The sequence below is a fragment of the Giraffa tippelskirchi genome, chromosome X (assembly GCF_054371585.1).
Source record: "Giraffa tippelskirchi isolate mGirTip1 chromosome X, T2T-mGirTip1v1.2.pri, whole genome shotgun sequence".
Lineage (NCBI taxonomy): Eukaryota > Metazoa > Chordata > Mammalia > Artiodactyla > Giraffidae > Giraffa > Giraffa tippelskirchi.
In genome coordinates this window covers 96,507,101-96,579,189 of record NC_137289.1, presented here as the reverse complement: position 1 = coordinate 96,579,189, position 72,089 = coordinate 96,507,101, and the positions used below count along the sequence as shown (strand labels likewise).

The following is a 72,089-nucleotide window of genomic DNA, read 5'->3' as shown; positions in this document are numbered from 1 at the left end:
CTAGGACATGGAAGCAACTTAGATGTCCATCAACAGATGAATGGATACAGTGTTGGTTCATATATACAATGGAATATTACTCAGCCGTAAAAAGGAGCAAGTTTGAGTCAGTTCTAGTGAGGTGGATGAACCTAGAGCCTGTTATACAGAATGAAGTAAGTCAGAAACAGAAAAACAAATACCGTATATTAACACATACATATGAAATCTAGAAAAATGGTACTGATGAACTGATTTGTAGGGCAGTAGTAGAGACACAGACATGGAGAACAGACTTGTGGACACAGCAGGAGAAGGAGAGTATAGGATGAATTGAGAGAATGGCATTGAAACATATACATTACCGTATGTAAAATTAGATAGCCAATGGAAATTTGCTGTATGACACAAGGAGCTCAAATCCAGTGCTCTCAACAAAGGAAACTATAAGCAAGGTGAAAAGACAGCCTTCAGAATGGGAGAAAATAATAGCAAACGAAGCAACAGACAAACAATTAATCTCAAAAATATACAAGCAACTTCTGCAGCTGAATTCCAGAAAAATAAACGACCCAATCAAAAAATGGGCCAAAGAACTAAACAGACATTTCTCCAAAGAAGACATACAGATGGCTAACAAACACATGAAAAGATGCTCAACATCACTCATTATTAGAGAAATGCAAATCAAAACCACAATGAGGTATCATTTCACACCAGTCAGAATGGCTGCTATCCAAAAGTCTACAAGCAATAAATGCTGGAGAGGGTGTGGAGAAAAGGGAACCCTCTTACACTGTTGGTGGGAATGCAAACTAGTACAGCCACTATGGAGAACAGTGTGGAGATTCCTTAAAAAACTGGGAATAGAACTGCCATGTGACCCAGCAATCCCACTGCTGGGCATATACACCGAGGAAACCAGAATTGAAAGAGACGTGTGTACCCCAATGTTCATCGCAGCACTGTTTACAATAGCCAGGACATGGAAGCAGCCTAGATGTCCATCAGCAGACGAATGGATAAGGAAGCTGTGGTACATATACACAATGGAATATTACTCAGCCATTAAAAAAAATACATTTGAATCGGTTCTACTGAGATGGATGAAACTGGAGCCCATTATACAGAGTGAAGTAAGCCAGAAAGAAAAACAACAATACAGTATACTAATGCATATATATGGAATTTGAAAGATGGTAATGATAACCCTATATGCGAGACAGAATAAGAGACACAGATGCATAGAACAATTTTATGGACTCTGAGGGAGAAGGTGAGGGTGGGACGTTCTGGGAGAATAGCATTGAAACATGTATATTATCATATGTGAAACAGAACACCATTCCATGTTCGATGCATGAGACAAGGGCTCAGGGCCGGGGCGATGGGATGACCCAGAGGGATGGGATGGGGAGGGAGGTGGGTGGGGGGTCCAGGAAGGGGAACACATGTAAACCCATGGCTGATTCATGTCAATGTATGGCAAAAACTATTACAATATTGTAAAGTAATTAGTCCCCAACTAAAATAAATAAATTTATAAAAAAAAAAAATCCATTGCTCTGTGACAGCCTGGGGGGGCGGGGATGGAGTGGGAGGTGGGAGGGAGGTTCAAGAGGGAAGGGACATACATATACCTATGGCTGATTCACGTTGATGTATGGCAGAAAGCAACAACATTTTAAAGCAATTATCCTCCAATTAAAAATAAATAAATTTTAAAAATAATAAGACAAAAATAAATAACAGCTCATCAAAGAAATAGAATGTGTAAAAAAGAACTAAATGGAATTTTTAAAACTAAAAAGTGCAATAACTGAACATCTGTGTCATCAAAGTTAGGAAAGGAGAGGAGGGAAAAGGTAGAACTGGAAAAGTATTCAAAAAAATAATGGCTGAAAAACTCCCAAAAGACATAAACCTATAATTTCAAGAAGCTGAACAAACCCCAAACTGTATACACGTAAAGAAATCCATGCCAAGATCCATCATACTGAAACTTCTGAAAATAAAGGACACATAAAAAGGTTGCAAGAGAGAAATGATGCCTTGCCTTTAAAGGGAAAGCAATTTGAATCACAGAGGATTTCTCATCAGAAATCATGGAGGTCAGAAGGAACTGACACAATATTTTTCAAAAGCTGGAGAAAACAACTGTCAATAGAGAACTCTGTGAAAATATCCTTTAGGAATGAAGGGGTAATCAGGGTATTCTCAGGTAAATTATGAGAATTTGCCACCAGCCAATCTACCCTGAAAGGATGGCTAAAAGAAATTCTCTAAACAGAAAGAAAATTATAAAAGAAGGAATCTGGGGACATCAGGAGGGAGATAAAGCATAATAGAAAGAGTAAAAATATGGATATATACAATAGATTTTCCTTCTCCGATTGAGTTTTCTAAATTATGTTTGATGGTTGAAGTATAAAGTACTATCTGATGTGGTTTTCAATGTATGCAGAGGAGATTATATAAGGCAATTATATTATAACTAAGTAAGATTTCCACCTTCCATCCAAACTGGGAAAATGTTGATACCAGCAGACTATGATAAGTTATGTATGTGTAATACCTAGAGAAAAAGCTCTCTCTTTCTAAATAGGTGGAGAGAGGTACCATGTTCATGAGTTGGAAGACTCAGCATATAAAGATGTCAGTTCTCCCTCAAATTTATATATAGAATTATTTAATGCAATTTCTATGAAGATCTCAGCAAGATTTGTTTACAGATAGAGGCAAGGTTATTCTAAAACTTATATTAAAAGACAAAGGAACTAGACTAGTTAAAACAATATTGTAATAAAGGAATAACGTTAGAGAAATCACAATTTTAAAAATCAGGCAGTGTGATTCCTCTAACTTTATTCCTCTTAGGAATTGCATTAAATAATGCTATATATAAATTTGAGGGAGAACTGACATCTTTATATGCTGAACCTTCCAACTCATGAACATGGTACATCTCTCCACCTATTTAGAAAGAGAGGGGCAGGCTACAGTCCATAAGGCCTCAAAGAGTTGGACATGAGTGAAGTGACTGAGCACATGTGAACATAGAGCTATAGTAATCAGGAATATGTAGTATTGGCAGGGAGATAGACATATCAATGGGAAAAAAATAGAGATCAATGATAAAAAATCAATGATCGGTGAAATACAACTGAGAACACTGAAATAGACCCACACAAGAATAGCCAACTGATCTTTGACCAAGGTATAAAAGCAATCCAATGGAGGAAGGATAGTCTTTTCAACAAATGGTGCTGAAGCAATTGGATATCCATAGGCCAAAAACTTTTTAAAATGAACCTCTACCTAAACTTCAAAACTTACACAAAAAATTAACTCAAAATGAGCCATAGATTTAAATGTAAAACTGTGAAACTCTTAGAAGAAAACAGGAGAAAATCTTCAGGCCCTAGGGCTTGGTGAAGAATTCTTAGACATTATACAAAAAGCATGATCCATGAAACTAAAAATTGATAAATTATACTAAATCAAAATAGAAACTTCTGTAAAAGACTCTTAGTCTCAGTGATTGACTAGGGACTCCATTTTAAGAAATAAATGGAAAGAATTTGTCTGAAAGTGATGAGGTATTTGAAGAATGCCAAGGAAAGGAACAAATCCCTTTCATTATGGTGTGTGCACCATCAGTTGTACTTCACTAAGAGGGCAAGTCTGCACATGAATCTGTCAAGGTGAATCAAACAAGGAAGATGATGAAAGGCAGCCAGCAAACCTGCAGGAGGGAGGGGAGATAGAACAGCCTGGGGCAACCCCCAAAAAAACACACTCTGCTCTGCCATCCACCCACAATGAAATGGACATTTATCATTGAAAACCTTGAGGTTCAGTGACTCCAAGAAGTTTTTCAAGTCCAGGGAGAGTGCCTTAAGAACTGAAAAAGATTTCCAAGTCACTGATAGAATGAGCTTAGGTATGGGGCCACATAACAGTGGGATTGTGTCGATTACAAGGCAATGGTGAATCAAGAGAGATCCTCAAGAGAATCACTAAGAAACCTTTTTGGGATCATCACAAGGGCTAGACACTAGATAGCCATTCCATTCAGTTAGGATGGAACCCCTGGTCTTCCCAACCCCAGAAATCTCAAAGACACTCAAAAAAAATTGACAGTTCACACTATTCTTGCCTGGAGAATCCCACGGACAGAGGAGCCTGGCAGGCCACAGTCCATGGGGTCACAAGAGTCGGACACGACTTGGAGACTAAACTACCACCACCTAAAGTGGGCTTCCCTGGTGACTCAGACTGCAAAGAATCTGCCTGCTAATGCAGGAGACCCTGGTTCGATTCCTGGGTTGGGAAGATCCCCTGGAGAAAGAAATGGCAACTCACTCCAGTATTCTTGCCTGGAGAATCCCACAGACAGAAGAGCCTGGAGGCTACAGTCCATGTCACAAGAGTCAGTCACGACTTAGTGACTAAACCACCAATTCAGCACTTGGCCCCAGTAATGTGAAATACAGAAAACTATATGACTTTCCAATTATTACCACCAGAAGAACTAGAAAGTCAAAACAAATGGTTGATGCCAATTACTTTCTAGAAACCTTCTAAAAAACAATCTTTTGGTGGTAAACTAAAGGCTTGGGGATAGTGAAACCCTGCAACAAACTGATAACAGTTACCTTTTCAGAGAAGAATGGGCAGATACTAGGGAAGAATAGAAAGATGTTAAGTTTCTTATAAAGTCAAATGTACACTTACAATATGACCATGCAATTCCACTCCTAGATATTTACCCTAGAGAAATGAAAATTTATGTTCACACAAAAACCGGTACATGAATGTTTATAGAAGTCTCAAACTAGAAACAATCTAAATGTCCTTCATGGCGAACTGATACACTGACTTTGGTATGTTCACTCAATAAAAGGACAATAATTGTCAACAATATAAGGGAACGAACTATGGACATATAGAATAACATGGACGAATCTAAAATGCATTATGCTGAGTAAGAGAAATCAGAATCAGAAAGCTATATACTATGCAATTCTATTTATATTCTGGAAAAGGTAAAACTATGGGGATATAAAACAAATTAGTGGTTGCCAGCATCTAGGGGCAAGGAAAGGGGTTGATTACCAAGGGACACAAGGGAAATTTTTGTTACATGGAAATTTTCTGTATCTTGATTGTGGTGGTAATTATACAACTGTACAAAAAAGAAAGTGAAAGTGTTAGTCACTCAGTCATGTCCACCTCTGTGACCCCCTGTAGCCTGCCAGGCTTTTCTGTTCATAGAACTCTCTAGCCAAGAATACTGGAGGGGATAGCCATTCCCTTATCCAGGGGATTTTCCCAACCCAGGGATTGAATCCAGGTCCCCTGTATTGCAGGCAGATTCTTTACTGCCTGAGCCACCAAGGAAGCCCACAATTGTGTAAGTTTGTCAAAATTCACGCAACTGTACTTCTAAAAGGGGTAAGGCTTACTACATGTAAATTATATCTTAATAAACCTGACTTTAAAAATACTGTAAAACATGTTTTACACTGATTATCCAAACAAGCTACATTGGATTAAATAGGCCAATCTGGTTGGTTCCTGTTTGGGCCAAGTTTTCAGTTTAAGGGCAGACTCCCAAACCAAAAACCCATGTGAACTCTTCTGTCATCTCTGGGAAGAGACCAGTGTTTGTGCTCTTCAGGGAAAATGAGTGAGGCACTTTGATAAGCAGTACATTTTGCCTGACTGTTACTGCACTTTACATATGGGACTTTGCATCCAGAGGGAAATAGAAGGAATTGTTCTGATTCTGCACCAAGAATGGCCCTTTCAAATTTCAAACTAAGAAGACAGGAGGAGTGGGTTCTCAGCACACAATTACTTTTCAAGGCTGCAATGGGCTTGTTGAGAATGCAGAAGGGAATAGATACATAGACTTTTCCACTGAATTCTGGGTACAGATGTAATTTATTTAAAACTCATCAACTGTTGGAATTGTTTATGGGATGGGAAAATTGGCAGGAGTACCTGAAATCCCACATGTAGCACCCAAGATTGAATTGCCTTGAACTAAGTATGTCTCAGGAATCTCAAGGATTTATTTCCTTCTTCTTTTTCTAACCTAACAGTCATCAAATTTTGTAGTAGGTTGTGGAGAAAGAAATAGCTGCCACAATACAATTAATTTTGATGGAAAAGTCAGCTAGACAAGTCATGTATTCACACTTGAGCTTAAGTTGGTATAAGGATTATAGCCACTCCAAGCTCCAACAGAAACATAACCCCAGTGCTGTTGTTGTCGAAGAAATGAGGATAACAGTCCAAAAATTGTTGGCTTGGAAAGAAAGCTACTACAAGTTTCATCCATAATCATTCCTGCATGATTTGGAAGCCAAATGGAACGTGGTGAACAACTATGCTGTATTATGGAGGTTTCAGTTTGTTCATAAAACCCCTGGTACTAGTAGTAGCCTAAGACCATTGAGTGGAGAAATTCTTGTAGAAGCCTCCAACTTCTCCATGGGAAATAGTTGTATCAATATCAATTAATGACTATGTTTCTCTAACATTTATTATTATCTTCTAAATAATCTTGAGAGAGAACTACTAACTGTGGGAGAAAGCAAATCATATTTTGAGGATGAGTCCTTTGTACAAGAATAAGCTGGACTGGGAGTACAGGAACATGGGATTTCAATCAGCTACTTTGGAAAATGGAATTGGATCTAGGAGGTTGAAATTGTGGCCTTGGGCTTCCAAAAGAGCAATCCATTTTGAGGACATCCTAACACTATGGCAACAAAGTCAGCCTATTTATTTCTGACAGTCAGTAGGTTGTGGGACTACTGAAACATCCAGTCCTTGGTGAATTCTGTTTGCTACTACCTCTCCCATGCTTCCTACTTGAGAAGGTGGCAGTCTGGCATATCAGTTAAGCACAGACACTGGAGCCACTGTTGCCACAGTTCAAATCCTATTCTCTGCCATTTCCTGGCTATTGGACCGTTGGCAGATTATTTAACATCTCTGTTTCAGTTTCTTCATATGTAAAAATAGATATAGTAATATCAGTGACTCCATTTTAGCATTGTTGTGAGTCATGACTTTACGAATGTAAAAGAACTCAGAACAAGCAAGAGCTCTCATAAGTGTTATCTAGTAGTATTACTATTTTCATTTCTAGGAGCCCAAAGTATCAAAGTAAGTGGAGAAATAAAAATTGGGAACACTGGATACCTTGGTCAAAGTATGCAGTGAGACTCTTAACTAGTAAGACTTCACAATCAGAGACCTGAGCTGGGTCCTCTTCTCTGCATTTTTGTTCTTGGCTAACAAAAGTTGGAGAAGGGCCAGGAACATCAAAGTACTGCACACATTCCTCTCTGATGGGTAGGTCCCATCTTTCCCCTTCATATTTCTGGAAACTCCTTCCAAAACTAATCAAAGTCACTACAGAAATCTACATTAGTCTTCTAGGGCTGCCATAATAAACTAGTACAAACTGGGTGGTTTTAAACAATGAAAATTTATCCTTCTACAGTTCCGGAGGCTAGATGTTCAAAATCAAGGTGTCTATAGTGCCATGCTCTCTCTGAAGTCTCCAGGGGAGAATATATCGCATGCCTTTCTCTTAGCTTCTGATGTTGTCGACATTCTTTGACATTCTTTGGCTCGTAGACATATCACTACAATCTCTACCTCTGTCATCACATGGTATTCTCCCTATGTGTTTCTATCTTTGTTTGTGTCTCTTCTCCTCTTCTTATAAGGAGACCAGTCCTATCAGATTAAAGGCCAACCCTAATGACAGCATCTTAACCTGCTTACGTCTACAAAGATGCTATTTCCAAATAAGGTCACATTCAAACAAGGTACTGGAAATTAAGACTGCCACATATCTTTTCAGAGACACAACCCATGACAGGATCTAAGATAACAAACATTTTAGTGTACCTGAAACAATTATGCCATCCCACATGTTGGATAGTGGAAAGAAGTTCCACTATCCATTGAAGGGGAGAACTGCTTTTTCTACCTGCCTAGAATGCTCCCTGCAATGGCCTCAAACCAACCTCTAAGAATTCCTTTCAGGCGACCTCTAGTTGGGGGCATAACTTTGGGTGATCTTTGTAAAGCACTGTTCTTGGTGGTGGTTCACAGCCACTCCTGTTGAGTTGAAGCCATTCTAACTGTGCAGGAAGACCACCTCCCCTCCACCCACAATGGAAATCATCCAATTAAGATATTTTGCTGCTAAAGCGAGAGGGATACTTTCAACTAAGAAATGACCTGATAAACAGCAAACCTCACAGAAATGGATGGCCAGTCAGAAGAGCATGAATCAGGCCTAAAGTTGAGCTGCCTAAGGGCTGAAATATCTTAGGGTTTAGTTGGGCCCTTCCTTTTGGGTTGATAAGCCTGAGAAAGCAAAAACCTGACTGTCCACCTTGTGTGGAGGCCTGAATACATTGAGGGTCTAAAAGTGAGAGTCAGAGGTAAAACATAGTTCAGCAAAGAGTTACAAAAGTTAGCCCAGGGTTTTACATTCTAGATCAATAAGCTGTATGGTAGAGTCTAAGATCCAGGCCAGGACTCTACTCAAGCCAAAGAGAAGACCCTAACATGATTGAAAATTGGTCATGGCATATTTCCAGCTCCCATTCCTGTTCCCAAACTTGAGTGAGGGGAGGAAGAGAGGGAGCCTTTCTTGGTAATGTGGAAGCTCATACTGGGGGTATTCAAGTGGGATAAAAAGATCAAACATCCCTCATTTGTCCATGCATTGCACTTAAAGAGCCATGGGGACAAGGCCAAAACCCTTTCTCCAGAGCTCAAAACCAGAGATAGATGCAAGGTTTGCTCTTAGAATGCCACTTATAGTGGCCATAAAAATATGCCACTGAGATCTGCTGCTGCAGAAAGCATAGTTGACTAGTAGCCCTAGCTTCCATCAGACTTGGTCCACCACCAAGTTTGCACCCAGACCATGCTACCCACAGGCTGCCAATAGCACTGACTGAGCATGGTGCAAATGCTAGTGCAGGCTCATTCTTATGGGACACAATATTTCTCTAACCCATCTGATGGGCTCAAACTTTCTTTGAACTGTGCTATAGACTGAAACTCTCTAGCCAGTCCCTTTTCCTTCCCCTTCTCCTTTCATTGGTGTCAGGCCTAGATTGTAATCTGAAAGCTCTCCCTTGCCTACTTCTGCTTCTTCCTCTTTATCACCCAAAGGCATTTCTCCCAATAAGTTTCTTGCACATCTAATCCCATTTTAGCATCAGCTTCTTAGAGGTTTTGAATGGACATAAAGTACATTGTTGATGGGATTCAAGAAAGTTGATTGTCAGATGGGTTTGAGGGACTGGATCACTCACTACCTTTTGGGCAAAGAGAATGCCATCCTGAGTTGTAGATGGGAACAGATATTCCTTTCCACAAGGTGGTTATGCAAATGCCAACAATTTCACCAGTAGTGACCTGGAAAATGTCCAGTGGAAGGAAACACTCTTGCAGGTACAATGATTCTGACATTTGAAAGAAAGAACGGCAAACTGACTGGTTATTATGAATTTGTATTGATGCCCTACAAAGGAATAATGAGATAGAAGGCTGTTAACAAGCAATAATTGCCTAAGCAAAGAGACAGAAGATCTTGTTGATAGCTTACAAAGATGCCCTCTTCTCTTTCAGTAGAAGAGCATGTAATAGGGAAGAACAAATCTGACTCCATATTGGATCTGTTTCTTTTACTTCCATTGCCTTTGCTACAAATCAATCACTAAAGGAATGCTGCCTATAGCTTAAGGTATACATAACATACATCTCCCAGAACCCTGCCTTGCCATGCCTGATTGTTAAGCTGAAATACCCTTGTTTAAGTTCACAGATTAAAAAAAAAAAATTACCTTTGTTTAAACATCCTGAGTGGGGCCACCTGTGAATGGCTGCAAGAAAGAAGAAATTAGCACATCCCTCCTGAGTCTGGCTGGAAAGTGAAAGTGAAAATCGCTCAGTCGTGTCTGACTCTTTGCGACCCCATGGACTGTAGCCTGCCAGGTTCTTTTATCCACAGACTTCTCCAGGCCAGAATATTGGAGTGGGTACCCATTCCCTTCTCCAGGGGATCTTCTAAACCCAGGGATTGAACCGAGGTCTCCCGCATTGCAGGCAGATTCTTTACCATCTGAGCCACTGGGGAAGCCCAAGAATACTGGAGAGGGTAGCCTTCCTGACCCAGAAATCAAACCGGGGTCTCCTGCACTGCAAGCGGATTCTTTACCAATTGAGCTACCATGGTAGCCTGAGTCTGACTGGAACCAGGAAATATATGCAATAACTTAATCATTTTTTTAACTTTACCTCATCACCTCCCTCTCTTCATTATATAAAAGAAACTAGCATCCAAACCCAGGCAAGATGGTTCTTTGGGACACCAGTCCACTATCTTCTCAGTCTGCTGGCTTTCTGAATCAAGTCACTGCTCCTTCCCCCAATGAAAGATCTCTTGATTTATTGGCCTCTTGTGTAGGGAGCAGTAAGAGCTTGGACTCGGTGACAAGCTGACACATCAGAGGAGCAGACTCAGAACTTACTAGTAAGAGCTTCAAGATGATTAAATGCCCATCCCAGGCAAGTCTGTCATGCTAAAGTCAGAGCCCTGGTTGGAAAAATCTGGGACCTGAAAAATAGGATGGAGACATCTGAATGAATACTCTTAAGATGTTGGCTCTGTAGATTTCCCTGAACTCTCAGAAAATGCAGAGGTAGCTCAACCTTCCCCAGTAAGAGTCAGCACATCTCATGCTGGAAGATATCAACAAAGCCTCACTCTACAAAACATATGGTTTCCCTTTCAGGAGCTGCCACAATCTTTTCTCCTGGCTGCTAGGCTAATAACCTCAGTTAAATCCCAGCATAACCCAACTGGAGACATGCTGGACCCTAAAAGGAAGGAAATAGATTGTATACTGAAGGAGCTGGGAAGAATTAGCTAACACAGATTCACATGAGCCAGGTGAGTACCCCTGAGACTGGATTTTGAGATGCTTGATCAAGGTAGCTAGAACATAAGACTCTAGCTTATGTTAGAATTTGAGGGTACTTTCTTGGGAGGTAGATTTAACACCCTGACAAGCATCCTAGGGATGGAGGAAACTCACTGCTAGGGTAGCTCTTGGGCTTCCCTGGTAGCTCAGCTGGTAAAGAATACACCTGCAATGTGGGAGACCCAGGTCTGATCCTTGGGTTGGAAAGATCCCCTGGAGAAGGGAAAGGCAACCCACTCCAGTATTCTGGCCTGGAGAATTCCATGGACTGTATAGTCCATGGGGTTGCAAAGAGTCAGACATGAATGAGCGACTTTCACTTCACTTAACTTCAGAGTGGCTCTTAGAAGCCTTGAGTAGGCAAAGTATCATGCTGTATGAAGTGTAAGTGCCTGTGTCTCCTGGAAGATGGTAGAGGAAGGAATAGAGAATCTGGAGGAAATGGACTGTTGGAATGGCTAGACCCTGTGAGGTCAGAAATAATATCAGAAGATTATGTTCCTTGGGTGGGGGAAGGAGTGCATGAGGAAAACTCACTATTCACCAAAACCATCAGGAATGTACTGGTGAGAGGAGCACCAATATCACTAAGAAGCTCAGTGTTGACTCTCACTTGCTGGCTAGGGTTGAGGGTAGGAGAGGTGGTTACTGCTCATTAATGTTCATGGGAAACATGGAGCCTGGAATTAAGAGAGCCAGGTGGCAGCAATCAACTGTCAGAAGCCAGGAAGCTGCAGTCACCATAACAACTGACAATACTTCAAGTCAAAAGAGGAGTCAGGGGGGCTTGTGGTGTAGGGTGTTGTGGAGATGGTTAATAGAAAATAGTCTGCTTCGGAGGCAAAACAGACAGTCAACTGATACTGCTTAGCATCTACAGCCAGATAAAAGCCAAAACTGGAGGAAAACCCTGAGGGTATTTGCCCCAATAAAGAGTGTAACTATAAAGAGTAGCATGAGGGAGATCTTTGTGGTAACAGAAAAGGCCTTGATTATGGTAGTGGCTATACAAATGTATACATCTGATTAAATGTCATTGAATGATCCACAGACATACAAAATAAACAAAATGCATGCAAAAACTGGTAAAATATGAGTTAAGATCTGTAGTCCAGTTAACTGTGTTGTGCCAATTGGTTTCCTGGTTTTTCACTATAAGTTATGTAAGATGTCACTATTGATGTAAGCAGGGTGATAGGTAGATGAGACCCCTTTGTACTCTTTTTGTGAGGTTAAAGTATTTCAAAGTATTTTGTGAGGTTAAGTATTTCAAAAGTTAAAAGAGAAAGAAAGAGCTTTGGAACAAAGATCAACTCTCAGAGGCATATTAGCACAGAGTAATGGCCACTCTCAGGCTAGAAATGGTGATCTGTATAGCTGTGGTTTGTTGTGAAGCAATGGATACTTGAAACATGGAAAAATTATTGCAATTCTGCATTTTCATGCAGTGCAACAACAAAGTATATTTTGAGTCTAAAGCAAGGAAGAACAAAAGTACAAGGAAGAACAAAGTACGAGTAGCTGAAACTTTGCTGTACTTTGTTGTTGAGATATGTTCAACCAGATTACTTGTCACAAGCTGAGCAAGTAAGCCCATGTCCAAACCTGTAACTTGGAAGCAACTTGGAAGAAAATACCTTGGATGTTTCTTTTAAGGAATGCAGCATCAGCAACTATCTTGATGGCACAGAGGACAATATTGTGTGAGAAAACATGGACAATTTCAACTCTGAACCAAAAAGTGATTCAGAATAATCAGGTTATCAATGTGAAGAAATTTTAGGAATACTTCAAACAATTTATATTATTTATATTTTTAAGACACTCATAAGAGTGTCTATATAAAATTAAAGAAGCTTTCAATAAGTAAAAATTTAAAATTATAAGTGCAAAGAAAAGATTATGGCATAGTTTAATTGGCAGTCTTTTTACTTTCTAACTGTGCTCATGTGCTCAGTTGTTCAGTCATGTCTGACTCTTTGTGACCCCGTGGACTGTAGCCCACTAGTCTCCTCTGTCCATGGGATTTCCCAGGCAAGAATACTGTAGTGGGTTGCCATTTCTTTGCCCAGGGGATCTTCCTGACCCAGGGATCGAACCCAAGTCTCCTGAGTCTCCTACATTGGTAATCAGATTCTTTACCACTGAGCTACCTGGGAAGCCCACTTTCTTTGTGTGCTGCTGCTGCTAAGTCGCTTCAGTCGTGTCCGACTCTGTGCGACCCCATAGACGGCAGCCCACCAGGCTCCGCCGTCCCTGGGATTCTCCAGGCAAGAGTACTGGAGTGGGATGCCATTGCCTTCTCCGTTTCTTTGTGTAGTGATACATAAAATAATGGTACATCTTACTCTCGATAGCATCTTAGATTTAGTGAAACACCGTGTCTGAGAACAACCCTTAACTAGACCTGGGTGAATATCTTTGCCCCTCCACAGCCCAGCTCTGACCAAATCATTCACCTCTGCCCTTTTATACCTTGAGGATGCTAATGTCTAGATCAAGACCCACTTAATCAGCCACTCCTGGATGTGGCAGCCCACCCCAGACAACCCTCACCTCAACATGATGTAGCTCCATTCCAGACCAGAGCCCTACCTTCTGCTTCCCGCAACATGAAGCACTCATCCTCTATGCTGCTGCTGCTGCTGCTAAGTCGCTTCAGTCGTGTCCGACTCTGTGCGACCCCATAGACGGCAGCCCACCAGGCTCCGCCGTCCCTGGGATTCTCCAGGCAAGAGTACTGGAGTGGGTTGCCATTTCCTTCTCCAGTGCATGAAAGGGTAAAGTGAAAGTGAAGTCGCTCAGTCGTGTCCGACTCTTAGCGACCCCATGGACTGTAGCCTACTAGGCTCCTCCGTCCATGGGATTTTCCAGGCAAGAGTACTGGAGTGGGGTGCCATTGCCTTCTCCACTCATCCTTTATAACCTGCTCCAATCCCTAGACCTGGACCTCGTCTTTTCCCAATCAACATCCCACCCAACTGCTCCAGCCTTTGGCCTGCACATGGAAGACACTAGAACAAAGAAGAGAATCTGTGAGTCAGCTCCAGTCAACTCCACCAAAGGGGAAAAAGGCCAAGGTTAACCATAATCACCCAGCTGCAGCAGCCATCTAGGAGCTGAAAAAGGTAGAGTTTTCTTCCCATCACATCAGAATGATCTGGCATGGCCAAAAGCTCTGGATGAAGCTTCTGGCTCAAATCCAGGGTGTGTGTGTTAGTCCATCAGTCGTGCCTGACTCTGCGACCCTGTGGACTGTAGCCCACCAGTCTCCTCTGTCCATGGAATTCTCCAGGCAAGAATACTGAAGTGGGTTGCCATTCCCTTCCTACTGAGGAGTGTGGGGGACCCTAGGTCTATTTGGAAACTATTGGGGTCTCTCTTGGGTCTTGATGTGAGCAAAGACCCACATCTTCATGGTGTGAAGAGCAGACCTGAGAGTTGGGTTTGGCGAGTTGTGTCATGGTGTGAAAGGCAGAAGTGAGGCCTCTGATCCTTCTGTGGACTGTTGCTGTTTGTAAGTGCCAAAGGAATGCCTTCTGGCATGCTCAGCTGCCTAATTGTGTGGGGGATTTAGTTTAAATATGATACAAGGGAACTTGGGAAAGAAGAATTTTAGAGTGAGGCATTGTACAGTTTGGGCAAAATTGTCAAAATTTTTAGTTGGTTTGAAATGAAATGTTTCCAATCAATAAGTAGGATCTTTCAGTAAATTCCAATGGTTTGGGGTTCAGTTTTCAATGATTTTATAAGTCAAGTAGATTTGTTTCAGGTTTTGCAGAGTTGTTTCCATGTTGTGGTACTTTTGATATTATTTTTATTTCAGTTTCATTTTAAGGTAAGTAATTTTATTTTGTTTGGTTTCTAAAATTTTTATAAGCCTTCTACATATGAAAATTGACTCAAAGCAAGTATCTCCCAACAGCAGTTTATAAGACTTTTGTAACTATTGACTGTATTCATTTTTGAACTATTTCATGTTACTGTTCTGGCTTCAAAACACCTTATCAAATGTGAATTCTTAAAAATTCAGTTACAATTGAAACAATGATTTTATTCTGAATGTTCTTTCATATTCAATAAGCTTTTCATTTGTACAATTTTTATCAGTCTCTGATATTATTTTGTTACCATACACTGTTCTATCAGAATTGAGGATGGGAACATTCCTAGGCTTTCCATTTGGATGTTTGATTAATTTTTAAACACTGTGGCATTTTCCAAGGTTTTAAAAAATTATATATTTGCGTGTATTTCAGAATTTGGGGAGTGATTTGTCTTCCTTTACATTTTTATTTTAATTTTTTAAATTGAGATATAATTGACGTGTAACACTGTGTAAGTTAAAGGTGTACAATGTGTTGATTTCATACATTTATATATTGCAATATGATTATCACCAATTAGCTAACACCTCACATAATTATCATTTTATTTTTGTGGCAGGAGTAATTAAGATCTATTCTCTTAACAAGTTTGATGATCATAATACAATATTATTGTCTATATTCACCATACTGTGCATTAGATCTCTAAGACTTAACTACTAGTGTCAAGTATGTACCCTTAAACGACATTTCTCCTGTTCCCCCACCCCCAGACCCTGGTAACCACCATTCTACTCTTTGTTTTCACAAGTTCAGCTTTTTTTAGATTTTACATAAGTGTGATCATACAGTGTTAGTCTTTCTCTGACTTATCTCACTTAGCATAATGTCCTCTAAGTTCATCCATATTGTCGCAAATGGCAGGATTTCTTTTTTTTTCTCATGAAGGAAAGAATATATATAATGTCCTCTTCTTTACCTTCTTTATCCATTAATACATTGGTGAACACTTAAGCTGTTTCTGTATCTTGGGTATTGGGAATAATGCTGCAATAAACATGGGAGTGGAAATATCTCTTCAATATCCTGCTTTCATTCCCTTTGGATATAGGCCAAGAAGTGAAATTACTGGATAGGATAGTTCCATCTTTAATATTTGAGGAAACCCCATACTATTTTCCATAGTAACTATACCAATTTACATTCCCACCAACAGTGCACGAGATTTCCCTTTGCTTCACATCCTCACCAACACTTGTTATCTCTTGTCTTTTTGGTGATGTCTATTCTAACAGGTGTGACGTGGTAGCTCACTGTGGTTTTGATTTGCATTTCCCTGATTAGTTATGTTGAGCATATTTTCATGTACCTGTTGGTCATTTGGATGTCTTCTTTGGAGAAATTCTTGTTTGGCTTCTCTGCTCATTTATAAACCTATTGGAGATTTTATTATTGAATTGTATGAGTTCTTTATGTATTTTGGATATTAAGTCCTTATATGATATATGATTTGCAAATATTTTCTCCCATTCTGTAGATTGCAGATTTTATATTTTAAATCTTGTTTATTTAAGTCAATTATTCCTGCTCTGTTTGGCAGTATTTTCATGAAAATTTCTGTTGCATATTAGTTTAAAATGCATGCCTCCAATCACCAGTTAACACTTTGGTAAATTTTATGTATCCTATTTAGATGTTAAAAAAGCAGGAGTTGAACTATTCATATCACACATATTATAGCACACTTTTATCATCACTCAGTACAGGTTATTCTCTTTTCAAATTTTATTTTACTTTTTTCTCTTTTACCCCAAATTCCTAGTCTCATTATCCTCTCTCTACTACATAAATATTTTTGAAATGTATCCTGGATGTTTGCATCTCCATACACACACACACACACACACACACACACACAAGTACATATATATAAACACACACACACACAAGTACATATATATAAACACACACACACAAGTACATATATATAAACACACACACACACACACACAAGTACATATATATAAACACACACACACACACACACATACATATAGTGTTGCTTGATGTCACAAATTTTTAAAGCATTTTCTTCTCAAAAATCATTTTTCAGATTTTAGGGTTTTTGCCCAAACAGTAATATTCACTTTATAAATCTAGTTTTGTTATATTTTTGATTGTATTATTTACGTCAATGCAGGCTTTAGTTAACATAATGTTCCCAGTCCAATGACATTATATTGCTACTTTGTTTTGCTTTCAGAATTGAAGCTTTTATCTAATTGGGCTTGTTTCATATCATGAAAGGCTGCTCTCAGAGCATCAGGGCCAGGAATGAGGGCTTTTTTTCTGGTCAGGGAATGACAGGTAGTGAACTCTGTAAATTGGCTTGCCTAATCTCTCTTCTAACCCTTCCCTGGTGCGCCTTCCTTTATGACACAAAATAGAGCTAAAAGCTCTATTTTCTCCCTTCTTTGAAACCAGGAAATTGATGTGATTTAGGTTCTGCTAATCAGATATACTCCTGTGTGAATTATCTTTGAAAATTTAGTCAAGTGGAGAGAGCGGTGGCAGTATTAGAAGCCTCCATTTTGTGGCTGACAGTCTAGCAGGCCCAGGTGGCTCTGGAACAACAGATGCGATAGCAGCTTCCCGACCTCAGGTGCACAGCTAAGGGAATATATTCCTAGAGTGAACGGTCATTCCTGACTCTAGGATTGTGACTAAGATACTATGATCCTGAACCCAGCTGTCAGGGAAGAAACTTCCTAATTCGCCAGATTCCTGTGTGGCAGAGGTAACAGTCTTCCTAGTGGGGCGCTTCATTTTATTGTGTTAGTAGTCATTCCTGGCAGCTGAGCCTAAGGGTTGCCTCTTCAGCCCTTCTGATGATTTTGTAAGCACATTTTCCCCTCTCTTAAGTCCATATCCTGTTAAAGTAAGTAGAGTGATTTCTGTTATGGGCAACTGAACTTTGACTAATACACATGCTGATCAAAATAAAGTTCTTCCACAACCTGAATATCCATCAACAGATGAATGGATAAAGAAGATGTAGTGCACACGCACATTCACACACACACACACACACACACAGGAATACTCAGCCATAAAGAACAAAGTTTTCCCATATGCAGCAACATGTGTGGACTGGTGAGCATTATGCTAAGTGAAATAAGTTAAACAGACAAATATTCCATGATATCAATTTTATGTGGAGCCTAAAATGTACAACAAACTAGTGACTATAACAAAAAGGAAGCAGACCCACAGATACAGAGAACAAACTAGTGGAGAGGGAAGTGGGAGGGGCAAGAGAGGGGTAGGGGAGTAAGAAGTATAAACTACTAGGTATAAAATAAGCTACACAAATATATTGTACAACACAGAGAATATAGCCAACATTTTATAATAACTAGAAATTTTTAAAATAAAGTTCTTCCAACAAGAATGCTCTACCATGGGTACCAAGACTATTATTCTTTCAGACAACCACTCCCACAACTTGTTATTTTTTTTAAAAAATTAATTTATGTATTCACTTTTGGTTGTGCTGGGACTTTGTTGTATTGCACAGGCTTTCTCTAATTGCAGTGAGGGGAGCTACTCTTCCTTGCGGTGCTTGGACTTATTGTGGTGGCTTCTCTTGTGGTGGAACACGGGCTCTAAGCATTCCAGTTTCAGTAGTTGCAGCTCCCAGGCTCTAGAGTTTGGGCTCAGTGGCTGTGGTGCACAGGCTTAGCTGCTCTGCAGCATGTGGCATCTTCCCAGACCAGGAATCGAACCTTCGTCCCCTGCACTGGCAGATGGATTCTCATCCACTGTGCCACCAGGGAAGTCCCACAACTTGTTATTACTTTTAAGGAATTTCATTAAGGCATATCAGGTACAGAGCCTCTTTCATCACTCACAAATCCCAGACTAGTGACCAAATGAAAAGAGTTTATCATATGTGGATGGAGAAACTCCTTTCTCTGAGCAATTAGAACTCCTTATCCTCAATGAAATTTGCTTTTAGTTACTGTATCTCCCATCTCAGAATAAATTGACTTAATAGAGAAATGTCTCACTGTTTTTTGCTCAGGACCCTGATACCAGATGGAGGAGGAAATGGCAACCCACTGCAGTATTCTTGCCTGGAAAATCCCACGGAGAGAAGAACCTGGGTGGCTACAGTCCACAGGGTCACTCAGAATCGGACATGACTGAGGACAGCAGGGCACAGCTGACAGCAGAGACTTAGTCCAAAAAGGGAGGAGGTGAGGGGAGGGGAGTGAGATATACACATCATCTCTAGCAGGGCATCAAAAGAAAAAGAGCAAAAATTGTGAGCTTCAAGGACTCAAGATGTAGGAGCTGGGCAGGCAGGCTCTGCCGGCTCCTTGGGGCCATCTAGAACTGAAAAGTCAATCTGCTGAGCTTCTTTGGGTAACTGAGGCTATCTACTCAGCAGCCCTGCCCACTGCTTGCCTGGCATCATCACACTCCCACAAGTTGTCACATCAACCTGAGAATGAGGAAGGTGCTGCCATGTAGAATGCTTATATGTGCAATGCTACCTATGTTCACTAAAGGCTCAGTGCATTGGGAGGCCCCTGGACAGCCCAAAGAAAAGTACACAGAGGGTGCTAGGCCATGCAGACAACTACACAAGTGGTACTTCCACCAAATCAGGTCCTAACCAGCCCTTCCTCACCTCTGCATTCATATCATCCCCAGCTGTTTTGTTATTCATCTTTCTTCTGTCTTTTTAAGCTTTACTTGTCTTGGCTGCTACCCATGTTTAACCTATACTCTGAGTTTTCTAACCTTTTAATTGCATTTTCTAGGCTCCTATTAACCACCTGCCTATTAGCATTAAATCTTTTCCGGCTGATAAATTCCTAAACACCTTCCTTTGGGGCCCAGTCTTGGGTTTACTTGCCTGTGACCTTTCCAGAAAGGCAAACCTGATAGAACCTGACCCAGCTTGGACTGAAGGCTTACCAAAGAATACAACCCCCACCCCCAACCATCACCCCAGGCATTATTTTTGTATGGTTTTCTGAAATGCATTTCAAAGTTAGAGGGTTTGGAAAGGCCGAGCATATTCCAAGGTTAAGCTCTGTGTACAAGATTGATGATTGACTGGAGAAACCCCTGTACTAGTTAAAGTAATGCTAGCTACTGTAAATAAATAAACCCTGAAACGATTTCAGTGGCTTAACATGATAGATTAGATTCTTGCTCCATTAACCCAGTGATGTTGTTCTTGCCTGACGGTGACCTCCTTCTATCCTATGACCTCCCTCTTTCCTAGGGTTCCAGTGTTCCCACCATTTAGCTGTCAGATGAAGAAAGAGACCACAGGGAAGGCATAGCCCCTTATTTGGCCATGCAGTAACTCTCACACTCTACTAGCAAGCACTAACCACCTGGATGGTTTGGGGTGGGGGTGGGGGTTCTGAGAACTGTAATCCCCAACTGGGCAGCTGCTTCTAGCCACAATTCCATGCCATAGAAAGACAGCATGAATCTCAGATGGCCACTGAGCCATCTCAGTCACACATGCTTTTTTCTTTCTCAAATAATCAGCTTCTAAGTCAGTCATAGCAGGAGATAAAATGTTAAATTCTATACAAAGGCAGTGAGGCAAAATTTCCTGGAAATAAATTAGAAATAAAGCCTCTTAGTATCCAAAATTTGGCCCCAAATGTCAAAGTGGACTTGAAAAGTTTTAAGTTTTTCACGGTACAAAAAAAAATAACACCCTCACTCTTCACCAACATTTAAATAACTGGGCAGAAAGGCTGAAAGGTAAAAACTATTAAAAGTCTCCAAACTCCTTGATAACACAAATTTTTCAAATATTTGGAAAATATTATGATGAAAGAATCATTGACTCTTTGTATGTGTGTTTAAGACAGAATGTATGCTTATCCCTCCTGATAAGTTGCTCTTCCAGATCTAGCAAGACTGTCCCCAGCAGGGGCCTGCCCCTCCTGAGTACATCTTTGGGGATCATGAAGGACAGGCCCATTTCTGGGTGGATAGCTTGAGGAAGAGTTCCACAAGCCTATAGGCTCACATTCAAGGAGACTCCATCTGGGTCCTCCCCATGTCTTTCTGACCTGTGGTCCTCCAGCAAGGCACAGTAAATACCCTCCACCCTACCCTAACCAGTGGGTGGTGAACAGTAGGTCTCTTCATGCAAAGATATCCCTTCATTCATGTGCGTGTTTATAAGCCCCACGTCTGCTACTCTGATTCATGGGCCTTGTTTTTCTCCATATCTAAACCTTGAAACCAGATTTTGTTCATATTCCCCATAGAAAATCATAACAGTGAGGTTTATAGAATTAAACTGTAGAAGATTTCCTAAGGGGAGATATGTCAGTGTGAGGGGTTGCTCCCATAGAATTTAACTTGAAAGTTGCCATTAGATATTATTTTGTCTCCTATAGCTTTCTTTTTAGTCTCTAGTGATCAACTCTCCCTTGTCCCTACCACCTGCACCTTCTCCCAACAGTCTGCCATTTTCCCATGCTTTGTTCTCTCCTTCAGAGGATCTTGCCCAGGCAGTCTTGATCTTTCCTCTTGTTCTTTCAGGGAAATTATTGTCTCCCCTAGCTTCTCCCTCCAAACTTATGCATTCCACCGACTTCTGGAAGCTTAGCCCTCACTCCCTGTGACAGGCTATTAATTATAAAGTTAATGACTTTGTACCTAGCTCCTCACACTCCCCCCCAAAAAACCCTCTTCTGTTACTAAATCTACCTTCCTTAGAAAGTTAGGTGATATCACATTGAATTTTCTCTTCTGCTGCTTATGCAACATAAACATCCTGGTATTTTCAGCTGATCTGTAGAGGAGACACTGTGTTTTAGGGCACTGGATCTGCAGAAGCCATTCAACTGGAAATTATCAGATAATGAGTGGGTAGGAAATACAAATTATGGACCAAGTAAACTGTAAGAGACATATTTTCACCAAAAGCTGGTCAACGTGCCTACTCTTGTGACTGAAAATCAGTGACTGACACCTGAAACCAATCGGGCCATAAGGGAATCCAGCTCCCCCACAGTTGTTGGTTTACTCCAGCTCTGAGAATCAGATAACTGCGCTGAAGTTCTACTATCACTTTAAGAAATGGTACAGTTGCACACGTTTATTTAAAAAGTGATTCTTTTTAAAACTGGTTGGTGACACATATAAAAAATACTAAGGTTATATATGTTGTAGAACTAAGAATATGAAAGACCATGACCGGGGCGGCTTGTTTGAGTTGGGTTACATAAAAAAAGGTAAACAAAGATAACTTTGAAAGAAGAGATTACGTCAAATGGTACATTTACCTAGGTGATTCTTAGGTCCCAAGTCTCCTATGGATCCTGGGAAGGTCATGGGGTCCCAGCCCTGGGGCAGAAAGGCCACAGAAGCCAGTCTATAAAGGCGGGGGCTGGGCTTGCGCAAGAGATTTCCTCAGCTATATTCTTCCTGTCTGGGAAAACTGAAGGCCAGAAGAGCAGGCTTGAGAACTGATCTCCCTAAACTGCTATAAAAACAGATGGAAGCTTATTGGGGATGCCCAGCAATGAGAACAAAACAGGAAAGATGCCCTTAGGGAAGGGATTAGTTCTGGGCTAGAGCAGTCTCTAAAGGCCTCTGGAGAGTGGATTGTGGGCATCTGTTTCCAACTCCACATTTCTGTTCATGACATCGTATTGGCAACTTGAAATCAACCCTAGTGGGAGCATTTACACCATGGAAATAGGCAAATGCTACAAATCAGGGGTTTTCTCTCCCTGAGAGCTGTTTCACCAATACACCATTGCCTGTGGGCAAGTGCTTGTCTAGGGAGGAGATGGGCCTCCCCCACGCAAGCCCCTTTGAATGTCTAGCACCTACCCACTCACTACCTGGAGTGAGCATCTTCTATTGATATTTTCTGTCTGCTGCATCCCCATTTGTTTTCTTTTTGGTACTAACACCCCCTATTCTTTTCCTTGGTCCTGATTATTTATAAATTTCTCTTTTACTCCATGAATTTGAAGAGGGCCCACTCACTCTTATGCTTAAAGGAAAGTGGGACATAACTATACAAACAAAATCCAACCTGACCATGACATCAGGGCATTTTACTGCAGAACAAGGAAAGTTGTGGTCCCACCACCTCCGATCGCCCTTATTAGCATAAGTTACACCTACCGAGCCCTTACTGTGTGCAGGTGCTTTCCATGGATTTTCTTCTTCAATCCTCACAACCACTCTAGGAGCTGAATGTAATTATCCCCATGGGAAAACTGAGACTCAGATTGGCTTCTCTAAGTGAATAGCTAAAGGAAACATCGAGCCAGATCCCAAGGCTGAATCTGAACCCAGGTCTGCATGACTCTAAATCCCATGTTTGTAACCACTGCATTCCTCTGCTCTCAACTCATTTGTCAAACATCATGGTAACAGCACTGTGGGGGAAGATAGAAAGCGCTCAGGGACCATTATCCTCCTTTGCCCAGTCTCAGTCTCATTATACTTCAGTGTGTGGTGAGTGCTGAGGAAAAAGAGCCAGCTGACGCGTGGGATTGCCAAGCAACAGCTTATGAAACGAACTCAAACCATGGCAACCAAACACTGTGGACCCAGCAATAGCCTCATTTCATTTACAAGAGTAAGAGGAGGGCTTTGTCAACAACCGATTAGATAAATGAGAGGACTACTGGCTATGCAAGTACAAGGAATTATCATATCATCATCATCGTTACTTTTAGGGCACACAAGATCAAATGATCTATGAAAATTATTCCTTGAAAATATAAAGGATTAATCACATCATTATGTCACTTATAAACTGCATGCACATACATTTTTTTAAAAATTGTGTATCTCTGATACCAAAAATCTCAACCAACTGCTTATTATTTAATAGAGCTATTCATTTTGGGGTGGTAAGGAGGGCTAACACATGAATACCCCTCATTTTAAAATCAATTTATTTACAAAGCACCTTCTAATTAATTCCTCATGGTAACTCTGTGTGCTTAGTATTGTTTTTTTCACTCCACAGGCAGGGAAAGCATGACATTGCAATTGTAAATGAGTTCTCATAGGGTGCACAGATAAATAAAGCACAGATCCAGGAGGCCCTCCTGCAAAAATGTACATCTCTGAACCCTCTGAGAACCTGATCACATTCACAGCTCCTCTTCCTTGAAAAATGTGCAAAAATCAACTTATACACTACAGTTTGCCTATCATTCAGTGAGACTCATGGTCCCCCCTGATGTACATCCATGCAACCCAGCTGCAAGAACAATATTCATTTGTTTTTAATCCATGCTATATAGTGCTCACAGGGTCTTTTTATTTCTTTTCTGTGGTGCTTACATGAAGCTTACCCCAAATTCAGAGGGTTGCTAGTGAGAAGACATGGGAGGCTAGTAGTTGCAGGCAGAAGGCATTGGACATCACTGAGTTGTTCATAATTTCAATCTGCCTCAATTTTGGTGCCTCCAAACTCCGTCTTGATATCATCTAGCCAACAAGTAACCACAGAGCCCATGGTTCTCTGTTCAGGTGTGTTTTGTTCAGCTGTTGTGACCTAGACATTGTCATTGTGCTGTCAGGAAAACTCATGACTGTTTTCGTCATGGGAGGAATGGAGTCTTTACCTCATAGTGACTCCCACACCAGGAGGGCAGTGTATTTTTTCTCAGAGAACCTGAAGTGGTTTGCTAAGGACCCACAACAGGCAAACTCTAAATTTTTAATAATACAGGACTTTGGTTGCAACCCCCTCCTACCCTGATAGTTGGTGTTGGACCTTCTATGAAAATCACAGACTCTTTTTCCTCTCTCAATCCCAAGGCCCAGACTTTTTAAAAGCCTTTCTGGTGCTTCAGTGGCCTTTCTTATACTCCAGGTCATGCCATCGTGATATTTGGAGATGAGAAGGAGCCCAAATCCTGTGGGAATGGAGGGTGGGGGAATAGGAAGAGACAGAGACACACAGAGAGATATCTCTTCTCCTTAAGGCTCCAGTGGAGTCTGAAATGGGGGATGCAGTTCCCTGACCTTGAATGTCATCAGTATCCCCCTGCCTCCCTCTCAGCCCTCCTTTCAGTCTGTGGGATTTTCATCTAGTGTGGGATGCCTGGATGCCTTTGGACAGACCACTACAGGTATATTCTTCTATGCCTGTAGATAGGCTGGGTCCTTATCTCTTAGTGTTCAGAAAACCTAAGATCTACTCAGAAAGCCTTTCTTATAGTCCTATTTCCTCTGTGTAAATTTTCTGAAATCTCTTCTGAAACTCAAAAGCTGATCTTGGGCTCTTTGAGTCTATTTGCATTTCTGCTAAAATAACTCTACCCTGGGGCAAAAACTGTGGACGTGCTGAGTCTGAGGCAGGGCCAGGAGTACAAGGGCAAGCTGAAGCTGAGGGTGAAAAACAAAGGTTAATGATTCACAATGTCACACTTTCACAGAAAGAAAGAGAAATAAGTTAGTCAATAAAGAGATAGGGGTTCAAAAGGGGGAAAAAAAGACCAAGGTAAATTCTAAAAAATGATTCCATAACTCTTTCATTTCTCCTCCAAGAGGAAGCTCCTTGTGAAAATAGATTTTAATTTTGGTTTTGCCCCCACTGTATGTCTTATCTCCTAGCCCACTAGCCATTATGATCTGGAAGTATTGTCTTGCACATGCATTATGTGCATTGTCTCATTTAAATCTGTAAGATCGTGTTGTGATACCTACAAGGAGATGAGGAAATAAGAATCAGAGAGAACATATAACTTGCTTTTGGTACATAGCTAAGAATTTAAATGGTAATCTATTTTCTGGAGAGCCCAATGCTAATAACCACTAAAACCTAACAAGTCTTTTGGCTCTTCTGAGGGTTGAAGGGGTTGGGGAGGAGACAGCCCTGTGCAGCCTCAAGGTTGGAGTGTGTCTGGAGCATAAGGGCTTCTTTGTGCACTGGGCCATGGGGCCAGTTGTCTACAAAGTCCAAGACTTCACAAGCACTAGAGGGGTCACACACTATTGGAAAGTAATATCACCTATCACTCATAACGTCCCCTTTCTTAGTATGCATCAGTGTGCAGAAAATAGTTAATAGAACAGACCTGAGACCTTGAGTTGACTTTAGACAACCTTGAGTTGTCTTTAGAAAGGTCTGCTTTAAAGGTTGGTCTTTGGCTGGCATCTGGGAACTTGGCAGTTGAAGGCAGAATAGTAGCTGCCTAAAGTTGTATGTTATAATCCCTGGAACCTATGAATATGTTACTTGACAACATATTCAATTTATATGGCAAAAGGTATTTTGTGGGTGTGATTAAAGTTAAGGGCTTTGAGATAAGGAGATGATCTGGGACTATCTGGGTGAGCCTAATCTAATCCCATGAATCCTTTAGAGCAGAGAAACTCTCCCAGTTGTGGCCAGAGAGATGAGGAGGAGTCAGAAAGATGTGCCTTGAAAAGGATTTGATCCACTGTTCTGGGTTCTAAGGTGGAGAAAGAGGCCATAAGCCAAGGAATGTGGTGGCCTCTAGAAGCTAGGAACAGCCCTCAGGTTATCCTTGCAAGAAAACAAGGACCTCTGAACTGAATTCTGCCAATAACCTGAGTAAGCTGGAAACAGACCCTCCTCTGGGGCCTCCAAAAGGAATGTAACCCTGCTGACACCTGGAATTTAGCCTGCTGAGACCAGTACCGGACTTCTGACCTCCAGAACTCTAAGAGAATAAATTTGTAGAGTTTAAACTTCTAAGTGTGTGAAATTTTGTCACAGCAGTAATAAGACTATTAACACAGCACCCTACCTGTTCCCTAATTGATAAGTGTGATTCTCTGTGCTTAACCTGTTTGTAGAGTGTCATTTATACTGAACATCTAACTTTCCTTCTGAGAGTCTGGAATTTTGGTACATGCTAGGCAGAGGGTGTCCAATCACCATACCCCAATTAAAAAAACAAACAAACAAACAAACTCTTGGACACTGAGTGAGCTTCTTTGGATAAAAACATTACCCACATATTATGTGTTTTCATTCCTGGGGAAGAGTGGACTTGATGTGCCTTGCTGATCTTATTGTAGATCCTGTTGCTGTAATAAACCTTAGCTGTGAGGATAATTATATACTGAGTCACTTGAATCCTTTTAGCGAATTCACTGAATGTGTGGGTGGTCTTGGGGACCCTCAAAATCATGAGGGATGACAGGCAGGATTTTGGGTGGCCAGAAAGTTCCAAAGGGCTGTAGAAGATGGGATCTGAAGGCAGCCCTTTGCATTCCATGTCTCACTTAGGGCTGGCAACTGATAGAGGTAGGGGCCCTGTACAACTGGTTTCTCTGTTGCCGAGCAACAGTGGTATTTTCCAGAGCAGAGGAGGTGGGGGGGGGGAGTGGTCCAAACAGGAATGGGTGATCTACCACAGCAGAGGCACACCTACTCCCCCTGGTGGTCTGTGCCCTTCAGTAGGCACAACCAGAGATGAGGACTCACCACTCAGTGATGAGTAGAGCAAATCCCATTTGAAGCCACCGGCTGAGACTAACATTGAATGTCAAAGTTCAATTCCAACAGGCCTTCAAACCCAGCTACCTTTAACAATTCTAATGAATCTTGCATGCATCCCTCCTGGAAATATATATTTAAAAGGAATCAACTCGCATTTATTCAACTAATTTTTCACAAGCATGCCAAAAAGAAGAATCTCCTCAACAAATGAGCTGTACAATTGATGTATGGAAAAAAAAGTGAACCTCAATACCTGGGGTCGCCAGCCTCCATGGAAATATGTTCTGAGAGCAGAATTTTTTCAAGAACATCTAGTTAGACAGTAAAACCTGTTGACACCTACTTGGTTGTCCTTTCCCTCTGAATGCAGACAATGTGTCTGCTTTGACAGAACCCTCCTGGAGGGGAGACAGAAACCTTATGTGAAGTTGTAGTGTGAGTAAAGCTACTTTTCTTTGAATCTCCCTTATCTAACAAGATATTCCTAACAGAGCATCTTTTAGGCTTCTGCTAAGATTAAGGTCCCTAAAGCGTCAGTGAAAATTTACAACTACATAAGGAAAGTGGCCAACCTAATTTGTTCTTTCATTGTATCATTCCTTCCTTCAATCATGTGTGGAGGCACCGAGCTAGATGCTAGGGGATACAGTAGTAAACCAGACAGACATGGCCAAGGGGCCAAGCCTAAAAGAATTCTTCCATCTGGTCTCGCCATGGTCTGCCCCCTGTATGAACAGTATGGACTCTGACCACAGACTCAGATAGACCTAAATTCCCAGTAGCGCCTGGACCATATTTAGAACCTGTTGCGAGACAGGAAGGGACATGGGACTCTGAGGTATACACACTCAATATCCTTTCCTTAGGGACAGAGCATAACCCTCTGCCCTATCCAGCCTCTTCTGAAAAGCCTTTCTAAATTTATAGAAAACAGGAGACCCAGGTTCAATCACTGGGTGGGGGAAGATCCCCTGGAGAAGGACATGGCAACCCACTCCAGTATTCTTGCCTGGAAAATCCCATGGACAGAGGAGTCTGCCTAGCTACAGTCCATAGGGTTGCAAAGAGTCGGACATAACTTAGCGACTAAACCACCACATTGAGTTCCGCCTCTGTAAGATGGAAAACAGAACTCAGCTGGGAGGAGAGGTGTGAGTCCCAGGCTCCACTAATCAGATGTTCCCCATCAAGACTTCAAGTCAGCTAGAGGTTATCATACTAAGTGATGTAAGTCAGACAAATACCATATGATATCACTTATATGTGGAATTTAAAATATGACACAAATGAACTTATCTATGAAACAGCAAAAGATTCACATAGAGACAGAGAACAGATCTGTGGTTGCCAAGGGGGAGGGGATGGAAGAGGGAAGGATTAGGAGTTTGGGATTGGCTGCTGCTGCTGCTAAGTCGCGTCAGTTGTATCTGACTCTGTGCGACCCCATAGACGGCAGCCCACCAGGCTCCTCTGTCCCTGGGATTCTCCAGGCAACAATACTGGAGTGGGGTGCCATTGCCTTCTCCAATACATGAAAGTGAAGTCGCTCAGTCATGTCCAACTCTTCGCGACCCCATGGGCTGCAGCCTACCAGGCTCCTCCGTCCATGGGATTTCCCAGGCAAGAGTACTGGAGTGGGGTGCCATTGCCTTCTCCGTTTGGATTGGCAGAGGCAAACTATTATATATAGGATGGATAAACAAGGTCCTACTGTATAGCATAGGGAACTACATTCAGTATCCCATGATACAGGGAGCTCAGCTTGGTGCTCTGTGATGACCTAGAAAGGTGGGGATGGGGAGTGGGAGGGAGACTCAGAGGGAGGGAATATATGTATACATATAGCTGATTCTCTTTGTTGTACAGCAGAAACAACATTGTAAAGCAATTATACGCCAATAAAAAAGAAAGAAATGAAGTTAGCCAAGCAGAAAAAAATATCCTGTGATAAACCATAGTGGAAAAGAATATGAAAAAGAATATATGGGACTTCCCTTGTAGTCCAGCAGTTAAGAATCTGCCTTCCAACGCAGAGGATGAGGATTCGATCCCTGGTAGGGGAACTAAGATCCTACATGCCGCAGGTCAACTAAGCTCATGCACCACAACCACTGAGCCCAAAGACAGGTACGGCAACTAAGACCCGACACAGCCAAAAAAATTTTTTTAAAGAAAAAAAATGTATATCTGAATCACTTTGCTGTATACACCAGAAACTAACACAATGTTGTAAATCAACTATTCTTCAAATAAATTTTTTTTTTTTTAAATAAAGACTTCCATTCAGGAGAGAGAAACAAGTAAAGAGACAATCATCCAGTGGAATCCATGCCTGGTGACAATGGTGGAGCATGGCTGTGAGATGCCGAGGTTTCACAAACAACTGTAGTAGGTGTCCCAATGGCACAGTCCTAGGTTCAGCCTCAGCAGTACCTGTCCCCAGAGGAGATGGATGGGACCAATTTTTGACTGCCAAGCCAGATCCTCTCACCTTTTGGAGATTTCCTTGAACTCTGCCTAATGGCAGTTTTTTAAAACTCCCCTTTCTGCTTAAGGAAGCTAGAATGGGTTTTGTCGCTTGCAACTAAGAAGACTGAAAGATAGAGACTTGAAAACGAGCAGGAAACCAGTCGATGCACTGGTTGAAAGTTTCTCAATGACACTTTCAGGGCTGGGGATTGAAACAGGAAGCAATGAGTAGAGGACTATAAGTCTCATCTGGCTACCTATTTAGAAAGTTGCTTGTTTATTTATTTTTTTAAAAGTCATAGGTCTGCCATCCCCACTAAGGCCAAGAGGGTTGATGCTTCTTATTGGCATTGACCTTCCTGCATGGCATACACTGACCACAAGGTGGCGAAAGAGATTATCGCATTCAGCCAGCCTTTCTCAGCACCATTATTGCAGTGAAGAGAACATTTATTGAGCATCTAGTGTATGCCAGGAACTGTTCCAAGGGGTTGTATGCATTCTGTCATTTGTTCCTCACAGTAATCCTGTGAAATAGGTACCATTTGATATATGAGGAAACTGAGACATGGAGATATCTGTCTATCCTCTAGCTCATCTTTTATCTGTCTACATATCATTCATTTTCTATCATCTGTATCTACCTATCTATTTATTATTTATACATTTTCATTTAAAGTTTTCTTTATTATAGGGAGTTTGGGGGAGAACAGATACATGTATATGTATGGCTGAATCCCCTTGCTGTTCACTGAAACTATCACAACATTGTTTGTTAATTGGCTATCCCCCAATCAATACAAAATAAAAAGTTCAGAATTAAAAGTTTTCTGTATTATAAAAGTAACACATGCTCATAGTAAAAATATTCAAGTGACAATGATTTGTAAGAATTTTTTTAAGCTCTCCTCGTCTCCCTTCCCACCATCCCAGTTCCACTGCCTAGTGATAACCACTATTAACAGTTTCTTGGGTTCTTCTCCAAAAATTTACATAGAAATGAAAATTTTGTACTCTTCCATAATCATATTAAATGAATATGCAAGTGGATTTTATATGTATATCACACAAACACACACACACACACACACACACACACACACGTGGACCACATTCCACACATTGCTCCATAACATACAGCTCAGCTTAGCACCTCATTTTGGACATCAGATGCAGGCTCGAGACCACTCTTCCTGAAGGCCTCACTTATAGGCAGTGGGTGTGATACTGGTTGCACTCTCTTGTGCACTGGAGAGCAAGTAGTGTGGTCTGGTGTGCTGAAGCCCCAGGTGACAGTGAGTACTGGAGAGGAAGGGAGTTGACAGGCTGCAGGGTATGGGGAGATATACCAGGTTGTGAGGTAAGTCTGTGGGTGGATTGCAGGTGGCTGGCCCTTACTTCTAGTGGAATCTGGCCTCAATCTCTGGTTCTACAAAAATTCAGGTTTGGATACAACCAACATCCATTGTGCCTTTACAACAGGCCTAGCTCTTTTCTCTGCACACTGCCATTTTCATCTCAATCTCTGTAAAATCCCTGTGATGTCAGGATTATCTCCAGTTTACAGGCAACAAAGCTGACATTCAAAGAGGCTCATCTATCTACATCTTACAAGTAGGTACACAGCTGTTAAGTAGAACCACAAGCCAACTCAGTTCTCTTGATTCACATCCAGGTGTCTGTCCATTGCACTCCACCAAAGGCCTCCAGGGAGAGATTATCTTGTATCTCATGCAGTATTCCTGGAGTATAGGTTTTGCACCCACATACACAGCCCTTATTTTTCTCCCTGTCCTTCCCTTTGTCCATGCAGCCTCCCCCAGCACTGCAGGGCCATGGACAGAGGGGTATAGTCCAGAAACATCCCTGGGGCTGAGAAACATCCCCCAGAGGCCAGATCCCAAGGAGCGCTGGAAGAAGCGGTGATCACCAGCATCTCTGAGGCTGAGCAAGTTCCCATCCCTGTCTGAGGCTCCCCGCCCACCCCAGGTCTGCCCTGCCCCATAAGAACAAAGCTTCATTCTGGGGCAGGCCTGGACCCTGGATTCAGAGGGGCAGAGCTCCCAAGGCCATTGGGTCCCAAGAGGCACGTCCCATGCCCATCTTACTGGTGTTCTGCACAGTCGTGCCTGCTCCTCGCCTCCTCTGCACCTTTCCCTCGGGCTCCCAAGGCCACGGGTGGACTGAGGTTTTGGCAGCCAGCCTTCTGGCCCAGGAGACACTGAGCCAGCCGCCCCGGGGGTGGCAGGATGGACAAGGAACAACAAAGCCGAGCCTACTGCTGGCATCTCCCCTACAGCTGAGAGAGGGGCCTGAACTGCAGGACACTGTCCCAAGACCCTCAAGCCCAGCTCAGGCAGCAGGTGGCAGTGGCAGGAAACCAGCTTCCATCTGTGGAGCCGCCAGTGCAGGGGGTGGGAGGGGCGGCCATACACCTGTGGGGCACGGCTGCGCTGAGCTGGGGGTCATGGGGAGCAGCACCAAGGGGCTCACTAAGACTGAGCCCAGAGCAAGTGGCTCGGGTCTTGGGCAGCTTGGGGATGCTGGGAGGCAGCTGCAGGTGCTGGTCCCGGGGAGTGTAGTCCAGTGAAGTGAAAAATTGCACAGTCACGTCTGACTCTTTGCGACCCCATGGACTATACAGTCCATTGAATTCTCCAGGCCAGAATACTGGAGTGGGTAGCCTTTCCCTCCTCCAGGGGATCTTCCCAACCCAATGATCGAACCCAGGTCTCCCACATTGCAGGTGAATTCTTTACCAGCTGAGCCACAGGGGAAGCCCGCAGCCCAGGGCAGGTGTCAGGATGAGTCTCACGAGAAGCAGAGAGTCGGAGACAGTGTATTGCAGGAAGAGTCTGGTGCCTGAGCCCCAGTGATGGCGGCCCTTGGCCCAGTACACACTGCCCGGCCTGTAGGGCTGTACTGCCCCATTATGTTGTGGCTGAGTTCTCCCTGTTTAGTGTGGACATCACCCCTCCACCTGGCCTCTTCCTCCAGGTGGGAAGCAGTACCTAGGCCTCCCAGGGTCAGAAGCAGTAGTTGGTTGTCTGGAATCACAAGTCCTCCTGTGGAAAATTTTGAAAGAGATAGGAATCCCAGACCACCTGACCTGCCTCTTGAGAAACGTGTATGCAGGTCAGGAAGCAACAGTTAGAACTGGACATGGAAAAACAGGCTGGTTCCAAATAGGAAAAGGAGTACGTCAAGGCTCTATATTGTCACCCTGCTTATTTAACTTATATGCAGAGTACATCATGAGAAACGCTGGGCTGGAAGAAACACAAGATGGAATCAAGATTGCCAGGAGAAATATCAATAACCGCAAATATGCAGATTACACCACCCTTATGGCAGAAAGTGAAGAAGAACTAAAGAGCCTCTTGATGAAAGTGAAAGAGGAGAGCGAAAAAGTTGGCTTAAAGCTCAACATTCAGAAAACTAAGATCATGGCATCTGGTCCCATCACTTGATGGCAAATAGATGGGGAAACAGTGGAAACAGTGGCTGACTTTATTTTTCTGGGCTCCAAAATCACTGCAGATGGTCACTGCAGCCATGAAATTAAAAGACGTTTACTTCTTGGAAGGAAAGCTATGGCCAACCTAGACAGCATATTAAAAAGCAGAGACATTACTTTGCCAATAAATGTCTGTCTAGTCAAGGCTATGGTTTTTCCACTAGTCATGTATGGATGTGAGAGTTGGACTATAAAGAAAGCTGAGCGCAGAAGAATTGATGCTTTTGAACTGTGGTGTTGGAGAAGACTCTTGAGAGTCCCTTGGACTGCAAGGAGATCCAACCAGTCCATCGTAAAGGAGATCAGTCCTGGGTGTTCATTGGAAGGACTGATGTTGAAGCTCAAACTCCAATACTTTGGCCACCTGATGTGAAGAGCTGACTCATTTGAAAAGACCCTGATGCTGGGAAGGATTGAGGGCAGGAGGAGAAGGGGACAACATAGGATGAGATGGCTGGATGGCATCATCGACTCGATGGACATGGGTTTGGGTGGACTCCGGGAGTTGGTGATGGACAGGGAGGCCTGGTGTGCTGCGGTTCATGGGGTCACAAAGAGTTGGACACGGCTGAGCGACTGAACTGAACTGAACTGAACTAAGGAGGGTAGAATGCTGGTTCCCGTACACCTGAGGTCCCCAGAGCTGCCCTGGTGCCTCCCCTTCCTAAGCCAACTCTTGTTTCCATCCCTTGAAGCACCCCAGTATCCTTCCAATAAATGCCTGCCCTTTTTGGTGTGTGATGAAACATTAAAATCAGTTCCCTGCTTTCATAGGCACCTAGTTTAACACACTTCCCAACCATCTAGCACCTCTCTCCTGCCCCCAGATGGCAGATGTAGAAACTGAGCATAGGGTCCAGGTTGTATTCGGTTTCCTTGTATCTTACAGCAATTCAGTACATGGTGATGGATTGGGAGGGGTAAAAGCCTGAAGCACCAATATCAGTCCTAGATTACCCTAAAGGCCAACTAAGCAAGTGTTTAGGTCATCAGGCAGAAGGGGGCTCCCAGCAATGAAAAAGAGATTGCTAGAAACATTTGATATTCAAATTAGATATTCAAAGAAACCACAAAATCAGCATCGTGGGGAAAATATAAAAATCTTATCAATTTTTTATGATGAAATATACATGGCAGGTGCAAAGAGGGCACTTCATAATCTTTCTGAGCCTCAGAGCCTCTAAGGATCTTAATGTGACCCTGGCAGAATGTCTCCAAGGCCTGGCTGAACCCTGGTCAACGACAGGAATCAAATGAGATTCCCCTGGTATGGGCTCACGTGTACATCAGAACACAAGACGGCTGCAAAGTAAGTGACCACAAGCTTCTCTTTGAAAATATTTTAAAATTTAATAACACATCTTTATTACTTTAGAAAAGCAGATATAATTATGGTCAAAATTCAAAAATCATAAAAGGGTATAAAGGAAAAAGTAGAAGTTTTCCTGTCTGGTTTCTAATCATACCCATCCCTCTACTCAGAGAAATTTATACAGCCTTTATATTACTGTGGAAAGGTGTGCTGTTCCTATCCAAGGCCAATCCCTTCAACTGTGCTTTAATCTTACCCCTATAGCCTTATCCTTCCATCCTCTACTGGACCATTCTCACCAGCACACAAACATGCCTGACATGCCATCACTCTACCAAAAAATAATTCCCCCTTGACCTCATTCCTTCTTCTTTACCACCAAAACTCCTCAAAATACGTTTCTGTAATGTCAACAAAACAAAAAGACAACATACTGAATGGGAAAAAATATTTACAAGTGATATGACTGATAAGGAATTAATATCAAAGTATATAAACAGCTCATACATCAAAAAACAAATAACCCAATTTAAAAATGAGCAAACAATCTAAACACACATTTTTCTAAAGACATACAGATTTGTAACAGGCATATGAAAAGATTCTCAACATCACTAATTATCAGAGAAATGCAAGTCAAAACAATGAGCTATTACCTTAACCTGTCAGATTGACTATTAATAAAAAGACCACAAATAAAAAATGTTAGCAAAGATGTAGATAAAAGAGAACCCTTGTACATTATTGGTAGGAATGTAAATTAGTGCAGCCACTATGGAAAACAGCATGGAGGTTCCTTAAAAAACTAAAAATAGAATTACCATATGATCCAGTAATTCTACTCGTGTGCATTTAGCAGAGAAAAATGAAAAACACTAATTAGAAAAGATACATGCATCTCGATGTTCATAGCAGCATTATTTACAATAGCCAAGATGAAGCAACCTAAGTGTCCATCAACAGATGAATGGATAAAAAAAATGTGGTGCATAGTGCCTGCTATGTTGCTTCAGCCATGTCCGACCCTTTTTGACTCCATGGACTGTAGCCCACCAGGCTCCTCTGTCCATGGGATTCTCCAGACAAGAATACTGGAGTGGGTTGCAATGCTCTCCTCCTGGGGATCTCCCCAACTCAGGGACTGAACCTGAGTGTCCTGCGTCTCCTGCATTGTAGGCAAATTCTTTACCACTGAGCCACTGGGGACCCTCCAAGTCCATCTATGTTACTGCAGATGACATTATTTCATTCTTTTCTATGGTTGAGTAATATTCCATTATATATTTCATTCTTCTTATGGCTGAGTAATAGTCCATTATATATAAAATATAATATATGTGTGCTAAGTTGCTTCAGTCATGTCCAACTCCTTGCAACCCTATGGACCATAGCCCACCAGGCTCCTCTGTCCATGGGGATTCTCCAGGTAAGAATAATGGAGTGGGTTTCCATGCCCTTCTCCAGGGGCTCTTTCCAACCTAGGGATCAAACCCCTATTTCTTAGTTTCCTGCATTGGCAGGTGGTTCTTTACCACTAGCACCATCTAGGAAGTCCACATTATAATGGAATATTACTATATTCCATTATATATTATAGCAATATATATGTAATGGAATATTACTCAACCATAAAAATGAATGAAAGAATGTCATCTGCAGCAACATGGATAGACTTGGAGGGTATTATTCTAAGTGAAACAAGTTAGAAAAAGACAAATGCTGTATGATATCACTTATGTGTAATCTAAAAAATACCACAAACGTGAATATAACAAAACAGAAACAGCCTCACAGACATAAAAAACTAATGGTTACCAGTGGGGAGAGGGAAGGGGGAGGGACAAGAAAGAGGTAGGGGATTAAGAGGTGCAAATTACTATGTACAAGATAAATAAGCTACAAGGATATATTCTACAGCACAGGCAATATAGTCAATATTTTATAATAACTATAAACAGCATAGCCTTTAAAATTGTAAGTCACTATTGCACACCTGAAATGTATATTGTACATCAACTGTACCTCAATAAAAAATTAATTTCTATAATTACTATCTCCACTTGCTCACCTCCCATTCTCACTTAATTCTTTTCAATCAGGATTTCCTATCATAACTCCCACTAAAATGGCTCTTATCAAGGTTTCTGGTGACATGTCTTGCCAAACTAACAGTAAATCCCTTTTTACTCTTCTTGCGTGACCTCTCACCAGTATTTTTAATTGCCGACCACTTATTATTCCTTTAAGATTTTGATACCTCACCTAGTTTCTTCCTCTCTGGCAGCCATTTTTTCTTATCTTTTTTAGGTTCTACCTTTTGTAGAGTGCTCCAGGGCTCTGCCTCTAGCTCTCTTCTATGTAATCTAGCTCTCTTCTATGTAATCTCTATCCAGGTGAGTTCCTGTGGACTCATGGCTTCAAATGCTATCTATATCTTGAATTCCAAATGTACTAAATTCATTATATCCAAATGCCTACTGACAACAGGACAATAAGCAATTAATGCAACATTTTAAAGAGCAAGGGTAATACTGATTCATTTCCTCACCCTGCTAGGCTAACTGGTCTACATAAAAACAAGATTAGTATAAATTTGAAAACTCCTCAGGGACTTCCCTAGAGGTCTGTCCAGTGGTTAAAACTCCATGCTTCCATTGCACAGGGTGTAGGTTTAATCCCTGGTCATGGAACTAAGATCTCATATGCCACATGGTACAACCAAAAAAAAAAAAAAAAAGAAAACTCCTTAAACAGGGATTTGTTGAAAACAATGTACCTAAATTGTGAGTTGTCAACTCCATGAGGGCCGGTGTGAAAGAAATCCTCTCTACACTAAGTTAGAGAGAGGGTAAGTTACCCACCCCATTTGAAACCAAACGAATTGGGAGCTAAACAATCCACTGAAAGACATTTGAAATATATTTAAAAAGGAAGACTGGCATCTCACCACCTGTATGTTCACTGAGCTGTAGAAAATCAGAGACCCATTCTAGTGCTGCAACCAGAATGAAATGTGATGACCAAGTTTTTAGAGCTTGAAATATTTCCCCTGGAAACAGGAGCCTAGTCTTTGCCTAGTGGTTTCAGAGAAGGGATTGCAGAGCTGCCAGTGACAGCTGGGAGAAAAGAAACCACAGTCTAGGAACATGCTCTACTACCACTCTGTGGGTATGGCAAGAATGAACTAGTTTCCTACAGGCCAAGTGGAGAGTTAGGAAAGCAGCAAGACTGAAGCCATTGCCCAAGGGTTCCTTGCCTTATCAGGGCACGGGGACCACAGCACAATAATCTTGTGAAGTGTAAGTGAAGGATAGGAATATGAAATTAGGCAGAGTATACCACTCATGTTCAACAATGAATATACGTTCAAGCATGTATGGAATTTTTTTTACAAAAACTGACCATATGCTGGGTCATAAAACACATCTCAACAAATTTCAAAGAACTGAAATGCAGTGTATATCCTCTTATAAATAACTGCACCAAAAAGAATGTACTGAATATGTTGTTGAATACTGAGTTTTCTGTATTTCTGTCAGATTAAAATCTGTTAATTATAATGTACAACATATGACAGACTTTATTTTCTTGGGCTCCAAAATCACTGTGGACGGTAACTGCAGCCATGAAATTAAAAGATGCTTGCTCCTTGGAAGAAAAGCTATGACAAACCTAAACAGCATATTAAAAAGCAGACATCACTTTACCAATAAAGGTCCGTATAGTCAAAGCTATGGTTTTTCCAGTAGTCATGTGTGGATGTGAGAGTTGGACCATAAATAAGGCTGAGCACCAAAGAATTGGTGCTTTCAAACTGCGGTGCTGGAGAAGACTCGAGAGTCCCTTGGACAGCAAAGAGATCAAACCAGTCAATCCTGAAGGAAATCAACCCTGGATTTCCATTGGAAGGACTGAAGCTGAAGCTCCAATAATTTGTCCACCTGATGCAAATAGCCATTGGAAAAGACCCTGATTCTGGGAAAGATTGAGGGCAGGAGTAGAAAGGGGCAACAGAGGATGAGATGGTTGGATGGCATCATCAACTCAACGGACATGAATCTGAGCAAACTCCGGGAGATAGTGAAGGAGCCTGGCATGCTGTAGTCCATGGGGTCGCAAAGAGTGGGACATGACGGAGCGACTGAACAACAACAAATTATGTACAAATCTTATATAGCCTTAATGATTTCTCCTTGTTGGCTCTGCCAATCTACTATATTTTGAAGCCATGCTATTAGATTCATATTTAAAACTGTTGTTAAACTTTCCAATAAATTCAATTTTTCTACATGAAGTGTCCCTTATTTCTAGTAATGCCTGTTTATCTTAAAGCCTATTTTTAGTTATTTTGTGTAGAGTTATCATTTGTCCATCCTTTTACTTTCAACTTTTCTGAATTCTTGTGTTTTAGCTGTGTCTCTTCTAAACAGTTATATCAGTTATTTGCGCTATGTAACAAAAAGAAATTGTTCAAATGTTTAAAGTTAACACTTAGAAGTAATCCAAAATCCAAAGAAATCAGAAATAAAATTAGAACATTTTGAGTTGAATAACTAAAGACCTATTTAAAGAGAAAATTATAATTTTAAAGTATATGCTTAAAAGGCTGAAAATTAATAAGCTAAACATCTCCAGCAGTTAGAAAAAGAACAGCAAATAGAGAAAGAAGAAATAATAAAGGTGAAAAATGAAACAGGATAGAATCAGTATAGCCAAAAGTTGGTTTTATTTTGAAAAGACTAGTCAAAAATATCAGTTAACCTTTGGTGAGGCTGCTAAAAACGCAAGAGAGAAGGCACAATTTATCAGTACTAAGAATGAAAATGGCAGTGTCACTACAGATTCTGCAGACATTAGGAGGATAGTAAGAGGATATTATGAACAACTTTGTGTAATGAAAATTTAGATAACATAGCCAAAGTCCTATAAAAATAAAACTTACCCAAACTGACTTTAGAATAGAAACCAAGATACTGAATCATTAAAACTTTCCTAAAAAGAGAACTCCAGGCCCAAAAGGCCTCACTGACAAATTCTATCAAACATTTAAGAAATATTTCCAATGTTAGATGAATTCTACCAGGAAACAGAAAAAGAGGCTATTTATATCAACTCAGTTTATAAAACCAGAATAGCCCTTGATATCAAACCCCAATATGTAGAGTATATAAAAAATTATGGACTAATTTAACTCATAAAGATGCAAAAATCCTGAACAAAACATTAGGAAAAGGATTCCAACAATACAGAAAAGGGTCACTGTATCATGATGCAAACTATTTTCTAGGAATGCCACATTAACAGATTACTGGAGAAACATCAAGATCACCTCAATAGATGCAGAATGAGTGTTTGATAAAATCCAACAAATATCCAGTGTAAGTACTCTTAGCAAACTAGGAGTAAACAGGAACTTTGATCTAATAAAAGAGATCTAATTTTAAAAACCCTGTAGCATACATCATAGTAAAACATTGAAAAATTTCCCTTTGAGGTCAGGTATATGACAAAGATGTCCACTATCATCATTTCTATTCAACACTATACTCAAAGGGTTCAGCCAGTGTCATAAGGTAAGGACAAGAAATAAAAGGTAAAAATATTTAAAAGGAAGAAACAAAACTGTATAAAGTATGATTGGCCCATTATACAGAGTGAAGTAAGCCAGAAAGAAAAACAACAATACAGTATACTAATGCATATATATGGAATCTGAAAGATGGTAACGATAACCCTATATGCGGGACAGAATGAGAGACACAGATGCATGGAACAATTTTATGGACTCTGAGGGAGAAGGTGAGGGTGGGATGTTCTGGGAGAATGGCATTGAGACATGTGTATTGTCATATGTGAAACAGAGCACCATTCCATGTTCGATGCATGTGACAAGGGCTCGGGGCCGGGGCAGTGGGATGATCCAGAGGGATGGGAGGGGGAGGGAGGTGGGTGGGGGGTTCGGGAAGGGGAACACATGTAAACCCATGGCTGATTCTTGTCAATGTATGGCAAAAACTATTACAATATTGTAAAGTAATTAGCCCCCAAGTAAAATAAATAAATTTATAAAAAAAAAAAAAAAGTATGATTGGGTATGTAGAAAATCCAAAAGAAAGTAGACATAAACTATTTATATAAGTTTAGCGAAGTTACCAGATACAAAATTATACAAAAAAAAAAATAAACAGCACTTCTACAGACCAGCTCTAAACATAACATGAAGAATCTTTTGAGATACCACTTACAATAGTATCAACTTCCTAGGAAAAGACTGGACTAAAGACATGCATGATTTTTTTCCAAGAAGCTGCAAATTTTTATTGAGAGAACTGATCAAGCCAAATAATCAACAAAACAGTATGTATGGCTTCAGCTTGTCTTCTTTTTAACTTCTCACTGTCCATCACCTAAAACATAAATGTAACAGTGGTATGTTACTTAGCAGAACTTTACTTAGATAATAAAAAAGGTACACAAGACACTACAGTTTGGGTTTTATAAGATGAAACTAAAACCAGAACCCTGACTACTGCACATGCTCCATGTTAATGAACATTTTCAGGCATATGAGCACTAATTTTTTTAATGCATCATTCTTTTTGGTGGTGTGAAGAAACAGATTAATAAAGCCCAGAACAGATTAAATCCTACTAGCCTATTTAAAGATAATTTAAGGAATGAGCAAAAACTGCCAGTGATTTCAGTTAAAATAAAATTAACCAAAAACTTCAAGAAGCAAAACAAGCAAGCAAACCCAGTGTTATTCAAATACATTTACTTCATGTAGTCTTATAATTTTATATATATATATATATGTTAAAATAATAATGTCATACTTGGAACTTTTCAAAGAGAAGGCAACGAATAGCATTCCATTTGGTTCATCTCTTTTATGTGAAAGTATTTTATTGATTTAGCTCAACCATTATATGGCCTATATAAAGTAAGGTGGCATTTTGTTCCATTCACACCTGTTGTCCTGGAGTAAGTAGTCATGGCACTCCCTTTAACTCTCAAGGGTACCCCGGTTTAGATGATAAAAATTACATGGTCATACTAGTTTTAAGCCATGGCCATTACCAATGACATTAAAATGTGAAGGAAAATACTACCATTTCTCAGCAAGGCTCACAATTAAAAAAAAAATAGCAAACCAACCTAGAAAAGCAGAAACATACAGATCTATATTTTTTGGCATTTAAAAGACAATGATTTTTGAGAAAGATCTGGAAAATTTTAAAAAAATACTATTGTATTGCCTAGATATACAATTAGCACTGGAGTATGTTAATTTATGTACTTTAAGAAGTATTTGATAACTTCCCTTGGGTTTAAAAAGACTTCCACTCCAAAGTAATAATACTTTCTTTCATGTTTTATAATTCAACAACATGGACCTGACAATTCATTTTTTTCCTGATACAGTGTTTTGTGTCTGAACTACTTTTCAAATAATCTCTATATGTACAATTTGTTATTAAAGTATAATAATATTGCAGAAAACAACCACTCTACAACTTGCATTCTTAATAGATAATATACCTTCTTCCGGAATTTTAGCAGGCACTGGATTAGGTGGAATCTTCCCTTTCACATCAGGGACATCTCCAAGCTCACCCTCAACCTTTTCCAGATCCACTTCCTGGCTGGGCCCTTCCAGTTCAGGTTCTGATATAAATAAGAGAGTTATTACTATAAGTGGCAAACTATAAATTAATGCTATTAAACAAAGCACTGGAGGTTAGCATTGCACTAAATGTGATACATAAAAATGTAATGAGCACTAAAGTTTCTTGCTATGAAGTGAAGTTGTATTTTCCATATATTACCTCTTCTATGAATCTTTTTCCTAAAACTGTTTAAAACAAACTTAGTTGTCTCCTTTGTAACATATACACATCTATTATTGCACTCATTAGATTGGCTACTGTTTACATGAATTTCTCTGGCAAGATTGTGAACTCAAGGCAGAAATCATTCTTATTTGTATTTATATCCTTAGTACCCAGATTACCTGCCACCAAGAAGGCCTCATAAATGAGTGGGGGGGGGGGAATCTTTAAAAATAAGACAAACCCAAACTGAAGAACATTTTATGAAAACAACTGGTTTGGCCTCCAAAAGATGTTAATCATGAAAGACAAATACTGAGGTACGCTTCCAGGTTAAAGGAGTTCAAAGAGAGAGAACAACTAAATGCAATGGGTAGTCTTGGGCTAGATCCTGGGTCAGGAAAAAAATAATGCTATAAAGAACATTACTAGGCCAACTGACAAAACTGGTTATTACTAGGCCAACTGACTACATATTAGATAATATTTTCTCAATATTAAATTCCTGTATTTGATCTCTGTACTGGGTCACATAAGAGAATATCCCTGTTTTTAGGAGATACTTACTGAATTACTTAGAGAGTAAAGAGCTGTATTTGAAATTTACTGTCAAAATGGTTTGGCAATAATAATATGTATATTAATACCTAAAGCAAGGATAGTATATGGCAAAATATTAGCAATTGCTGAATCAAGGTAAAGAGGATACAGAAGTACACTGTGCCTTCTTACAACTTTTCTGTACTTGTTAAAACTTTTCCAAGTAAAAAGTTAAAAAAATATGTGCCAACTAGATTATGGTTCAGGAAGACAAAAATATTGAAGACTTTTAATAGCAACTACAATAGGACTTCACATTTTTTATTTCTCTGCATTATAAATTTGAATTACAATCTAAGAGCTAACCAAAATATATCTAGTTTTGCTTAAATTTTTGATTCAATGATTTCAGAAGCCCTGAAAACAACATTCCAAAAAGATCAAGTTTAACTAGTAAAATAAAGTATAATTTTGTCAAAATTCAACGTTGCTATCTTTGATTGGCCAATTTAGGGCCTTAGCAAGAAATGCATTTCCCAAGCATGCCAAATTAAAACATAGGTGAGTAAAATGCTGAAGGAGGGAAAACTTATCACAGAGAGGGACTGCAGTCAGCTGAAAAATATATCTTTTCCTTACCAAACAGGTTTCCAGCCAATTTTCAGGGAACCCTTTATACCGGTCTCTAGTAAAACATCATAAATGAAATACAAATTGTCCCTCCATCCCCTCTTTACCTTGAACCACAGACGCTCCTCCTTCTTTCTCTTGTCCAGGTTCCATGTCTACATTCTTAGCTGGTGGTTCCTTACGTTGAGGTTTTTTGCCACCTAGTTTCCGGGCCTTGGGGGGAGAGTAGGGGCAAATAAAAAGTACTGTTATTAATACTCTGACAAGAGAAAATACAAATACACATGCTACATGGAGGTAACTAATTAACAATATGAAGAGGCTTTTCCTGTTTCTATGTAAGTATTCCTAACAAAGTTACTCTTCCTATAGAGAAAATACTCTAAGAAAGGAGTTATCTACAAGGACCAGTAATTCTGGAAACCATCTTCATCTTTTCTGGACTGTGTGTTATTTATTAATAACCACAATAGAGAAGTCATAGGGACGATTTCCAGGCTCCTATCAATATACATATCCAGGCAATACCAGAACATAAGTCTCCTTGCTCAATATCTGTCATGAGATTCATCACTCAACTATTCTCAGCAAGATAGCCCTTTGTACAACAGATCTATATTGGTTCAACTTTAAAATTTTTCTTTTATTAATTTCTGCTAATGGAGGTAAGATATTAAAGCACTTACAGCCACAGCTTCAGCCGTATCAGAAGACTCTTGACCATCTCCCCTTCCTCTAGATCTTGATCTTACTCGTGCACTCATATTTCACACTGAAAGTAGAAAACGGTGAACTGGAGAATGTAGTTAATTTTAAGACTATACTGGACTATTACCAAGCTGGTTGGAAATTCTTTTTTGTTACAATATAATGTTATTAATAACATCAAATAAGGCTGTCCGCAAACACCTTTGTTTCTCTCACAGCCAATTTGGCAGAGAAAGGAACTTCAAGTATTTTATTTAAAAAAAAAAAGAAACGGCCTTACTAAAGAAATTCGATCTCACTCTCTAACCCTTGAATATGGAGAAATTTTGTAATATATGGCCACGTCCAGCTCCCCATTTCTGACTCTGGATTCTATGCTGTCGTCAGTTCCAGGGCCTCCAGGACCCAGGTACTTCATATAGTGCCCTCAAGGCTCGACCCTTCATCTTACCGCCTGCCCTCCACTGTGTACCGCCCTCCCTCTCCCGCCACCAGGACAAGCGGTATGGCGGCCGCGACAACTGTGAGGTGAAAGACGACGACTTAAGGGCGTTCCTCCACAAAGACCACAGATGGCACCGCCCGACCCGCCCGAAGCCCAGTGGTTCCCTCCCACACGCACGTACACTTAAATTCCAGACAGGACAGATCTGTGGACCTACCTGGTAAGTCTCAACCAGGTAGAAAGAACCCAGACACTAAGACGCGACCCGCAGAGCTCGGCACCCAGACCGTTGCGCAAGCTCCACCGCAAGGGCCGACGGGAACGTGCGCAACCCTGGCTGGGCATGCGCACTGTCTCCCGTGAGCCGCGTGGGCTACACCGTTGCTCCGCTCCGCTCCTCCCCACCCCAAGACTCCCGGATGGGTGCTCTGTCACCAGTTCCGGTGCCTCCAGGACCCAAATACAGCAAATAACGCCCCCGCGACTCGCCCCACGTTCATCTGAACCCCTGCCCTCTGCCGCCCACCCCCTTCCTCCTCCCTGCCCCCCACCCCACCCCTCACCCCCCATTCCCACCCACCACCACCCTTTCCCCACCCTACTCCCCCACCACTAGGACAAGAGCTATGGCGGCCCCAACACCTGTGAGGAGAAAGACGACTACCTCGAGGACCTTTCTCTTCAAGAGGCTAAAGACCACACCGCCTGACCAGTTTAAAGCCTGCTGACTCCCCCTCACAGGTACACACACTTAAACTCCAGGTAGGACTGATCTGTGGACCTACCTGGTCAGTCTTAGCCAGGTAGAAAGAATCCAGACGCTAAAACACTACCTGCAAAGCTCGGCACCCAGACCACGTTGCACACACTTCACCGTGAGGGCCGATGGAAAGGCACACAACCCTGGGTATGCGTGCGCACTCTGTCTACTGTGAGCTGCGTGGGCTGGTTCCCCCCCTCCCCAAAAGGATGACTCCCGGATATGTGTACTGTTGCCAGTTCTGGTGCTTCCAGGGCTCAGATATCTCAAGTAATGCCCCCAAGACTCGCTTTACTTTCAACTGCCCCTCTCCCCTCTGTGGTCCACCGTTCCGCCTTGCTCTGCCCCACTGCAAAGGGCCATAGCCGCGATGCCTGGTAAAGAGAAAAATGACGACCTCGAGGATCTTCCTCCTTGGAAGTCAAATATTGCACTGCACCCACCCACCCAAATCCCCCTTGCTCACACTCACTCATTAACATCTGTTCACACACCAGCTATGACATAGTAGAGCACCTGGTGGAGAATCAGAAAGGGAATGAAAATCGATCTACCTTTCGTTGCCGCCGAAACACGACCTCTGCAGAGAACTCCACCTGCCAAGCGCAAGCCTCGGAGGTGTGCAAGGTAACTCCCAAGCGCCGGTGCAGTAATGTGTATGTCACGTGAGCCATGGTTACACCCCTCTCTGACCAGGTAGAAGCTCCGCCCCACCTGTGAGAGTGTTACATCCCAGTCCCAAAAGGGGTTTTTCTTTTTCTTCTCCACACCAAAAATCTTTCAGTCTTTCTCTGTCTAGAACATTCCCAACCCTGATTGAACTTTCCAAATTCTCTCAGTGTAGCTGTTGGGTCTTTAGTCTCCCCAGAGATGTGTGAAAGCTTTTAGAATCTGAAAGAGCACAAAGGCATTTTTAAGCACGAGAGGGATCCAGAAAATGTAAGAAAAGGGTTGATAAATCCAAATAAAACTGAAGCCTTAAACAGTCCTGTGACCCAACATTTCTGTTCCGGAAATTTGTGTTAAGGTAACTACCTTGCATGTGAACAAAGACCTAGATACATGGGACTTCCAAAGCAGCTTAATTTATAAAAGCATGGTCACAGACTTGATATATCAGTAAACTGAGGCACATTTGAGATATGGCTGCCCATCAAAATGAATACTAAACGTTTGCTGTCATAGAGATGCTGCTCGCATTGTTATTAACTAGAAACAGCCAGTTATGTAGCATTGTGTGTGTGCAACTTGATCCCAGTAGAAGTGGGAGGCTTTGGAGAAGTTTATCAGCACTATCACACCACCAACTCTCCTCTCAGACAGTAAATATTCTTTGTTTTTCTGAAGTCAACAGTTTCCAGGGCTCCAAAGACATCTGGTTCTCCAAGGGTAACCCAGCAGATAAAATTCAGCCCTCAGGGTTGTAGGTCTTCTGTGCCTGGTGCACCTGGGTGGATTTCAACATCACTTAGGTGGTCTGGTCCTCTGCTCTCAGGGAAGAGGTGGGGTGAGGGGAAGGGAGGAGGACAGCAGCCCACTGCTCCTGCTTTGGGTGAACAAAGGTAGGTGGGTACCTACAGGACAGGAAGGAATTTTCCCTGCCTTTCCCCACCCCTCCTCCCTCAAAAAAAAAAAAAAAACCTTTTCTGTACTTGTATGTCCAGGAGGACAGTTCCTGGGCCCTACAGGTTACCTTTAGAGAAGCACATATTCTTTGAGAATTAAAAAGATCCCCTGTGGCAAAAATAGAATTACCACATCCTGCCCTTTCTCCCTCCCTCTCCCTCATCCTCTCATACAAATAAAATATAGTTTATTTAGAGCCAAGTATAAATATATAATTCTTCCTTAATCTCACCAATTAGAGATCACCAGTTTTAATATCTAATCAGGAGCTACTTCAGGGGCTTCCCCGATGGCTCAGCGGGTAAAGAATCCACCTGCAATGCAGGAGACAAAGGAGACAAAGGTCCCATCCTTGGATTGGGAAGATCCCCTGGAGGAGGGCATGGCAACCCACTCCAGTATTCTTGCCTGAAGAATCCCATGGATAGAGGAGCCTGGCGGGCTACAGTCCAAAGGGTCACAAAGAGTCAGACACAACTGAGCAACTAAGCGCACACACACACAGGAGCTACTTCTATAACTCAGATTTTTATGTGTATGAAATAAAAATTTATTGAGAAGCACTGAGTTCTCACATTCTTTAATCGGCATAAACTGTGGGTGCTGACCTCAGTCTTATGTTTCTCCTCATGCAAAGTGCTTTCATTGACTCTTAGTCTTTTCTTATCTCCTTGAAAGGCTATCTGCAGCCCAGCTTCCTGACCTTGGGATTTCGCCTGTATGCAGCAGCTATCTTCTCTGAGTAGGATCAAGTTTCTCCACGACACTGTAAAGTAGTTAGAGGAAAGTTGGGGCCATTTCTATGTGAGAGCTTGGAGGCTGAACTGAAAAAGAAACCCTGACTTGCCAAGTGCTGCAAGCCTTCCTGGGTAACCTTATCCTCAGGCAGTATTAGTGCAGAGCAAGTACTCTCACCAAGGACAGTCAGGCACTCCCAAGCCCTTGTTTGTATCACTATGACTGTAGATATGGTTTGATTTTGTTCTATGACACAGGTGATACCTGCTCCTTACAAATAATTCAGTCATGAAGAATTGGCCAGTCCCACGATCTTTGTCATTATTTAAATCCAAGTATAAAGTCACCCAACCTCACAGTAATTGTGTTGCTGGGACCACTGAGGGGAGCCACAAAGCATCCCCTCTTGTCCCTCCACACTCCTCTTCCTCACGTTGAAAGTGAAAGTGTTAGTCACTCAGTCGTGTCCAACTCTTTGTGACCCCATGGACTGTAGCCCGCCAGGCTCCTCTGTCCATGGAATTCTCCAGGCAAGAATACTGGAATGGGTTGTCATTCCTTTCTCCACGGGATCTTCCTGACTCAGGGATCGAACCTGGGTCTCCTGCATTGCAGGCAGATTCTTTACCATCTGAGCCACCAAGGAAGCCCTTCCTAAGGTTAGCAGAGGGGTAAAAAAGACCCTTTATTCATCCATTTGCTACAGTCAGAGATGATTATCAAGAGTGGGAACTGGCAACTGCACCCAGTGTGAAGTGGAACAGGTGTCAAGTTCAAGGGCCAGGTGGTGCATGGGTCAAAGGTTAGCTATCTGCAGACTGTCCAGAAACTCAATGGGAGAAATGTGGGAAATGCTACCTGGGCCAGCTGTGAACAGAACGCACAGACACAAGGCTGTGGTGAGGTGGCAGCTGTGGCTATGCAGTGGGTGGAATGATGACCCAGCCCATTTCCAATACCTGGAGAAGGGAAAGATTCAGGGTTACATGCTGACTACAGGCGTGTGCTCCAGAGTGAGGTGATGGTGGTAGGGAGTACTCTGGCCTTCTGACCTAGGGTACAAGCCCTGTGGGTCTGGGGATGGGCCAGACCTGGGGGCATTACTACCCACAACCATCACCCTCACCCGAAGTTGGGGGAAATCCCAACAGCCAGCCTTGGAGAGAGAGAACAATAGAGGGTGCAGCTGGGGTGTATTATAGGATGTCTGTTGAGCCCCAACAGTTCATGCAACCCATCCCCATCCTATTTTAGATGGTGGGAAGGGAGCAGGTTTAGAGGTTCGTGAGAAACTCCTAATACTCTCAGTGTCTCTCAATTAGTAGTACTCTAAGCACCCTTTGCCAGAAATCTGCCTTTTGGAACTCATCCTAAAGGTATATCCAGCCAAGTAGACTGAAGTAAATAAATAACAGTTGCAAAAGTGACAATTCGAAAGTGCCTTTGTGTCCAGTGATGTACTTGCCCTTATGAATTGCAGTAAAACTAGACTATGAAAGTTGAAGAATTAGATAAATTAACAGGTATTGATATAGAATGATATCCATTAATGAAAGTTAAATGGTACTAAAAAGATCTGTAGAATGCTCTAGTATTCTATGGTTGTTTTAAGCAGACATGTGATTATATATGTGTGTATGTGTTTATATTGATTTGTTCATGTTCTTTTTAGTGTTGTTTTGGAATGAACTTGTACTGTAACACACTTGTGCTGTAGCATACTTTTCTCATATTTTCTTATGATAGATTTCTGTAAATTGAATTGCTGGATGAAAGGAAAGTAAGCATCAAAGGTTTTTAATATGTATTGCTAGATGACTCAAAGAAATGAGAAAGCATTTACACGCCAGCTTGCATATACAAAGTCCTGTTTTCTTCTACCCTTGCAATTGTTGTATATAATATTAGTTCTTTTTCTGCTGTTTTGATGGATGCTAGGCAAGGCAATGGCAACCCACTCCAGTATTCTTGCCTGCAAAATCCCATGGACGGAGGAGCCTGGTAGGCTGCAGTCCATGGGGTCGCGAAGAGTCAGACACGACTGAGTGACTTCACTTTCACTTTTCACTTTCATGCATTGGAGAAGGAAATGGCAATCCACTCCAGTATTCTTGCCTGGAGAATCCCAGGGACGGCGGAGCCTGATAGGCTGCCGTCTATGGGGTCGCACAGAGTCAGACACAACTGAAGTGACTTAGCAGCAGTATCTGAATTTGTATTTTTATAAGTAATAAGGTTTAACAATATTATTCAAATAATTTATGCTCGTAAAAAAAATCCGTAAAATCAGAAAGAGGAGAATTAAGAATCAACCTTATAACTCAAGTATTCATTAAAAACTTCTTTTTGCCATTTTAGTGCATATAGTTCCATATGTATGTCTCACACACTCATTCTAGATTATCATCCATACAAACGTCCTTACCCCATCCACTTCCCTAATGATTTCTTTAGGAAAAAAATCCTACATAAGAAATAGGGGCTTGAGAGTATTTTTAACTTGTCCAGCATCACACCTTTGGCAAGGTATTCCAGGCAGTAAACCTGTGTCTTTCTGCTGCTCCCCTTGCCTCTGCTTGTTTCTTTACATCTCTGACTTGTAGATCTGCTGGTTCCATTGAATCCCTTAGCTCAAGGAGAAACATAGCAACCCCATGACTACTGTGCACAAGTAAGTGTAAGTGCAAGTGGTGTAAGTACCCATGTGTGTGAGGTGCAACACTCCCAGAAGGAACATCATGAGCTAAGTCATGGAACCTGGCAGGCCATGATATGCTTGGCAACTGTAGAGGTCACTGAGGCTGGGGGTTCAGGCTACAAATGAAAAGGGGATCTTTTCTTTGGTGTTCCTAAACAACAGGAGACCACAATAAGTGCACAAGTAGATTGTGAATATAAATACTCTGAGAGGGAATTTTTCTAAATCAATGTCTGATAAACACAAAGGAAGTTTACCTGATTGCAAAGGAGCATTCATGTAAATCTCAATGATAAAGTATATGATTTTGAACTTTGATTCCAACAATCTGTAAATCCCTTCAGATACTACTCATGCCCATCTAGTTGTTGCACACACACGTATATTCAGATAGTAATTACTTAGTGTGGGTTATCTGGATGGTTCACCTGAAGCAGTAGAGAGGAAGGAAGGTTCTTGGCAGCTTCATCACACAAAGGAGCTGCCCCTTTCCCCCTCCTCCATATACAGAAGCCTCCAAGTTTACCTTTCTGTGCCAACAGATTTCAAATTTGTAGTTGTGCTTTCAGTCTTTATTGATGCTGTTCAGGCTCTCATCTGGCCTAGAAAGCTCATCTGGTTTTGGACTTCTTTCTCTCCAGGGAATTTCTTTTTAGGCACATATGCCAGCAATTAGGCAATGAATTGGTAAGGGTACCGTGGTCATGCTGGCCTTTGCTGGCTCTTATCCACCTGCTTGTATGCCTTTGCCTAAAGTCAGTTGTCTGTATATGTAGGGGTTTATTTCTGGACTCCGTTACATTGATCTACTTGTTTATGCCAATACCACACTGCTATGATGTAGTTTTATAATAATTCTTGCAATCTAGGTCCTTTGCATTTCCATATAAATTTTAGAATCAGCTTGTCAGTTTCTACAAAAAAAGAACTGCTGGGATTTGATTAGGAGGGCATTAAATTTATAGGTCAATTTAGGAAATTGCCATGTTAACAATTTTGAATCTTCAGACCCATGAACAATATATATCTCCATTAACTTAGATCTTACTTTTTCTCAGCAGCAATATATTGTAGTTTTCAATATACATATCTTTCACTTTGTTTGTCAGATTTATCCCTATATATTTCTTATGTTTTATGCTCTTGTAAATTGGTTTTTATTTCAATTTTTGATTGTTGCTAGTATATAAAAATACAACTGATTTATTTACATTGAGCTTGTTTTCTGCAACTTCAGTAGACTCACTTGCTGGTTTTGGTCATTTTTAATTAGATTTAATCACACTTTCTATGAAAATGATCATGTCATCTGTGAATAGACAGTTTTACTACTTCATTTCCAATCTGAATGCATCTTATCTCTTTATCTTGCCTGATTACGCTACCTAGAACCTCGAGTACAATGCCAAATACAAATGGTAAAAATGAACATCCCTGTCTTGTTCCTGATCTTAGGACAAAAGCATTCTGCACTGAGACAATCATATGGGTCTTTTTTTTCAGTTTGTTAATATGGTGAATTTCATTGGTTTCTTTTCAGATGTTGAGCCAGCCCTGCATTACTGAGATAAATTCCATTAAGTCATGATGGAACATATTGTTGGATTTAATTTGTTGAAATCTTCTTTAGAATTTTTGTGTTTATATTATGAGGGTTATTGATCTATAATTTCCTTTTCTATTAAGATCTTTAGCTGGTTTTGGAATCAAGGAAATTCTGGCTTTATAGAATGAGATGAATAGGAAAGTATCCTATTCAGTATTTTGGAATCATTTGTGTAGAATTGGTATTATTTATTCCTTAAATGTTTGGTAGAATTCTCCAGTGATGCCATCTGGGCTTGGAGTTTTCTTTTGTAACTGGAGGATAATTGCTTTACAGTGTTACAGTGGTCTCTGCTTACATCAACGTGAATCAGTCCCCTCCCTCTTGAGCCTCCCCCCTCCCATCCCACCCCTCTAGGTCATCACAGAGCACCAGGCTGGGCTCCCTGAGTTGTACAGCAGCTTCCCATGAGCTATCTAATTTGCACATGATATTGTATACATGTCAATGCTACTTTCACAATCTGTCCTAGCCTCTCCTTCACCTGCTGTGTCCACAAGCCCATTCTCTATGTCTATGTCTCCATTTCTTCTCTGTAAATAGGTTCATCTGTACTATTTTTCCTGATTCCATATATGTATTAATATATGATATTTGTTTTTCTCTTTCTAACTTACTTCACTCTGTAAAACAGGCTCTAGTTTCATCCACCTCACTACACCTGACTCAAACCCCTTCCTTTTTATGCCTGAGTATTATTCTATTGTGTATATATACCACATCTTCTTTATCCATTCATCTGTCAATGGACATTTAGGTTGTTTCCATGTCCTGGCTATTGTAAACAGTGCTGCTAGGAACATTGGGGTGCATGTACCCTTTGGGATCATTTTTTTCTCCGGGTATATGCCCAGGATTTGGATTGCAGGGTCATATGGTAGCTCTGTTTTTAGATTTTTAAGGAACCTTATACTGTTCTCCATAGTGGCTCTACCAATTTACATTCCCACCAACAGTGTAGGAGGGTTCCCTTCTCTCCACACCCTCTCCAGCATTTATTGTTTGTGGATTTTTTGATGATAGCCATTTTGGCAGGTGTGGTGATATCTCACTGTAGTTTTGATTTGCATCTATCTAATAATTAGTGGTGTTGAACATAATTTCATGTGCCTCTTAACCATCTATATGTCTTCTCTGGAGAAATTGGAGGAATGTCTAGGTCCTCTGCCCATTTTTTGAGTGGGTTGTTTGTTTTGATGCTGTTAAGTGTTGTGAGCTGTTTGTAAATTTTGGAGACTAATCCCTTGTCAGTTACATCATTTGCAAATATTTTCTCCCAATCTGTGGGTTGTATTTTCATTTTGTTTATTTTTTCCTTTGCTGTGCAAAAAACTTTTGAGTTTAAGTAGGTCCCATTCGTTTATTTTTGTTTTTATTTCCATTATTCTGGGAGGTGGATCAAAAAAGATATTGCTGCAATTTATGTCAGAGAGTATTCTGCCTCCCTTTTCCTCTAGGAGTTTTATAGTGTCTGGTCTCACATTTAGGTCTTTAATCCATTTTGAGCTTATTTTGTGTATGGTGTTAAATGATGATCTAATTTCATTTTTTTTACAAGTAGCTGTCCAGTTTTCCCAGCACAATTTGTTGAAGAGACTGTCTTTTCTACATTGTATAGTCTTGCCTCCTTTGTAATAGACTGATTGACCATAGGTGCATGGGTTTATTCCTGGGTTTTCTAATCTGCTCCATTGATGCATATTTCTATTCTTGTGCCAGTATCATACTGTTTTGATGACTGTAGCTTTGTAGTATAGTCTGCAGACAGGGAGTCTGATTCCTCCAGCTCCATTTTTCTTTATCAAGACTGCTCTAGCTATCTGTGTACCACAACTTCTTTATCCATTCATCTGTCATGGATATCTAGGTTTCTTTCATGTTCTGGCTATTGTAAATAGTGCTGCAGTCTACATTGAGTATACGTGTCATTTTAAATTGTGGTTTTCTCAGGGTATATGCCCAGTTGTGGGATCCATAGGTCATATGGCAGTTTTATTCCTAGTTTGTTAAGGAATCTCCATACTGTTCTCCATAGTGGCTGTATCACATTCCCACCAACAGTACAGTAGGGTTCCCTTTCCTTCATATTCTCTCCAGCATTTATTGTCTGTAATTTTTTGGTGATGTCCATTCTGATTGGTATAAGGTGATACTTCATTGTAGTTTTGATTTACATTTCTCTAATAATAGGTGATGTTGAGCATCTTCTCATGTGTTTATTGGCCATCTGTGTATCTTCTTTGAAGAAATGTTTGTTTAGATCTTTTGCCCATTTATTGATTTCGCTGTTTGTTGTTCTGATATTGAGCTGCTTATATATTTTTGAGATTAATCCTTTGTCAGTTGCTTCATTTGCAATTATTTTCTCCCATTCTGAGGGTTGCCTTTTCATCTTGTTTATTGTTTTCTTTGCAAAAGTTTTTAAGTTTAATTAAGTCCCATTTGTTTATTTTTGTTTTTATTTCCATTACTCTAGGAGGTGGGGTCATAGAGGATCTTGATGTGATTCATGGCAGAGTGTACTGCCTATGTGTTCCCTAAGAGCTTTATAGTTTCTGGCCTTACATGTAAGTCCTTAATACATTTTGAGTTTATTTTGTGTGTGGTGTCAAGAAGTATTCTAGTTTCATTCTTTTATATGTACCTGTCCAGTTTTTCCCACACCACATATTGAAGAGGATGTCTTTTCTCCATTGTATATTCTTAGATCCTTTGTCAAAAATAAGGTGCTCGTAGATAACATGAATTCACTTGGAGTTATTTGAGGATCCATAGTCAGGGTGCAGGGCCTCTGAAACTTTGAGAGTCTCTGTTCTAAGAGTCTCTGTTTGATTCTGAGGACTTTGGAGGTCTGTGTTCAGGATGTGAGCTCTCTAACTTCTTTCAGGTTTGTGACTCAAGGTTTTGCCTTTAAAGTAGTGGTTTGTGTTCACAGTGTAAAGTCTTTGAGGATTTAAGGTTTGAATCTCAAGTCATTGTGGGTGTGTGTCCAGGGTGAGAGGTCTCTGAAATCTATGGGGATCCACTTTCAAAAGTTACGTTTCATGTATTTGGAGGCCTGCCTTCATGGCCTGTGGTCTCTGTACTTTTAAGAGAATCTGTGTCTCAAGGATTCAGCTTGAGTTATTTAGAGGTCTGTATTCAGAGTCTGAGGTCCTTGAGATTTCCAGTTTCTGTTCCAAGGTTTTAGTCTAAGGGATTAGGAGAGTTGAGTTCAAAGGGTGTATGGGCTTTGCGCTTTTAGAAGGTCTCAGTCCCACATTTGGGTCCAAGGTATTTGGGGGTCTGTGTTCAGGAAATGAAGTTCATGGGTTGTTTGAAGGTCTTTGTTCCAAGTTTTTGCCCAAGGTGTTTGGAAGCTCATATTAAAGGTATGAGGTCTCTGATCTCTCTAAAAGGATATGTTATGTGTTTTCAGTCTTAGATACTCAGAGGAATATGCTCATGTTCTCTGAAAATTTTCAGGGTCAGTCTAGATGTTTGAGTCTGAGGTAACTGCTGGTATGTGTTCAGGTGTAAGATCTCTGAAATTTTTTCAGGGTCTGCATTGTAAGGTTTGAATCTGAGGTAATTGGGGACCTATGATCAAGCTGTGAAGTCTTTGAAATTTAATACTGGATCCCAAGCTTCAGAGGTATTTGTGCTCTGTATTCAAGGAGTAAGATCCTTGAATCTTTTAAGTTCTGGGTTCCTAGTTTTGTTTGTTTGTTTGTTTAGTCTGAGTTGTTTAGACATCCTTGTTCAGGGTGTGAAGTCTCTGAACTCTTTGAGGGGTCTGTATTCCAAGGTTCTGGAGGTCTGTGATCAGAGTTTAAGAGGTATCAAAACTTATTAACTGTACTCCAAGGTTTCATCTGAAGTTTTGAGGGTCTATGTTGTAAGATTTGAATATGAAGTACGTGTGGGTCTCTGTCAGTTTATGGAAGTTTAAATCTGAGATATTTGGAAATCTGTATTTAGGAAGAAGGGTGTCTGAAATTTTGAAAGTCAGATTTGAATGTGAGAAATTTGGAGGTTAGTGTTATGTGTGCACATTCTCTGGACTCATTGAAGCCGTTGTCCCTAAGTTCAAATATGAGGTATTTGGGGATCAGTGTTTAGGGTATGAGCTCTCCAAATTCTTTGAGGGTATATGTTCAGGGTTCTTGGGAGGTTGTGATCAGGGTGTGAGAGGTGTCCAAACTTATTAACTGTCTGTGCTCTCAGATTTGATCTGAAGTATTTGGGGGTCTGTGATCTGGGTATGAAGTCTCTTGGTGCTCTAAGGGCATTAGTACCAAAGTTTGATCATGCTCTATGGGGCGGGCTTTGAGTTCAGGGTTAGAGGTTCTGAAACACTTTGATGATCTGCCTTCCTAGGTTTCGGTCTGATGTTACGGGGAATTTGGCTTTGTCCCTTAGGTCTCTGAAATCATTGAGCGTCTCTGTTTCAAGCTTTTAGTCTAAAGTGTTTGAAAGTCTATGAGCAGGGTGTGAAGTCTCTGAATCCTTTGAGAGTCTCCGCTGCAACTGGAGAGTTTGTGGTATTAGGAGATTTGTGTTGGGGATATGAAATCTCTGAAATCTTATATTGCCTATGTTCCAATGTTTGAGTTGGAGGAGATATTAGGTGTCAGTGCCCAAGCTGTCTGGAATTTTATGGGGCCTGTTTCCCAAGTATTAATTCTGAGAAATTTGGGAGTCTGACTTTAACATGTGAGGTCTCTGTTTATGTGAGAGATGTTTATGGTCTTTGTTCAGAAGAGAAATCTTTTGCTGTCTCTATTCCATGGCTGAATCTGAGATATTTGGCTTCTGAATTTAAGCTGTGAAGTCTGTGTTATCACTGTGGTTTTGTCTCCCATTTTTGAACATGAAGTATTTTGGACTAAGTGTTCAGAGTAAGAAGTCTGTGAACTCATTAAAGGTCTACTTTTCAAAGTTTTAGTCTGAGGTATTTGGGGAAAGTGTTCAGAGTGTGAGGTCTCTGACCCCTTTGGAGGTTTGTATCCTAAGATTACTTCTGTGTTATTTGGTGTGTGAGTTCAGAGATCTTTTTGAGGTTCAGTATCCTGAGGTTTCCCTGGTGGCTCAGACAGTAAAGAGTCTGCCTGCAATGTGGGAGACCTGGGTTTGATCCCTAGGTGGGGAAGATCCCCTGGAGAAGGAAATGGCAACCCACTCCAGTATCCTTGCCTGAAAAATCCTATGGACAGAGAAACCTGGCGGGCTACAGTCCCTGGGGTCACAAAGAGTGGGACACGACTGAATGACTAACACTTTCACTTTCACTCTGAGGTTTAAGTGTCAGGTCCTTGGAACTCTAGAATGGGATGTCTCAAAACTCACTGAGAGGCTATGTCTTAAATTTTTAATTGATTATATGTGAGGATCTGTGTTTAGCTTGTGAGGGCTCTGAAATCATTGAAGGTCTTTGGTTCAGGTTTTGAATCTGAGATTTTTGGAAGTCTATATTCAAGATAGGCAAGCTCCAAAATCTTTGAGGGTCTGTCTTGTGAGGTTGGGGTTTGAGATGTTTTGCAGTGTTTGTACAGAACGTGAGGCCTCTGACTTGAAGTACTTTTTTCACAGAATTGAGCCTGAGGTATTGGGTTCTGGGTTTAGAATGTAAATTCTTTGAATTCTATGAGGATCTGTTTACTAAGAGTGGAATCTGGTGTATTTGCAGGTCTGTGTTCAGGGGGTGAGTACTCTGAAACCTTTGACAGTCAATATTTCAAATTTGAGTCTCAGGTATTTGGGATCAGTATCCCATAGAGAGAGGAGCGTGACAGGCTACAGCACATTTGTTTGCAAGAGTCAAACATGACTTAGTGACTAAACCACCACCACCACCATCATATAGGTTGTAAATACTCACAACTCTTTCAGTGTCTGATGTTTTCATATTTTCTTTATCCATGTTCCAAGGCTGAATCTATGAGATTTGGGGTTCTGTATTCAGGGTTAGAAGACTGTGATGTTATTGAGGGTTTGTCTTCCATTGTCTGAGTATGAAGTATTTGGGGGTTGGTGTTTAGGGTAAGACCCATTGTCTGAGTATGAAGTATTTGGGGGTTGGTGTTTAGGGTAAGAAGTCTCTGAACTCATTGAAAGTCCATTTTTCAAAGTTTTTATCTAAGGTATTTAGCTCAAGTGTTCAAGATGTAAATTCTCTGAGCTCTTCGAGTAGTTGTGTCCTAAGTATGCTTCTATGTTATTTGGTATCTAACTTTGGGACATGAGGTCTTTGATTTTTTTTTTTTGAGGTTCTGTGATCCAGCATTAGAATCTGAGGTATTTGGGACCTTGTCTTTAGAATGTGGTATCTTAGAAGGTCAATGTCTTAAAGTTTTCATTGATGTATTTGGGGGTTTAGAGTGTGAGGGTTCTGAAATCACTGAGGGTCTTTGGTATAAATTTTGAATCTGAGTTTCTGGAGTTTGCATTCAGAGTATGAGAGTTCTGAACTCTTTGAAGGGCTATGTTGTTAAGTAAGGGTCTTAGGCGTTTGGTGCTACATCTCAGGGTATGAAGTATCTGACTCCTCTCTATCTGAGTATCTTTTATAAAATAGAATTGAGTCTGAAGTATTTGAACATCTATATTTGGAATGTAAGGTCTTTGAAGTCTGTGAGGGCCTATGTCTTAAGATAATGAATTTGATGTATTTGTGCATCTGTGTTTAGAGTTTTCATTTTGGGAAATCTTTCAGAATCTGTGTTCCAAGGTTTGAGGTGTTTTACATCTGTGTTCTGAGTGTTAGTACTCACAGATCTTTTAAGGCTTGTGTTTTAATGGTTATATGACATATATAGGTTACTTTTGAAAGAAGTAAGTTCTATAAATTTGCTGAAGACCTGTGGCCCAAGGTTGGAGTCTCAGATATTTGTAAGGTATTTGTGAGACCTCATCCTGAGTATGAGGTCTATGAATTTACTCAGGGCCTGGGTTCCAAATTGAATCACTAGTATTTGGAGGTATGTGGTCAGTTGTGATGATGCAGAACACTCTTATGATATGTGTGCCAAGGTTGTAGTATAAGGTATTTGGGGTTTCTTTTCAAGGTTGGAGGTGTCTGACCTCTTTGAGGATTTGTTTCCTAAATTTGCTTCTTAAGTTTGTTTTAGTATCTAAGTTCAGAGTGTGAAGTCTCTAGACTTTTAGAGGATCAGTGCTCCAAGATCTGTGTATATGGTTTTTAGGTATTTATCTTCAAGATGTAAAAACCTCTGAAATTTTTGAGGGCCTGTGTTCCAGCCTTAGAATCAAATGTCTGTGGGGGTCTCTGAGCAGAGAATGAGAGGTCTCTGAACTAATTAAGTGTGCTCTAATGTTCAAATGCAAATTATTTTGGGGTCTGTGTTCAGAGTGTGAGATCACTGAGTTTTTGAAGGTTTTTTTTTTTTTTTTTTTTTCCATAGGGTTGAGTCTGAGTTATTTTGTGTTCTGTATTTAGAGTTTGAGGTCTTGAACTCATTGAGGGTGACATAAAATTCTGAGTTCAATGTATTTGTGGTTCTTCATTTAGGGTTTTGGTCTCCAAAGTCAATGAGGGCAAGTGTTACAAGATTTGAGTCTGAGATATTTGGGATCTATATTCATAATAAGCATTTACAAATATCTTAGGGTCTGTGTTTTAATATCCAAATATGAAGCATATGGATTCTAGGTTTAGGATGTGAGATCTCTGAATTCTTTGAACATTTGTGTCACAAGGTTAGAGTCAGAGGTGTTTAAATCCTTGTTCTAGGTGTGAAGTCTGTGAACTCTAGAAGGTCTGCATTCCAAATATTACACTTGAGATATTTTGAGGTGTGTATTCAAGTTACTTCCCAGGTGGCTCAGTGGTAAAAATCTGCCTGCCAGTGTAGGAGATCCAGGAGACATGGGTTCAATCCCTGGGTCGGGAATATCCCCTGGAGTAGGAAATAGCAACCCACTCCAGGATTCTTGCCCGGGAAATCCCAGGGACAGAGGAGCCTTGCAGGTTACAGTCCTTGGGGTCGCAAAGAGTCGGACAGAACTGAGCAACTATGCACTCATACACGCACATTCAAGTTGTAAGATGCAGAACTCTTTCAAGCTCTCTGTTCCAAGGTTAGCATCTGATGTGTTTGGGTCAGTGTTCCGAGTGTGAGGTCTAGGAACTTTTTTTAAGGTTTTTGTCCTAAGTTTGCTCCAGAGGTTTTAGTATCTCTCTTCAGAGTATGAGGTCTCTGAACTCTTGGAGGTTCTCTGTTCCAATGTTTGAGTTGTGGTGTTTGAGAATTTATACTTAGGGTGAGAAGCCTCTGACTTATTTGAGGGCCTGTGTTTCAGGGTTTGACTCTTGAGGTATTTGAAGGACAGTATTCATGAAGTGAGTGGAGTGTGAACTTATTAAGTATCTAGGCTCCAAAGTTTGAATCTGTAGTATTTTGGGGTTCAGATTCAAAGTATGAGGTCTCTGAGCTCTTTGAAGTTCTTTTTTTCATAGAATTAAGTCTGAGGTATCTGTGGTCTGAGTAAGGTCTTTGAACTCATTGAGAGTCTGTGTCCCCGAGTTTGAGTATGGGGTGTTTGGCTTTTTGTTTAGGGTGTAAGCATTCACAAATCTTTAGGGCCTGTGTTTTCGTATTTGAATATAAGGTATATGGGTTCTATGAGCAAGAGTGGGGTCTCTTAACTTGTGAGGGACTGTGACCAAAATATGAATCTGAGTTATTTCTGGTCTGTGTTCAGTTGAGACATCTTCAGAATTCTTTCAGGCTTTGTGTCACAACATTTGAGTCTGAATGGTTGGAAGTTTATGTTCTGGGTCTGAGGACTATGAACACTTGAGGAATTGGGCTCCAAATATTGTTTCTGAGGTGTTTAGAGGTGTGTGAACAGGTTGAGTGGTCATAGAACTCTTGCAGAGTCCGTATTCCCAGGTTGGAGTCTGAGATGTTTGAGTCAGTGTTCAAGGTGACAGGTCTTTGAAATTTTTGAGAATTTGTGTATTGTTTTCTTCCGAAGTTCTTTGGCTCTTTGCTCAGGGTGTGAGTTTTCTGAACTCTTTGGGTGTCCATGTATGAAAATCTGAGTTTGTAGCATTTGGGAAATTTATGTTTAGGATGTTAAGTTTCTGAATTTGTTGAGGGATTATGTTCCAGCATGTGAATCAGTTATTTGCAGGTCTGTTTCCAAGGAGTGAGGAGTGAGTGAACTTATTGTCTATGCACCAAGGTTTGAACCTGACATATTTGGGATTTGTGGTCAGGATGAGAGATCTCTGACCTGTGACCTCTTTGAGGGTGTTTGTCCCAGTGTTTGATTCTGATGTATAGGGGTGTGAGTTCATGATTTGAGGTCTCCAAACACATTGATGATCTGTATACCAAGTTTGAGTCTGAGATACTGGGAGGTCTGTGTTCAGTCTCTATAATCTTGTCTCTATTTCAAGATTTTAGTCTGATCTGCAGAGCGTTAGTTAGGTCTCTGAACACCTTGAGGATCTGTGTCCCATTGAGGCAGTTGAGAGTATGTATTCAGGTGGGCATATCTGAATTTTAGAGTATATATGTTTCAAGTTGGAATGTGAGCTCTTGGGGGTATGTTTCCAAGATGTGAGGTCTCTGAACTCTTTGACGGTCTGTGTTCCAAGTGTTGAGTCAGCAGTGTCTGGGGATTTGTGTTCAAGATAGAAGTCTCTGAAATCTTATAGAGCCTGTGTTGAGCTGGAGGTATTGGTTATCATTGTTCAAGGTGTGAGGTATATGAAATTTTAGAATCTATTTTGTGAGGGTTGAGCCTGATATACTTGGTAGACTGGGTTCAGCACATTAGGTCTCTGAAATTTTAGAGACACAAACCTGTGTCCAAGGTTTGGGTGTGAAGTATTTAGGGTTACAGACATAAAGGTCCAGATTGTGAAGTCTCTGAAATCTTTGCATATCTGTGTTCCAAGATTGAATCTTATGCATTTGGGGTTCTGAATTCAGGGTGTGAGGGTCCTTATCTCATTAAAAATCTATCAATATATGAGCCTGGAGTATTTTGGATTCTATGTTCAGGATGTGTACTCTATGAACTCATTGAGGGTATATTTCTCAAGGTTTTGGTCTGAGGTGTTTGAGGCAGGCAATCTCTGAATTCTTTCAGAGTCTGTACCCTAAATTTGCAAATGAGTTTTTGGATGTCTCAGTTCAGGGAGTGGGACCTTTGATCTTTTTGAGGTTTTGTGTCCCAAGGTTTAAGTCTGAAGTTTGGGAGTCTGTGTTTAAACAGTGATTTCTGAACTCTTTGAGGTTCTGTATATTAAAGTTTTAATGAATGTATTTAGAGAATGTGTATTTAGGATGTGAGGTCTCTGAAATCATTAAGGGCCTGCCATACAAATTTTGGATCTGAGCTGTTTAGGCATCTGTATTCAGGATGTGAGAGCTCTGAACTCTTTAAGCATCTCTATCTCTGTTACAAGACCTGAGATATTTGGAGGTAGGTGTTAGAGTGAGAGTCCCTGACTCTTTGAATTTTTTATTTTTTTGCAGGATTGAGTCTGAGGTACGTAGGGGACTTTTTGCATAGTATGAGGTCTTTGACCTCTTTGAGAATCTGTGTCCTAAGAATCTGAGCTTGGTGTATTTGCAGACCCATATTAGGGTGTAAAGTCTCATGTATAATATTTGCAGGTCTATGTTAGGATGTACATTTGGGGAGTCCCTTGGAATTTTTTGAAGACCGGTGTTCTAAGACTTGAGTCTGGCATATTTGACAATCTGTGTTTAGACTGTGATGTCCCTGAATCCTTCGAAATCTGTGATTTAACTGATAAATTTGGGAATCTGTTTTCAGGACATGAGGTCTCTGAACTCAATTGAGGGTCTATGTTGCAAGGTCAGAGTCTTTGAGGGTGTGTACATGCTCTCTGATTCCTTGAAGGCCTTTGTCTTGGAATGATCCCTGCCATCTTTAAAGTCATTTTTGAAGCCTTTGAGGTCTGCATCCTAAGATTTCAAATTGGTGCGTTTGCAGGTCTGTGTTTAAGATGTCAGGTCTCTCAACCCTTTGAGCATCTATGTTCTATATATTGAGTCTGTGGTGTCAGAATCTGTGTTCAAGGTATAAGCACTCACAACTCTTTTAAGATTTGTGGTTTAAAGTTTGAATGTGAGGTATTTGGGTTCTGTGTTCAGTCAGTGTAATCTCTGAACTCATTAAGCTTTGATGACCCAAATTTAAATCTCAGGTATTTGAGGGGACTCTGTGTTTGGGTTTTTAGGTTTCTGATCTCCTTGAGAGTTTTGTCACAAAATTTGAGTCTGAGGTATTTGGAAATTGTGTTCTGGGTGTGAGACCTATGAACTGTTTGAGGGCCTGAGTTTCAAATGCTGTGTCTCAGGTATTTGGAAATGTTTTTTCAGGTTGTAAGACTGTAGAACACTGTAGAGTTTGTGTTCTCAGGTTGGACTCTGAGGTGTTCAGGGTCTGTGTTTAAAATGTGAGACCTCTGAACTCTTTGAGGATCTGTGTTCTAAAATTTGAGTGTGTATCTTTTGGGGGGTTGTGTGTTGAGGATGTAAAGTCTCTAAATTCTTTGTAGGCCTTTGTTCCAAATTTTGAATCAGAGGTATTTGGGATTCTGTATTCAGGGAATAGGAAGTATCTTAATTCATTGTATATGAATCTGCCTGCTACTGCAGGAGACATAGAGATGTTGATTTGATCCCTGGGTCAGGAAGATCCCCTGGAGGAGGCCGTGGCAACCCACTCCAGTATTCTTGCCTGGAGAATCCCCTGGACAGAAGACCTTGGCGGGCTACAGTCCACAGGGTCACAGAGAGTCAGACATGACTGAAGTGATTTAGCATGCACCCATGTGTTCCAGGATTGAATCTGAAGGTTTCTGAGGTCTACATTCAGATGAGAAGTCTCTGAACTCTTTCAGTGTATTTTTCCCAAGGTTTTATTGTGCTATTTTGGCATATGCATTCAGGATTATAAGTTTTTCAACACTTTGATGATCTTTGACCAAAGTTTGACTCTGAGGTAATAGGGGGAGTCCATGTTCTGTGCATATAGTCTCTGAACTCATTGACAACCTGCTTTTCAGGGATTTATTCCCAGGTATCTGGCATTCAGTGTTCAATGTGTAAGGTCTATGAACTCCTTGACAGCCTGTGTTCCAAAGTTGGAGTCTGAGGTATTTGTCTGGGCTAAGGGTAAAGGCCTCTGAGTACTTTGAGGATCTGTGTTTCAAGATTTGGGTGTGTAGTATATGGAGATTTGTGTTCAGGGTGTGGGTTCTCTTCATTGTTTCAGGGTCTGTATCCTAAGCTTTGAGTTGGATGTATTTGTTTCTGTGTTCAGAGTATAAGGTCTCTGAATGTTTTCAGCCTCTGTTTCAAGGTATGAATCTGGGGTATTTGGGTACAGTGTTCAAGCAGTGAAGCAGTTGGAATTTGATGGGGTCTGTTTCACAAGGTTTAAGTTGGAGATATTTGGGAATCTGAACATTTAGATGGTCTTTGTCTCAACATTGGAATCTTAGATGTTTGGGAGTGTAAAGTCCCAGAAATCTGTGATGTTTTTGTCCCAGTGATTGAGACTAAGGTAACTGTGAGTCTGTATTTGGGAAATGATTTCTCTAAACTCTTTGGGGGCCTGTGTTCCAAAGGATGAGTGTGAGGTTATTGAGTGTTTGGTTCAGGAAGTGAGGTCTATAAGTTATTTGAGAACTACATTCTAAAGTTTGAGGTTTAGGTAACTCAGTTCAGTTCAGTCGCTCAGTCATGTCCGACTCTTTGCAACCCCATGAACCGCAGCACGCCAGGCCTCCCTGTCTATCACCAACTCCTGGAGTCCACCCAAACCCATGTCCATTGAGTCGGTGATGCCATCCAACCATCTCAGCCTCTGTCGTCCCCTTCTCCTCCTACCTTCAATCTTTCCCAGTATCAGGGTCTTTTCAAATGAGTCAGCTCTTTGCATCAGGTGGCCAAAGTATTGGAGTTTCAGCTTCAACATCAGTCCTTCCAATGAATATTCAGGACTGATTTCCTTTAGGATGAACTGGTTGGATCTCCTTGCAGTCCAAGGGACTCTCAAGAGTCTTCTCCAGCACCACAGTTCAAAAGCATCAATTCTTCAGCGCTCAGCTTTCTTTATAGTCCAACTCTCACATCCATACATGACTACTGGAAAAACCATAGCCTTGACTAGATGGACATTTGTTGGCAAAGTAATGTCTGTGCTTTTTAATATGCAGTCTAGGTTGGTCATAGCTTTCCTTCCAAGGAGTAAACGTCTTTTAATTTCATGGCTGCAATCACCATCTGCAGTGATTTTGGAGCTCAGAAAAATAAAGTCAGCCACTGTTTCCCCATCTATTTGTCATCAAGTGATGGGACCGGGTGCCATGATCTTAGTTTTCTGAATGTTGAGCTTTAAGCCAACTTTTTCACTCTCCTCTTTCACTTTCATCAAGAGGTTCTTTAGTTCTTCTTCACTTTCTGCCATGAGGGTGGTGTCATCTGCATATCTGAGGTAATTAATATTTCTCCCGGCTGTCTTGATTCCAGCTTGTGCTTCCTCCAGCTCAGCATTTCTCATGATGTACTCTTCATATAAGTTAAATAAGCAGGGTGACAATATACAGCCTTGATATACTCCTTTTCCTATTTGGAATGAGTGTGTTGTTCCATGTCAAGTTCTAACTGTTGCTTCCTGACCTGCATACAGGGTTAGGTAACTAGGGAGCTCTTATTATGGTGTGACCTCTCAGATCTTTGAGAGTCAATATTTGAGTTTGAGTTATTTGGTGGTTTGTTTTCAGGGTGTAAATTGTGAATTTTCTCATGGTCTGTGTTCCAAGGTTTGATTCTAAGGTAATTGGGGAGTTTTCAAGAGGTGAGTTTTCTGAACTCATTTAGGGCCCTTTCTAAGATTTAAATCTGAGATATTTTGAAACTGTGTTCAGAGCATTACTCTCACAACTTTTAGAGGATCTCTGTCCCAGGTTTGAGTCTAAGGTATTTGTTGAGTCTGCACTCAGGATATGAAGTCTCTGAAATCCTTGAGAGTCTGTCTCCCAAGGAGAGGGTGGGACAAATTGAGAGAGTAGAACTGAAACATATACATTACCATATGTAAAATAGATAACCAATGGGAATTTGCTGTATGAGGCAGGGAGCTCAACCCCAGTGCTCTGTGACAACCTAGAGGGGTGGTAATTGGGAGAGAGGTTCAAGAGGGAGAGGAAATATGTATACCTATGGCTGATTCATGTTGATGTATGACAGAAACCAACACAATATTGTAAAGCAGTTATCTTCCAGTTTAAAATAAATCAATTCTTTTAAAAATTTAAAAAACAAAGTTTGAGTCTGAGGTATTTGGGAGTCTGTGTTCAGGTTGGGAGATCACTGAAATCTGTGATGGTGTGTGTCTCAAAGTTCGATTCTGAGTTGTTGAGGTGTCTTGATTCAGAGTGTGAGGTCTCTGAATCTTTTGAACACCTTTGTCACATCCCAAGTTTTCAATTCTATATAACTGGAGGTCTGAAGTAATGGCATGTAGTACCTGAACTCTTTGAGGATCTGTCCTAAGGTTTGAGTCTGAGGCCTTTGGTGGTCTGTTTTTAGTATGTAATACTTCTGAACAAACCTTAGTCTGTATTCCAAGGTTTGATTCTGAGATTTAGGAGGTGTATATTGAATGTGAATTTTCTGAGCTCTTTCGGATTCTGTGTTCCAAGAATTGATTCTGAGGTAATTGGGGATCTGTTTTTAGGAAATGAGGTTTATGACCTCATTTAAAGCCCCTTCCAAGATTTGAGTCTGAGGTATTTAAAGACTCTGTTGAAGGTGAATCTCTGAACTTTTAGAGGATCTGTACACCAGGAGTTGAGTCTGAGGTATTTGGGGTTTGTATTCAGGATGTGTGGTCTGAAGTCTTTGAGAGTCTGTGTTCCAAGGTTTGGGTATGAAATAATTCAGTGTAGGAGGTATCTGAACGCTTTCAGGAGTTTTGCCCCAAGTTTGGTTCTGAGGTTTTTGGAGTCTAAATTTAGCATGTGAGGTGTCTTTGGGTTTCTGTCTTCTAAGTTTCTAATCTGAAGTGTTTGGGAGTTCATGTCAAGATATGAGGTTTCTAAACTTATTGAGTATTTGTGTTTTAAGATAGAGTCTTTGATATTTGTGGCTTGAATGTGCAGTTGAATGTGAGGGGATCTGTGTTTAGGAATGAGATCTCTGAATTCTTTGGGATTCTGTGTTCCAAGATTTGTATCTGAGATAACTAAATGAAGTGCCATCTCCTACTGAGAGCCAAGGAGTAGAAGGAACTTCATTTTTTTTTTTTTATATCATAAGCACATTTCCAACATAGGGTCTATAAAATAAAATATCTTGAATGAACTTTGCTTACTATAGATTTCCAGTATATCTTCCAAGAAAATAAAATGTTTGTCCCGAAGCTATTGTAATGGTTGTTTTTTAAAATTCAGCACATAATTGACAGGAAAAGTGTTTCTGGGGAAAATATATTGTTTACAGTAACACATCTATGTCTTCCATTAGCAGTTGTTTTAGAAGAAGACCTCTTGTGTATATCATATTTTTCCAAAGCAAATTATACTCTTAACTCTTGAGTGCATTTTTAAAAAAATCAGGACTATGTTTAAAGAACACCTCAAATGCTGCATTCTGAACAAAACATTCTTGGTCTTATAGATGCTAGAAAATGTTACCTAAAGCTTTTCTGGAAAACCACCCCACTCACATATACATGCACACCCCACCTCTAGCCAAAGGCAGACTGAATTGTTTACCCTTCTTCACTCTTGTGGCATTATCATAACACATATTTCATGTGAGACTTCATTTCATGCTGTCTGATGTGCCTCCTCCCACTGGGTGCAGGAACAGGGATATCTTCTCTCAGTATCTTTTGATTCCTAACATGGTGCCTGACCCACAGTGGGTGGTAGATACTAATGCTGTTATTTTTTTTCATCCATTTTTCTAATAAGTCATCATGTCTTTAATCTGCTTTACTTCAATCCACTCTATCGTGTCACTGACAGTGTTGACCTGGTTTGAAACAAAGTGTTTAAGGGTCTGTGATGGACCCTGTGATGCATCACCCAGATCTCCCTCCCATAGCAGGGCTTAGTCCCTCAGCTGCTTTTGGCAGACAGCTGTCAGCCTCTTCAGGGTTTGTCTCAGCTACAGAGAGCTGCTTCACTCAAGGTCACACTCTTTTCCCAGATGGCCCATATTTAATGACTGATCAGTATGGGGGTATAAAGGTGTGAACATCTAGACCCAACCTGGGATAACTCTGATGGGTCATTCAAGAACTCTCCAATTAGACAACTGTGGCAGTAATTGGACCTGCGTCACAGTTCGACTTCTCCCTCCACCCATTCTATCTATGTTGTCAGATTTGTTGGCTGAAAATTATTCATTCTGTTTTCTTATTATCCTTTTAATGTCTGTAGTATCCTTGTTGATAACTGCATGTATGTTCCTGATATCAGTGATTTGTTTCCTCTCTTGTTCAAGAGGTTTGTCAGTTTTATCTTTTCTAAGATTGGAATTTTGGCTTTGTTAATTTTCTCTACTGTCTATTTTCAATGCAGTTGATTTCTGGTCTTCATTATTTCCTTCCTTCTACTTACCAGGTATTAGCTTTGCTCTTTCTTTTCTAGCTTCTTAAGGGTAAACCTTAGGTCATGGATTTTACGTGCTTCTTTCCTAATATTATCATTTTTTTTTTTTGGTTTTTTTGTGGTTTTCTTAAATTTATTTATTTATTTATTTAAATTTATTTATTTGGCTGTGTCAGGTCTTAGTTGTCGTACACCGGGTCTTTGTTGCATCATGTGGGATCTTTCCTCGCAGAACACAGGCTCTCTAGCTGTGGCTCGAAGGCTCAGTAGCTGCGGTGCATGGGCTTAGCTGCTCTGCGGCATGTGAGATCTTAGTTCCCTGACCAGGGATCAAACCCACGTCCCCTGAATTGCAAGGGGGAATCTTAACTATTGGACCACCAGGGAAATACTGAAAAAAAAAAAGTTAAAAAAAACACCTCCTCTTGGTACATTTATCTTTCTGCCTGAGATTCTATTTCATGGCTGGGCCATAATTGATTTAATTAGTTCTCTCCAGACAGCCAGCCAGGTTGCTCCCAATCTTTTGCTAAAACCAACGAGGCTGCAAATGATATTCCGGAACGTGTGTATTTACGCCTTTGTGGGAGTCCAGCGGCAGGATAAGCTACTCAAAGTTGTGGTGGCCCAGCCCGGCTCCCAGGGCCGCGTGTGCTTCCCCGCCCCTTGCCCTGGCTGTGCCCTCCCTCCCACCACCCCCTCTGCCATCCCACAGGCAAATACATCGAGAACCACGGGGTGGTTCACAACATGTTCTACAACACGAGCAGCAAGCTAAAGTGGCCCTACCACACCACACTGGGCATCCAGAAATGGTGGGACAATGGCAGCTTGCCCATCTGGATCACCGCCCAGAGGCAGGTAACGCTGCACCCGTGCCCACTTGGACAGACAGGGGAGGCAGGAGGGGGACCTGGCCGAGCAGGCCGTGACCACAGCGTGACCACGGGACATCCACGGCAGGACCCAGGAGCTCAATGCTCCCAGCACAGAAAGGTGCTGAGTGGGGCCCCATGGGAGATGGAAGCCGGGCGCCCATGAGGACCCACTAGTGGCTAGACAGGCTGCCTTGTCCTCCCTGGGACCCTGAGGGATTGTTGCATCCTCCTGACTGGAGGGAAAACTGGGCTTCAGCACTGGCGAGAAGGGTGCCACAGGGAAAATAATGTCACTCCACAAACAGGCAGGGAACAATGAAATGGCTTCATCCTGGTTCCCCTCTCAGGGGCTGGCAGTCGAATTATCTGAGTCCCTTCGCTTCAGAAGGAGCTACCAGACACCAGGCTCACTCGCAGAAAGCATAGCCGAGAACTGACATCTCAAGGTGGACATGATGACCTGAGGCAGTGGACAGATGGATCTGGTCAAGTGGCGCGGCTGGTCCTCCAAGTGAGTCCCCAACAATGCGGCGCCCGTCTTCCCGCCAGCGCCACCTCGGTGTGTGGTGGGAGGACGGCGTGGGTTCCTCGCCCGCGCCGTCGGGGGGCGTCCGCGCGCCCGGCGGGAAGTTTGCGGGGGGCTCCGCGGGCTCCTCGGGTTTGGCGGTTAGGGGACGCCCAGCTTGCGCGGGGTGCCCTTTGTTTACAAGCTCGCGGGGCGCGGGGCTGAGCGGCCTCCCCGGAACCCCCTCCGGCCCGCCCAGCTCCGCTCCGGGCACCCGGGCCGCCTCTCCCCACGCCCGGCCCGCGCCCCTCCCTAATATTATCATTTAAAGCTATAAATTACCCTCTAAACATTCCTTTAGTTCAATTCCATGAACTTTTATCTGTTCTACTTTGTCATTTGGCTGAAAATATTTTGTGATTTCCTTTGTGATTTCATCTTTGATCCCTGAATCATTTAAAAGTATGGTGTGTAAAAAAAAAAAAAAAAAAGTATGGTGTGTGACTTCCAGATATTTGGGAGTTTCCAGTATATCACATTATAATTGATTTGTAATATAACTCAACTGTAATCATACAATCTGTATGATCTTGCTTGGTCCTTTTAGATTTATTGAGATATGCTTTAAAGTTCAGTCTATGGTCTATTGAGATGAAATGTACAGTGTGCACTTGAAAGGAAGTATATATTCTGCAATTGTTGGGTGGACATTTATAGATGTCAAATCTAGGTGGTTGATAGTGGTATTCAAACCGTCTGTGTCTGTACTGATTTTTTTTTTGTCCTGTCATTGTATCAACTGAAGAAAGTATTAAAATTTCTTGCTATGATTCTGTCAATTTTTGCTTCGTGTATATTGAAGCTTTATGATGAGATGCATACATATTTATTTCTCTTTTATCTGCAGTAACATTTTCTTCAACTTTACTTTGTCTGATTTATAATAGCCACTCCATCCTTATGTTTTTTGTCTGCATATGTTGAAGCTGAAACTCCAATACTTTGGCCACCTCATGCCACGAGTTGATTCATTGGAAAAGACCCTGATGCTGGGAAGGATTGGGGGCAGGAAGAGAAGGGGATGACAGAGGATGAGGTGGCTGGATGGCATCACTGACTCGATGGACATGAGTTTGGGTAGACTCCGAGAGTTGGTGATGGACAGAGAGGCCTGGCGTGCTGATTCATGGGGTCGCCAAGAGTCGGACACGACTGAGCGACTGAACTGAACTGAATGTAACTTTTTCCATTCATTTACTTTTAAACTTTCTATATCTTTACATTTAAAGTATGGCCCTTGTGTGTAGCATGTAATAGGGCCTTTTTATCTGTTCTGTGTACCTCTATACTTTAATTGAATTGTTTATATCACTAACATTTAATGAAATAATTGACATGGCTATATTTAGGGCTATCACATTATCAGGAAAGGAGGTTGTTTTGTTTGTCCCCTCTTGGTTTTGTTTTGTTTGCTTGTTTATCTATTCTCTTCCCCCTTCCTTGCCTTCTTTTGGATTATCTGAATATTTTTTATCTACTGCAGAAACCTCAAACTTGGAGTGGTATTTAGAATAGCAGTAAACAGGCATTCACTTCCCAGAGACAACAATGTGGCAGCATCCATCAAAATTAAAAAATGGTCACTCCACCCTTAGTGATATTTGTCTGTTTTGTTCACTGATGTTTTCCCAATCCTAGAACAATCTCTATCCATACAGTAGGTGCTCAGTAAGGGTATACTGAATGATTGAGCTCTTTGACCAAGAAATCCTACTTCTAAGAATGTATAATAAATGCTCACACACAGAGAGAGCTGTGTGCACAAGACTGAAGGAGGAAACAACCTGTAAAAACATGAAATGTCTATTAATA

At 41.2% G+C, this 72,089-nt stretch overlaps 1 protein-coding gene and 1 long non-coding RNA gene across 4 annotated transcripts; one reads left to right on the top strand and one right to left on the bottom strand.

Moving 5' to 3' along the window:
• Positions 1 to 40,928: 40,928 nt before the first annotated feature.
• PAGE4 (PAGE family member 4) lies at positions 40,929 to 46,126 on the bottom strand. 3 transcript variants are annotated; one of them, XM_081564905.1, is made up of 5 exons: positions 46,106 to 46,126; positions 44,325 to 44,410; positions 43,746 to 43,851; positions 42,179 to 42,304; positions 40,929 to 41,043 (listed from the first exon to the last, which is right to left on the bottom strand). In XM_081564905.1, the coding sequence occupies exons 2-5, from the start codon at positions 44,400 to 44,402 to the stop codon at positions 41,030 to 41,032; spliced, it is 324 nt and encodes a 107-aa protein (XP_081421031.1). In that variant the 5' UTR covers positions 44,403 to 44,410; positions 46,106 to 46,126; the 3' UTR covers positions 40,929 to 41,029. The 3 variants fall into 3 exon arrangements, with proteins under 3 accessions (XP_081421031.1, XP_081421030.1, XP_081421029.1); XM_081564904.1 differs by lacking the exon at positions 46,106 to 46,126 and adding an exon at positions 45,577 to 45,696; XM_081564903.1 differs by lacking the exon at positions 46,106 to 46,126 and adding an exon at positions 45,009 to 45,086.
• On the top strand, positions 45,135 to 71,059 carry LOC145536162 (uncharacterized). The gene is made up of 4 exons (XR_014075677.1): positions 45,135 to 45,532; positions 46,049 to 46,178; positions 69,550 to 69,695; positions 70,018 to 71,059. It is a non-coding gene; the product is annotated as an uncharacterized LOC145536162 (long non-coding RNA).
• The last annotated feature ends 1,030 nt before the right edge of the window (positions 71,060 to 72,089 follow it).

Bases quoted from the DNA above. Each gene is read 5' to 3' on its own strand.
- PAGE4 (XM_081564905.1), bottom strand. From the start codon at position 44,402: ATGAGTGCACGAGTAAGATCAAGATCTAGAGGAAGGGGAGATGGTCAA. The intron at 43,852-44,324 runs GTAAGTGCTTTA...TCTCCCCCCAAG, and splicing joins ATACGGCTGAAGCTGTGGCT to GCCCGGAAACTAGGTGGCAA. The intron at 42,305-43,745 runs GTAAAGAGGGGA...TATTTATATCAG, and splicing joins AGGAGCGTCTGTGGTTCAAG to AACCTGAACTGGAAGGGCCC.